Raw genomic sequence first — 57478 nt, forward strand, 5'->3', positions numbered from 1 at the left:
TTTAGAGATTAGACGCTGATTGGATTTGTCATAGCCAAATTTTTTTTCCCAGTTGTAGGTTGTCTCTTGACTCTTTTGGTGAAATCTTTTGATGAGCATAAGTGTTTGATTTTTAGGAGTTCCCATTTATCTAGTCTCTCTTCTGGTGCTTGTGCATTGTTACTTATGGTTCGTATTCTGTTTATGCCTTGTATTAGGCTCCTAGCGTTGTCCCTATTTTTTCCTCCATGAACTTTATCATTTTCAATTTTATATTTAAGTCTTTAATCCATTTTGAGTTAGTTTTTGTGCATGGTGTGAGGTATGGGTCTTATTTCAGTTTTTTGGAGATAGATACCCAGTTATGCCAGCACCATTTGTTAAACAGACTGTCTTTTCCCCAATTATTGGACTTTGGGCCTTTGTCAAATATCAGCTGCTCATAGGTGGATGAATTTATGTGTGGATTCTCAATTCTGTTCCATTAGTCTATGTATCTGTTGTTCCAGTACCAGGCTGTTTTGACTACCGTCGTGGTATAATAGGTTTTAAAATCAGGTAGTGTGAGGATGCTTTGCTTATTTGAGGCCTCTTCCCTTTCCACATGAAATTGGTGATTTGTTTCTCCATCTCATTAAAAAATGCTGGTGGAATTTGGATCGGGATTGCATTGTATCTGTAGATCACTTTGGGTAGAATTGATATTTTCACAATGTTGAGTCTACCTATCCATGAGCAAAGTGTGTTTTTCCACTTATGCAGGTCTCTTTTGGTTCCTCGTAGTAGTGTCTTGTAGTTTTCATTGTATAGATCTTTTACATCTCTGGTTAGATTTATTCCTAAGTATTTTATCTTCTTGGGTGCAGTTGTAAATGGTGTTGATCTGGTGATTTCCGCTTCGAGGTTCTCTTTGTTGGTGTAAAGGAATCCAACTGATTTTTGTATGTTTATCTTGTATCCTGCAACTTTGCTGAAATCTTCTATTAGTTCCCGTCGTTTTCTTGTGGATTCTTTGGGGTTTTCTGTGTATAAGATCAAGTCATCTGCAAATAGAGTTACTTTGACTCCTTCCCTACCAATTTGGATTGCGTTTATTTCTTTTTCTAGCCTGATTGCTGTGGCTAGGCATATCCCTGTTCCCTAGAGTGTGTAGGTGGGTGGGTTTTGTAGCTGGACGGTCAGCACCTAATGCTCTTGGCTGTAAGGAGTGTGGGGAGGGGCACCTCTTATTCATGGGCTCCTATCACAGGTGGCTAGGTGGCATGGGTGGAGCCACCAGTCCTCAGGCCCCTGAAGTGGGTAGGTGAAGACCCTGCTTAATGGGCAGAGTAGTGTCAAATGTCAAGAACCTGCTACTTCACAGCTGAAACAGTTGAAGTTAGACTTCTGGTATATACCCTGTTGTACTGCGGTAATGAGGGCCTACACTGTTGAGATGGGCCCACACAAGTCTATGCAGGGGAAATGGCACTCAAAGTCTGTGGATCCCTTATCCCTGTGCCTAGGCAAAGGAGCTGTGCCTACCCTGGGTTCCTGGCTTAGGGGAGCCAGCAGTTTATTTTTTCCCCTGTTTGTTAATTTGTTCACTTTCCAAGGCAGGGAGAATGGCTCTGGGCATGTGACAGATCGTACTTTTGGCCCAGGGGACTCAGCAATTGCTGAAGCTGGTCTGGGACCCAGTGCAGAGCAGGGAGTGGGGAGGTAAATGGGAGAGAGGTTTTTCCCCAAGGGGGGTGTTTTTGATCTGTGCGGTAGGCCGTATGCAATTATTTATCCTTCACCTGATCGAGGGCTGCTTCTCACTGGTTTTGGGTGGCCGTGTAGACCCTCTGGCACTGGGTTTCTCCCAGTGTGGAAAACGCGCCTCCTGAGGACCACTGCTTGCCCACCTCACCGCTCACCCACGAGCTGCCCGGGCCTGAAGGGCACAGGCTCTCACCGGGCTAGGTCTGGCAACTCCTTGCTGCTTCTGAACTGTCTCTCCCTCCCCCTGCCACTCAGTCCAGTTCCTCAACTCTGCCTTTCATGTTCAGGGCTCCCAGATTGCCATATATAATTGAATCACTTGTTTTTTCAGGTCTTTGTTATAAGACGGTCCACCGGAGGTGTCTGACTACTCCACCATCTTGGCCCCTAGAGGGCCAACTCATTCTTATATCTAATCTACTATTAGCTCCTGTCCTCACTATGTAGCTCTCAAATTCATCCAGTTCTATTTCTACTGCAACATGATTGATCTTTTCAAAAGTAAATATGCTTATGTAACAAACATCTACCCCAACACTGGCCACTTAAACCTTTTCAATGGCATTGCACTATGTTAAGATAAATTCTGAAATCTAAGTTGTAACCTACAAGGCTGTGCATGTTCTATTCCCTGCCTACCCCTTGAGTATTATCTCATAACACTCTCTTCACCACTATATCCCTATGCTTCACATTCTTTGTAGGTTGACCTTTATTTAATTTCTCTCTCTCACCAGGAGTGCATTTGCACATGCTTTTTCTTTTTCAGAGTTTCAGATTTCCTCTCAGACATTACATTCTCTGTAAGTTTTCCACATCCTCCATCTAAGTTTAGGTCAGGTGTCTCTGTCATAACTTTCATGGGACTGAATTACTTTGCTCTGAAGCAGTTATCTCATTTTTCTCATACCTTTATTTGTGTATTAGCACCCTCTTGACTCTAAACTCCATGAAAATACGAAGAATGTATTTTATTCTCACCACTTTTCTCCACAAGTTAACAGGGTATCTAGCACATAGTGGACAATCGATCATTATTTCTTGATGAAAGGAATGTGGAACATAAAGAAGGAATAAATCAGTTCTGACTGTGGGTTTAAAGAAAGCTTAGGGAAGAGCTCTCATTTGTGCTAGATCTAAAGGAGTATTTCAACAAGTGAGAAGGTGGAAAAGGGCCTGCTGAACAGAAATAACAGATATATCTGAGACACTGAGGTATAACAATATGAAGTTTTTCCAGAAATATCAAGCAGTTTGGCATGGCTTCATTACAGGAGGGGCAGAGGAAGTGGTAGAAAATGAGACTGGAAATGAAGTTTAGGGTCCAGTTGCAAAGGACATTGGACTTTATTCTGCAGACCTGAGGAACTAAAAAAAAATTAAAGATAAACATCTTTTCCCAACTCCAAGTTCAGTGACTCTCTTAGACTGGGTTCTCTAGCGAAGCAAAAGCAGGAAAGTGTATAAATATATATATAGAGAGAGATTCATACCATGGAAATGGCTCACGTGGTTGTGGAGGCTGGAACGTCCCAAGTCTGTGGGTCAGGATAGAGGCTTCTCCTGATTCACGTAGCCACAGGGGCTGGCAAACGCAAGATCAGTAGGCTGGAGAGCAGGGCTCTTGCTCACAGGCTATGAAGATCGACGAATCCCAAGATTGGCAGTCAAGACCAAAAGTGAGCTGCTAGCTCACATCCCAAGAACTAGAGGTGAGAAGAACAGGAGTCAACTGCAGGATCCAGAACGAGCAAGAGCCCCTGAGCGTTGCCAGAATGTCCGCTTATATTTGATGCAGGTCACATGCCCAAGGAAACTCCCTTTCAACTAACTGGTTACTCACAGCAGATTCCATCATGGGGGTGATCGCATATCAAATCTCAACAGGGAAATTATCACAACATTATACGATTGCCAAAATACTGAGAACCATAGCCCAGCCAAGCTGACACACAACCATCATAGTGACATTATGTTGGTAGCTTGAAACTAACTATACTGGGAATGTTTACATCATAGATATCAGCAAATGTTACATACTAGGGCTCTTTGTGAAGAGCCAGTTAAACTTTAGAGGAAATACTGCTTAAAGATAAAGTCCATACTGGACCTACTGAGTCTGGAGAAGTCCCTGAGACTATGGCCTTAAGTTATTCTTCAAACCATGAATACAAACTATCCTTTGAAGTCACCTTTAAACTAAGTGACAGTTTAGCCCCAAAAATAAAGATTGTCACCCTTGAATATTGTGCTACTTAAAAAATATATATATCTATATAAGACCAAAGGGTCAAAAGAATTTTAAAGCATAGATGAGAAGGTTGCAGGGGCAGGGAGACTAAATAAACGGAAGTGAAACAACAACTAGAATAGAAATAAGGAGAATGTTGACACAATGTGAAGAATGTAACCAATGTTACTGATCATTATGTCTAAAACTAGAAATGGGAACTGGTTTTGCTGTGTATATTTTCACCAAAAAAAAGCAGCCTAATGTCCAGGTATGCTGTATTACTTAGACTACTTTAAGGCACCACACTCTTTCCCCTGTAACCATAGAATACTATATACTCTGTACAGACTATATGCAAGGCTAACTCCTGCTCATTCGTCATGATTCATCTAAAAAAAAAAAAAAGAGCTCCTGTACAATACTTCCCTGATACCACCTCTCTCCCAACCTCTCACCCTCTGTAATTCCACATATAATGATCTTTCATTATACTCTTTGCATATCTTTATCCTAGCACTTATTATTTTTAACTAAATTCCTATTTACTTTTCAATCTGCCTCTCTAGAGTGTAAACTCCTTGAAGGCAGAGACTATGACTTATAGGTCTTTGCATCTGCAGTTCTGGGCCTAAAGTCTCGCCCATAATAAATGCTTAATACCAGTAGTTTGAATGAATGAATGGCATTGCATCTCCTCCTCTTTCTGCATCTATGATCTTAGTGAACGGCACTGTCAAGCACAAAGACGCCCAACTTTCAAGACCTGGCATCATCCTGGATATTCCCTTCTGCTTAACTCACCCTCACCACTAGTCACTAAGACTTGTACATTCTACTTCCTTATCAACTCTCAAATTGGAATCCTGTTCATTCTTGCTGTTAGTACCTCAGACCCTCAACAATTTCCTTTTGGACCCTTGCAATAATCTCCTAACTAATCTCCAGTCTGGTTCCCTTCAATTCACCCTCCATCCTTCTGGTATAGTAACACTTTCAGAATGTAACTCTAATCATTTTATTGTGCTCAGTAGGTACTCATGACCCACAGCATAAAGTCGATATGGCAGGGAAGGCCCTCTAAGGTCTGACCCCTCCTTACCTTTGAACACTATCTCTCCATCTCACCCCTACACACAATGCCTAGTTGACACTTACCTGTAGTTTTTAAGAGGAACCCTGGTGGCGTAGTGGTTGAGATCTTCGCTGTTAACCAAAACGTTGGCAGTTTGAACCCACCAGCAGCTCCACAGAAGAAAGATATGGCAGTCTGCTTCTGTAAAAAATGCTTTGGAAACCCTACAGGGCAGTTCTACTCTGTCCTATAGGGTCTCAATGAGTTGGAATCAACCTGACGGCAATGGGTTTGATTTTTTTGGTTTAATAGTTTTTTAAATAGCTTTATTGAGGTATAATTGAGACATGATAAATTGCACAAATTTAAAATGTACAATTTGATAAGTTTTGACATATGTATACACCTATAAAATCATCATTCAAAATCAATATAATAAAATATTTATCAGTTACATAAGTTTTCTCATGCCCGTCTATAATATTTCTCTCCCATTGTGATGGTTAAAGTTGTGTGTTAACTTAGCTAGGCAGTTATGTAATGATGTAGTTTGGCAGTTATGTAATGATGTAGTTTGGCATTTATGTATTGATGTAGTCATTCTCCATGATGTCATTTGATGTGATGAGCCAATCAGCTGTAAAAGGAGTTTCCTCAGGGGTGTGGCCTGCATTCAATATACATATGGACCATCTGGCAAATCTCACTTGTTTGCTCTGGATCCTGCATCTGGATCACCATCATCAGACCCCCAATTCTTAGGACTTGAACCAGGGGCATGCTGTTATCTATGGCTGACCTTGGGATTCATCAGCCTCCACAGCCTGTGTGCCAGCAACTTGCCATCTAACCTGCTGATCTTACATTCATCAGCCCCTGCAACTACATGAGTCAGGAGAAGCCTCCAGCAGTCTGACCCCTGACCCATGGACTTGGGACTTGCCAGCCTCTACAACCATGTGAGCCATTTCCTTGTGATAAATCTCTATATATACATATATATATATACACACACATAAAGAGATTTATATCAAGGAAATGGCCCACGTGGTTGTAGAGGCTGGAAAGTCTGAAATTCATGGGTGAGGCATCAGGCTAGAGGCTTCTCCTGACTCACATAGCAGCAAGGGGGCCGACGAACCCAAGATCAGCATGTCAGACAACAAACCTCTGGCTCACAGGCTGCAAAGGTCAAAAAATCTCGATTCTGACAGGTAAGCTGGTAGGCCTCTGGCTCACAGAATAATAAGGCTAATGAATCCCAAGATCTGCAGGTAAGCTGCTAGCTCAAGTTCCAAGAACCAGAGGTCAGATGAACAGGAGCCATCTGCAGGATCCAGAGCAAGCAAAGGCTCATAAGCCTTGCAATAAAATCCACTTATATTGGATGCAGGCCACACTCCAAGGCAACTTCCTTTCAACTCGTTGGCTACTCACAGTAGATCACAACAAATATTATGTTAGATCTCATCATGGAGGTGATTACATCATTATATGACTGCCAAACTACATCATAACTGCCAAACCACTGAGAATCATGGCCCAGCCAAGTTGACATACAACCTTACAGTCACACCAGCCTGAGACATTTGGTACTGAGAGTGGTTCTATAGAAATAAAATCGTAAGGATAAGTTTTCTAAACTGGCCCTCAAGTCTGACTAGACTTAAAGGCACTGATGGCTCTGCATCCAATAGTAAAGAGGGCACTGCTAATCCATGATATGAGGTGGTAATATTAATACACAAAATATCACCATCAATAGATCAAGTATTGGTGAGAGGTGAGGCTCTGGGTGATCACATGTTTAATACTTTTCTACAATTTTGTCAGAATAAGAAGTATAGGGAAGCTGGTTGATTGGTCCTACTTTTGCTACACAAAGTGGTAAAAGAAAGATATGGGCTCAGGGCTTCAGAGTCACAGCTCAAGTGCTCCATAAAAGACCTCAAAGTTGCCACTTGTGTCCTAAACACAAGCCTTATTTCTTGTAGTAACAGTGCTGATATTGTCTAAAACCAATCCTATAGTTCTATTGTAAGAGTGGCTGAATTACAATGTAAACTGAATTCCCAACCTCAAATTGTGTCTGAAGTTAAAGTGAGGGCATTGATAATGGGATCCTGAAACTTAGGATGGGGACATATGGGCAGAAAACCAGGAAGCTGGGGAAATTGAGCTCCTAAATTCTATTGAATCATTCCTGCCAACAGAAGCAGCCCTCTTACTCCCATCTGAAGAGATTACTCCATCTTTGTCTGCTAAGCCACCCTCCCCAGTAAAACCGTTAACCCCTCCACCCCCGTCTGATGAGATTAACCCTGCTTTGTCTGAAGAGCATTTTTCTGAGTCATTGCCTGGGGCATCGCCTGAAGCAGATGACTTGCAAGATGTTGCTGAATGTTCTCAAAACACATCCCTACCACTGATTTTTGCTTCTAGACTTGTAACTAGACTTAAGACCCCCCAAGCTCCAAAAGGTGAAGCACAAAGTGTGACACAGGAGGAAGTATGCTACACTGCAAAAGAACTGCTTGAATTTTCTAATACGTACAAATAGAAACCTGGGGAATATGTGTGGCAATGGCTATTAAGGGTGTGGGATAATGGTGCAAGGAACATAAAGTTGGATCATTCTGAGTTTATTGATATGGGCCCACTAAGCACAGGTTTTTCATTCAATGTTTCAGCTCAAGAGGTTAGGAAAGGATCTAATAGTATATTTTGTTGGTTCACTAAAGCATGGATTATGCAGTGGCCTACACCAAACCAAGTTGAAGTACCAGACCTGCCTTAGTATACTGTAGAAGAAGGTATCCAAAGGCTTAGGGAAATTGGCATGTGAGAGTGGATTTATCAGGTTCGACACACAGGATAGAGTGCCCAAAGGACACATCTTTTACAACAATGGTGAGTAACAGATTTGTGATGGAAACCCCAGTGTCTTAGGCTGGGTTCTCTAGAGAAGCAAAATCAGTAAAGTGTATGAATATATAAATAGAGAGAGAGTTATATCAAGAAAATGGCTCATGAGGTTATAGAGACTGGAATGTCCCAAATCTGTGGGTCAGGCTGGAGGCTTCTCCTGATTCACGTAGCCACAGGGGCTGGCAAACCCAAGACTGGCAGGTCAGAGAGCAGGGCTGTTGCTCACAGGCTGCAAAGATCAATGAATCCCAAGATCAGCAGCCAAGACCACAAGTCCCAAGAACCAGAGGTCAGACAGACAAGAGCCAGCTGCAGGATCCAGAGCAAACAAAAGCCCACGAGCCTTGCCAGAATGTCCACTTATATTCCATGCAGGCCACATGCCCAAGGAAACTCCCTGTCAACTGATTGTAGCTACTCACAGCAGATTCCATCATGGAGGTGATCACATTATATCAAATCTCAACATGGAAATGATCATCATCATATGACTGCCAAACCACTGAGAATCATGGCCCAACCAAGTGACACACAGTCTGAACCATCAAACCCAGCATCCTTGAAAACTGCTGTGATTGCTATTTTATGTTAGATTTGACAGTGGGAACTGTCCTAACTAAATTAAGATGCCTAACTACAAAGGGGCTGATTGGACCTCATGGAGGTAGGGGTCAAGTGGTGTCACTCAATCAACAAAGACAAAGTGGGTATGGTTACATAATGGACAGTGGAGTCAAAGCAGTAATCTGAATACCTGACTCGTATGGACTTAAGGCATTAACTACTTAGTCATGGTGTCACAAGGAGTGAAATAGATAGGAAATCTACTAAATATTTACTTGATATGTACAAGCAGAAGAACTCTGAGTCAAGTGAACAACAGTCTAACTCAAATCCCCAGAATGGAGAGTCACAGCCCTTCCATCAATTCCCAGACTTGAGCCAGTTTACAGAACCACAACCTCTTGAATGAAGGGGAGGCCAGGTCCCCTCAAGGAAGGACCTCACTGCACTGCCAAAAATTTATGCTGTTAATGTTTCTCCCAGCCTTCCCCAAAGTGATCTATGGCCCTTTACAAGATTGACTGTTCATTGTGGAAAAGATATAATCAGACTTTTCGGGGATTACTGGATACTGGCTCTGAACTGACACTAATTCCAAGAGACCCAAAACATCACTGTGGCCCACCAGTCAGAGTGGGTGTGTGAAAATGATGGGACCCATTGTGAGGTATGGAGGTCAGGTTATTAACAGAGTCTTAGCTCAGATTCATCTCACAATGGGTCCAGTGGGTCCCCAAGCCCATCCTGAAATAATTTCCCAAGTTCCAGAATGCAGAACTAGAGTAGATATACTCAGCAACTGGCAGAACCCTCACAGTGGATCCCTGACAAGTGGAGTGAGGGCCATTATGGTAGAAAAAGCCAAGTGGAGGCCATTAGAACTGCCCCTATCTAGGAAAATAGAAAACCAAAAGTAATACTGCATTCCTGGAGGGATTGCAGAGATTACTGCACCCTCAAGCACTTGAAGTATGCAGGGATGGTGAGTCTCACCACATCCCCATTCATCTCACCTATTTGGCCTGTGCAAAAAAACAGAAGCACCTTGTAAAATGACAGTGGATCATCATAAACTTACCCAGGTAGTGACTCCAATTGCAGCTGCTGTTCCAGATGTGGTTTCATGGCTTGAGCAAATCTCCTGGGTTCTGGTCACCTTGAAGACTAAGGTGAACCTGACGCATGCCTTGGTGTTTTCAGTCGCGTCATATGCATGTGAAAACAGGACAATGAATAAGGAAAAAGGAAGAAGAATTGACCCGTTTGAATTAAGGTGTTGGTGAAGAGTATTGAATATATCATGGACTGCCAAAAAAAGAAACAAATCTGTCTTGGAAGAAGTACAGTCAGAATGCTCCTTAGAAGCAAGGATGGTGAGACCATGTCTCACATACTTTGGACATGTTATCAGAAGGGATCAGTTCCTGGAGAAGGACACATGTTTGATAAAGTAGAGGGTCAGAAAAAACAGGAAGACCCTCAACAAGATGGATTGACACAGTGGCTGCAACAATGGGCTCAAGCGTAACGATTATGAGGATGGTGCAGGACCAGGCAGTATGTTGTTCTGTTGTACGTAGGGTTGCTATGAGTTGGAACTGACTCAACGGCATCTAACAACAACAACAACTGGGTCCTGGTGTGCAACTATTGATCTGGCGAATGCCTTTTTCACAATTTCAGTTTCAAAGTAACACCAAAAGCAGTTCGCTTTCAGCTGGCAGGGCCAGGAATACACCTTCACTGTCCTACAACAGGGGTATATCAACTCTCCAGCCCTATGTCACAGTTTGGTAGGCAGGGACCTTGATCACCTTTCCCTTCCACAAGACATCAGATAGGTCCATTACATTGATGACATTATCCTGATTGAACCTACTAAGGAAGAAGTGTCAATGACTCTGGACATATTGGTGAAACTTTTATGTGCTAAAAGGTGGAAAATTACTCTGACAAACTCTCAGGTGCTTTCTACCTCAGTGAAATTTCCGGGAGCCCAGTGGTGTGGGCATGTCAAGATATTCCTTTTAAAGTGATGGGTAAGTTGTTACATCTGGCCCTTCCTAAAACTAAAAAGGAGACACAATGACTGGTGAGTCTCTTTAGATTTTGGAGGAAACATATCCCTCATTTGGACGTGTTATTGTTGTTAGGTGCCTTCCAGTAGGTTCCAACTCATAGTGACCCTATGCACAACAGAATGAAAAACTGCACAGTCCTGCACCATCCTCACAATTGTTTCTATGTTTAAGTCCATTGTTGCAGCCACTGTGTCAACCCATCTCGTTGAAGGTCTTCTTCTTTTTTGTTCACCCTCTACCAAGCACGATGTCCTTCTCCAGGGACTGGTCTGTCCTGATAACATGTCCAAAGTACATGAGACAAAGTCTCGACATCCTTGCTTCTAAGGATGATTCTGGCTGTACTTCTTCCAAGACAGATTTGTTCCTTCTTCTGGCAGTCCGTGATATAGTTAATATTCTTCAGCAACACCATAATTCAAAGGCATCAATTCTTCTCTGGTCTTCCTTATTCACTGTCCAGCTTTCACACACATATGAGGCAATTGAAAATACTTATGGCGTGGGGCACACAGACCTTAGTCCTCAAAGTGACTTGTTTGTTTTTAAAACTTTAAAGAGGTCCTTTGCAGCATATTTGCCCAATTCAATATGTCGTTTGATTTCTTGACTGTTGTTTCCTTTGGCGTTGATTGTGGATCCAAGTGAAATGAAATCCTTAACAACTTCAATCTTTTCTCCATTTATCATGATGTAGCATATTGGTCCAGTTGTGAGGATTTTTTTTTCTTTGTGTTGTTGTGTGATGCATACTGAAAGCTGTAGTCTTTGATCTTCATCAGTAAATGCCTGAAGTCCTCTTCACTTTCAGCAAGCAAGGTTTTGTCATCTGCATATCATAGGTTGTTAATGAGTCTTCCTCCCATCCTGATGCCGCAGTCTTCATACAGTCCAGCTTCTCAGATTATTTGCTCAGCATTGAGATTGAATAAGTATAGTGAAAGGACACAATCCGGACACACACCATTCTTGTTTTTAAACCGCACAGTATCCCCTTGTTCTGTTCAATGACTACCTCTTGGTCTATGTACAGGTTCCTCATGAGCACAATTAAGTGTTCTGGAATTCCCGTTCTGCACAATGTTATCCATAATTTGTTATGATCCACACAGTCGAATGCCTTTGCATAGTCAATAAAACACAAGTAAACATCTGTATTAGTTATCTAGTGCTGATATAACAGAAATTTCACAAGTGGATGGCTTTAACAAAGAGAAATTTATTCTCTCACAGTCCTGGGAGCTACAAGTCCAAATTCAGGGTGCCAGTTCCCGGGCAAAGCTTTCTGTCTCTGTCAGTTCTGAGGGAAGTCTTCCACATCAACCTTCCCCTGGTCTAGGAGATTCTCAGTGCAGGGACCCTGGGTCCAAAGGACACACTGTCCTTCTGGTTCTTCATTCTTAGTAGCATGAAGTCATCCTCCTCTCTGCTTGCTTCTGTCTTTTATATCTCAAAAGAAATTGTCTCAAGATACAACTTAATCCTGTAGATTAAGTCCTGCCTCGTTAACATAACTGCCTCTAAGCCTGCCTCATTAACATCATAGAGGTTAGGATTTACAACACATAAGATAATCACATCAGATCACAAAATGGTGGACAACCACACAGTACTGGAAATCATGGCCTAGCCAAGTTGACACACATTTTTGGGGGACATGATTCAATCTATGACAACAGTTTTCTGGTATTCTCTGTTTCAGCCAAGATCCATCTAAAATCAGCAATGATATCCCTCGTTTCACATCCTTTTCTAAATCCAGCTTGAATTTCTGGCAGTTCCCTGTTGATGTACTGTTGCAACATTTTTTCAATTATCTTCAGCAAAAGTTTACTTGCATGTGATATTAATGATACTGTTTGATAATTTTCCCTTTCTTTTAGATCATTTTTCTTTGGAATGGGCACAAATATGGATCTCTTCCCGTAAGTTAGCCAGACAGCTGTCTTCCAAATTTCTTGGCATAGATGAGTGAGCACTTCCAGCATTGCATTTATTCGTTGAAACTTCTCAGTTTGTATTGTGTCAGTTCCTGGAGTCTTGTTTTTCACCAATGCCTTCAGTGCAGCTTGGACTTCTTCCTTCAATACCATTGCTTCTTGATTATTTGCTAAATTGGTTGAACATCAACCAATTCTTTTTGGTACAGTGACTCTGTGTATTCCTTCCATTTTCTTTTGATGCTTCCTGCATTGTTCAGTATTTTCCCCATAGAATCCTTAATTTTGCAACTCAAGCCTTGAATTTTTTCTTCTGTTCTTTCAGCCTGAGAAATTCCAAGTGTGTTCTTCCTTTTTGGTTTTCTAATTCCAAGTCGGTTCACTGGGTGTGCTACGCCACCCTAATTATCAAATGACTTGAAAAGCTGCTAGTTTTGAGTGGGGTCCAGGACAAGAGGAAGCTCTGCAACAACTTCAGGCTGTCATGTAAGCTGCTCTGCCACTTGGACCATATGACCCGACTGATCCAATGGTGGTTTAAGTGTTAGTGGCAGATATAGATGCTATTTGGAGTCTTTGGTGGGCCCCTATTGGTGAATCACACTACAGATTCTTAAGATTTTGAAGGAAAACCCTACCATCCTCTGCAGATAACTACTCTTTCGAGAAACAGCTTTTGGCTTATTATTGGGCCTTAGTAAAGACTGAACACTTAACCATGGGCCACAAGGTCACCATGAAGCCTGAGCTGCCCATCATGAACTAGGTGTTGTCTGATCCCCAAAGCCATAAAATCGGACACACACAGCAGCACTCCATCACTAAGTGGAAGTGTTGTATACGAGATCGGGCCCAAGCAGGACCTGAAGGCACAAGTTGCATGAGGAAGTGGCCTAAATGAATAATTCTTTTATATGAGTCAGCACAAAGCTAGTTCTTATAAGGCAGAGGTTAAAGATGTCCCAAATTTCCAACTTTTTCAAATTGCTGTACCACTCCATCATCTCTAACATCAACTATTCCTCCTCCCCTCAGTACTCTCCCTCCATTCTTTGGGTTCCATAATTTGCTGCAATGTCTCACAGACCTCAAAAACTGTATCAAGGAAATGGATCATTTGGTTGTGGAGGCTGGCAAGTCCCAAATCCATGGGTCAGGTGTAGGCTTCTTCTGATTCGCGTGGTCACAGAGGCTGATGAATCCAAACTGGCAGACCAGATTACACGCTGCTGGCTCAAAAGGCTATAGAAGGTGGCGAATCATGTCAGAAGATAGGCTGCTGGCCTAAAGTGCTGTGGAATCCCAGAATTGGCAGGTCAGATGGCTCAAGTCCCAAGAAACGGAGGTCAGGCAATGATGAGCCGGACGCAGGATCCAGATACAGAGAAAGGGCTCCAGCAGAGCACCCACATACATACATTGGATGCAGGCCACACCCCAGGGAAGAGCATGAGTTGAGTAAGGGTGGGACTTCAGTCATGCCCTCCTGCAGGACTGTGTCTCACGATTCACCTCACACTAATCCTGCCTTATTAACATGTACAGGTTAGAATTTACAACACATAAAATGGAGGATAACCATGATAATTACACCAGATCACACAATGAAGAACACACAATACTGGGACTCATGGCCTAGCCAAGCCAACACACAACACCAGAGACCACACCTCGTTAGGGTTCCATACACCTTATGTGGTCCACCCAATAATTGTGTGGGAGTCACAAAGACTATGGCTAGAAGGACCATATCAAGTAATTCACTGCACTGCATGGCTCAAATGCCCATGGTCTCCACTCCTGTCACTTTACCTTCCCTCTCTCGGTCTGTACCTATGGCCTCATGGGGAGTTCCTTATGATCAACTGACTGAAGTAGAGAAAACTTGTGCAGGTTTACAGGTGGTTCTGCTCAATATGCCGGCACCATTCAAAAGTAGACAGCAACAGCACTGCAACCCGTTTCTGGGACCTCCTTGAAGGAGAGCGGTGAAAGGAAATTCTCCGAACAGGCAGAACTTCAAGCAATGCACCTGGTTGTTTGCTTTGCTTGGAAGGAGAGGTGGCAAGATGTGAGATTGTATACTGATTCATGGGCTGTGACCAATGGTTTGGCTGGATGGTCAGAGACTTGGAAGGAACATGACTGGAAAATTGGTGACAAGGAAGTGTGGGGAAGAGGTATGCGGATAAACCTCTCTGAATGGGCCAAAGAAGTGAAGATATTTTTGTCTCATGTGAGTGCTCACCAAAGGGTGACCTCAACAGAGGAGGATTTTAACAATCAAGTGGATAAGATGACACATTCTGTGGAAACCAGTCATCTGTTTTCCCCAGCCATTCCCAACATTGCCCAATGGGCTCATGAACAAAGTGGCCATATTTACAGGGATGGAGGTTATGCATGGGGTCAGTAACATGGATTTCCACTCATCATGGCTGACTTGGCTACAGCCACTGCTGAGTGCCCAATCTGCCAGCAGCAGAGACAGTCCCCAATATGGCACAGTTCTTCAAGATGATCAGCCAGCAACCTGGTGGCTAGTTGATTACATTGGACTGCTTCCATCATGGAAAGGACAGCATTTCATTGTTTCTGGGTGTCTTACTTATCTAGTGCTGTTATAATAAAAATACCATAAATGAATGGCTTTAGCAAAGAGAAATTTATTCTCTCACAGTCTAGGAGGCTAGAAGTCCAAATTCAGGGCGCCAGCTCCAGGGGAAGGCTTTCTCTCTCTGTCAGCTCTGGAGGAAGGTCCTTGTCATCAATCTTCCCCCAGCCCAGGAGCTTCTCCACGCAGAGACCGGGTCCAAAGGACACGCTCTGCTCTTGGCCCTACTTTCTTGGTGGTATGAGGTCTCCCTGTCACTCTGCTTGCTTCTCTCTTATATCTCAAAAGAGACTGACTTAAGACACAACCTAATCTTGTAGATTGAGTCCTGCCTCATTAACATAACTGCCTCCAATCCTGCCTAATTAACATCATAGAGGTAGATTTACAACACATAGCAAAATCACATCAAATGACAAAATGGTGGACAATCACACAATACTAGGAATCATGGTTTGGCCAAGTTGACACATATTTTGGGGGGACACAATTCAATCTATGACACTGGGATAGACACTTTAGATACAGAGTTGCCTTCCCTGTATGCAATGCTTCTCCCAAAACTACCATCTGTGGACTTACAGAACACCTTATCCACTGTCTTGGTATCCCATACAGCATTGCCTTGGATCAAGGGACTCACTTCACAGCAAATGAAGTGTAGCAATGGGACCATGCTCATGGAATTCACTGGTCTTACCATGTTCTCCATCATCCTTAAGCAGCTGGCTTGATAGAAAGATGAAATGGCCTCCTAAAGACACAATTACCGTGCCAGCTAGGTGGCATACTTTGCAGGGCAGGGGCAATGTTCTCCAGGAGGCCGTATATGCTCTAAACCAGCATCCAATATATGGTGCTATTTCACCCATAGCCAGGATTCACGGTTCCAGGAATCAAGGGGTAGAAATGGGAGTGACAACACATATTATTACCCTTAGTGATCCACTTGCAAAATTTTTGCTCCCTGTCCCTGTGATCCTATGCTCTGCAGGTCTAGAGGCCTTAGTTCCAAAGGGAGGAATGCTCCCCCCTGGAGATATAAAACTGATTCCATTGAACTGGAAGTTAAGAAAGCCACCCAGACACTTTGCGCTCCTCATGCCTCTGGATCAACAGGCAAAGAAGGGAGTTACCATATAGGCTGGTGTGATTAATACTGACTACCAAGGGGAAGTTGAGCTGGTGTTCCATAATAGAGGTAAAGAAGACTGAATTTTGTCCCCCAAAAATGTGTGTCAACTTGGCTAGGCCATGATTCCCAGTATTGTGTGGTCACCCACCATTTTGTGGTCTGATGTGATTATCCTATGGGTTGTAAATCCTAACCTCTATGAGGTTAATGAGGCAGGATTAGAGGCAGTTACGTTAATGAGGTAGGACTTAATCTACAGGATTAGGCTGTATCTTGGGGCAATCTCTTTTGAGATGTAAAATAGAGAAGCAAGCAGAGAGGAGAGGGACCTCCTACCACCAAGACTGAAGAACCAGGAGGGGAGCACGTCCTTTGGACCTCACGTTCCTGCACTGAGAAGCTCCTAGACCACTGGATGATTGAAGAAAGCTTTCTCCTGGAATTGGCACCCTGAATTTGAACTTCTAGCCTCTTAGACTGTGAGAGAATAAATTTCTCTTTATTAAAGCCATCCACTTGTTGTATTTCTGTTATATCAGCACTAGATAACTAAAACAGTCTGGAATACAGGAGATCCCTTAGGCTGTCTCTTAGTACTACCATGCCCTGTGGTTAAAGCCAATGGAGAACTACAGCAACCCAATTCTGACATGAATACTAACGGCCTAGACCCTTTGTCTGGTCACCCCACCAGACAAAGAACCAAGACCCACTGTGCTGCTTGCTGAGGTCAAAGGAAATGTGGAATGGATGGTGGAAGAAGGTGGTTCTAAATACCAGTGCGACCACATGACCAGTTGCAGAAACAAGGACTGTAATTATTATGAATATTTCTTCCTTGTATGTGTGCATTAAATATTTTTGTTTTCTTCATTTATAAAATACAAGATATAAATGGGGCTAGTGCATTTTCAGTTGTACACATGTTAGTTGTTTCATGTTAGGCACAAGTATGACTTTGTTACTGTCTTTCTTTAGAGATTGTGTACGGTTTAAGGAGATGTATACAGGTGCCAAGCTGACCAGGGGTGGACTGGATGGTTAAGGTTGTGTCAGCTTGGCTAGATCATGATTCTCAGTGGCAGTTATGTAAAGATGTAGTCTTCCTCCATGATGTGATCTGATGTGATCAGCCAATCAGTTATAAGGGTAGTTTCCTCCAGGGTGTGGCCTGCATCCTATATATATATGGAAGTTTTAGCAAAGCTCATACCTGATCCACAGACTTGAGACTTGCCAGCCTCTACAACCACATGAACTATTTCATTGAGAAAAATCTCTCTCTCTCTGTATACACTTCACTGGTTTTGCTTCTCCAGAGAACCCAGCTTAAGACACTTATCCTCACCTCACACCACCATGCACCCAGGAAACCACTAATGTGCTTTCCGTTACTATAGATTAGTGTGATAGGTAGCCTTCTGAGAAGGCCCTTTCTGGGCTTGAGGTGTTTGCTTCTTTTGGCGGCTGTTGGCTCTAAAGCGATAGGGATTTTTATTTTAAATATAAAAACAAAAAATAAATATAAAAACAAAAAGTGTAAAGCAGAGCCTGTCCTGGGTTTGAACCAGGGTCCTCTCACAACCAAAGTGAGAAACATACCACTAGACCAACAAGCCAGGTCTAGGTGTAAAATTCCCTCTATTTATTTCAAAGATATTCATTTATCCTGTTGGTTTCATCTGAACACTTGAGAATCAGTTTTCGTTTTCCCTCAAAGCCCAGAGTTTCTTTCCTATCCAGGAGCATTAACTTGAGGGCTCTAAAGACCCTGAGCCGAAGGGTCTTTCTTGAATATTCATTTCAAGACGGGCTGAATTGCGAGGGTCTGAGTCTGAGTCTTTAAACTAGTGTTAGGACTGGAACCCAGCAAAAGCAAAGAAAAATGTGACTTAAAGTGGCAAACTCTCTCAATGGCAGCAGAGGGACTCAAAGCCACACCTTTGGACAGGCTGAAGCTTAAACTCAGTCTTAAACTTCTCAACCACAACAATGCACATCCTCATCTGCCCTGTAGCCACCCTTATGACCACTTGCTCCTTATTTTCAAATTTATTTGATGAACTTTGCTACAGGCTTAGACACCAGGCACTATTCCAGGGAGCGCAGGAGGAGGCGTCGAGGAAGAGTTGCTTGCTTCCAACACCTTCTCCCATAGAAGTCTGCACCCACCCGCTACTGCTTCGCCCAAAAGGTGGTGGGTGGGATGGGAAAGGAGGGGGCTGTCTTTACTCTGCAATCCCCTTCCGCTTGAGGGACGAAGCTTTCGGGCTCTAGATTTAAGTTCCCCCAGGGTGGGAGCACCGACCGCCTTGGTCACGTTGTCTACCCTGCGCTAAGCACTGTGCCTAGCACACGGGAGAAACTTGGTAAATACCTGTTGGATGAATGGCTGAATCTCCTGGACCAGGCGTCAGACTCCTGGGCGGGCCGAAACCAGACGAAAGAGAGCGAGAAGGGAGGCGCTCGCTCCTCAACAATGCTTTATGTCGCCATTTTCTATTTCGTCGGGGCTTCAGGTTGAGCATTTAGAAGAGCTCGGACCCTCAGAAAGGAAGAGGTGCCCCCAGTACTCCGGGTCGTTAGGAAGCGGAGCGTCAAAAAGCCAAAGGAAGGACTAGTCGGCTTCCAGCCATCTTTTACTTCAGAAAACTAGAAAAATTCCAGTTACAAACTCAATGTGATTGAGCCTGACTCCACCTAAAAGTCTAAAAGGCTGGGCTCCTTCACACCATTACTGTTACAGCCACCCAAATCTAAGGGCCCTAGGGGCACGTCTTGTGCTTGGAGAAAGCCGCCTCTGTTTTAAGAATAACCTGAACCCTAGTTTTCGAGAGCCAGAGCAGTTACTTTTATAAGAATCCAAGCGGGCCGGGGACGGCGTCTTGCGTGCTTCCTTCTGTAAGCGTCTGCACTCGACCCCACTGCACCTCAGGGATTCATTAGTGGCCCTGGTGTTGTCCAACCTTAGTGATATGTCAAGCCTAAGCCTGAGGAGCATGGACTGTGGACTCTACCCTTCCAGTGATTTGTATCTAGTTTGGGCCTGGTCAAGAGAATGTTTCCAATATATAAAGAAGCACTTTCTCTAACATAAATTCCTTTGATTTTCAATTCTTTATTAAATTTTATTTAGAAATGAATGCCAGGGCTCTGAAGTTTTTTTCCCAATCCTAGGAAATTCCATATTAAAACATTAGCTGAAGGCTGGCTCCATAGCTCAGGGGTTAGAGCACTGGTCTTGTAAACCAGGGGTCGCGAGTTCAAATCTCGCTGGAGCCTTCGCGGGGGGGTTTTCCCCTCGCAGGTTACTAAAAAAACAGTGGTCCGCTCCGTTTTGACCACTGAAGAAACTAACTTGTTGAAAAAAGAAAGCACCCAATGATCCGTGAAAATCAGAACCCGGAAATTAGGAAGGAAAGAACACAGGCTACTATGACCCTGGAAAAAAAGGTAATAGTTTACACCTAAATGGAGGAGGAAACTAGGTCGCTCAGGTCTCGGGAAGATTTCCAGAGGGGGCGGAATCCATAACCCTTTGTGTTTGCAGAAGAGAGCAAATCAGTCTTCAGCATTTCCTACCGCCGCTTGCCTGGTGCCGCAGTTTCTCTTGCGCTCCTGGAGCAAGAACTGAATCGCAGATTACACTGCAGCAGCCCAGTCCAGAGATACGTATAGCGTCCTAATCCGGGTCGTTCCTGCTCTGCTTTCATCTTCACTTTCTAGGACTCAGACTCCCTCATCCTACTGCCTCGAGGATGCTCCCGGGATTTGGTTCACTATAGATTCCGCTTTCTGGAAATCTTTTGAGCTCCATTCTGGAAACGGGCCTCCACTATAAAGACACCAAACAGCTCACTAGCTGCTTCTATATACACAAAGGTCTGCACTACAAAATCGCTTGCTGTACACTTCGATAGCTCAGCTGGTAGAGCGGAGGAGTGTGGTAAGTGTATCTGTGGTGATCTCTAGGTCGCTGGTTCGATTCCGATTCGAAAAAAGTTACAGTGTAGTTTTGCTTCAGCCCGCTACTCAATTTTTCGAAAGGTTTTAGCCTCCGAACCCAAAGACTGAAAAGTTTAACTGTATGTTCAGACAATTGCTCGCTATGAGCCTTAATTTTGCGTGTCTGCTTTGTGAACCTGCAGTGCATGTGGTTTGGTTTACTCACATGATTTGAGTTAAAGGTATTTGTTTTGGATTTGAATCCATCTCCTAATCTTTAAGATTAGCTAGCATTGGTTAAATATGTGGTGTCATCCCTCCCCTCAGCACGACCTGCATCCTTAACCTACTTCATTCCTGTGAATAACATGTACTAGGAAATTCAGGGCTTAAGGAGAAATAACGTAGAAAAGCCTGCCCTTCAAAAGGATGTAAACAAATAAACAGAGAATAAGCAGAGAGGGTGCTATAGACAAAAGAGGCAAAGGAGTAAAACATACAAACAAAAGCACTCCACAGTGGTGATCCTGAGAGTCCAGGAAAAGCTAGCGTCATTGGTAAATGCAGAGGATGGTGGAAAAGAGCCTGGTTGGAGCTGAATAACAAGCTTGTTTTCAGACTTACTCTTCTTTGTAGGGAGAAGATACCAGGTTTCTGAGAGTCATCAGTACACAAGAATTTGGTCACATTATAGACAATAGGAGGGAGATGAATGGAAATATAAACATTTAATGAATCTCTGGATAATGCACAGGATTAAATTTTAGGAGGAAGGAAAAACAAACAAACATGGACCGAGACAGAACAACTGTTCTATGGAGAAAGGAAGGACAGTGATATGGAAATTATACAAAGAAGGAATTTTATAAAAAGACCAGCAATGTCCAGTTTGTCCACAAGCATAGAGGTTTTTTTTCCCACAAAGCACTGGGATCAAAGCAAGCCTGATTTCTGAGAAACAAACAAACAAAAACTGGCCTGTTTTATGAAGCCCTTGTGGCCCAAGTTATTTCTTGGTGAGAAGCGGTGAAAAGGACGGGAACTAGTCTGGAAAATCTTCACAGGGAAATGGGAGGGACAATTAGGAGGACACGGAAGAAGATTTTTAATGAGGAGGGGGAAAGCCATAAAAAGCTGGGCAGAATCAAAAAGCGGCATGAAAAACTTGAAGATTTTGATTCTTGCACAGGGTCCTTGCTCTCTGCTGTTTCCTTCATCCCTCCTCATGACACTGTAGGGAAATCCTCTACTTCCTTGAGGGAGCTGCCCTGCCAAATCCATGAGTACTACTGCAGCTAACGATGGCTGAAAAGTGCACTGGGACGATCATTCTAACAGGACACCAATAAACAGGCCCTAAATCAGCAGTGTCACATATGGAGGATTTCAAGCAAGAAAACAAAGGTGATTGGTTTGCTTTGTAAATAGACAACTGTGCAGTAGAATAGGTGACCAGTATGACTTAACACAGAAAACTAGCGTGGTGTGGGGGGTTACTGGGGCTGCGTATCAGTGTGGGGTGGTGGGAAAGACCTTTATATTTTAAAAAATCCCATTTCAATCAGGTTCCTTAGCACATCGGTTTTCTGGCTAGACTAAAACACAGCTTTGGCAGTGATGGGATTCGAACCCACGCCTCCGAAGAGACTGGAGCCTAAATCCAGCGCCTTAGACCGCTCGGCCACACTACCACACGCAACACCACCTTATGTTTTCTTCATCTCTGAGCTATTGGTCTCGGTGTGCAGAATTTTCCTAACTGGTACAGGCAGAGTTTCCTGTGGTGTTTTCGTTCCATCCCTTGTGGTCTGAGCAAATCCGAGAGAGAAGGGATCCTGACGTTCTCACACTCCCTGAGAAGTGGGCTAGAAGGATAGTCAAGGATTAATAGCTCGAATGCCATTGGAAGACTTCTACATTTTCTTCAAACTAGGCAACAAAATGCTGGGGGTGGGGTGGGGTGGGGTGGGGTGGGGGGAACAAAAACCCACTCACGACTTACTGCAAGTGGTTGTAGGAGATAGAGGAACAAAGAATTCCTTGCTGTTGGCTCGCAAGTCTTTAGGTATGCATCTCGGTTAGAGTGCTATGAGGTCCCCTACTGTTCACAGATCTGGCAGGCCTTGTCACCGTGTTTAAAAGAACTTATTTGGTTGCCTCCTTGTGCTGATTCATAATGGTTAAAACCCAAAGACCAAGCCCATTGCTGCCGAGTGGACTCCTACTCACAGTGACTCCACAGGGCAGAGTAGAGCTACCCCATGGGGGTTTCCAAGGTGCCGCTAAGGTGGATTTGAACAGCGGATCTTTTGGTTAGCAGCCGAGCTCTCTACCATTGCGCCATCAGAACTCCTCGGAATGGTTAGGTGGGCATAATTCCTGGCCGCCTTGGAGGGTAGCCAGGATAGAAGGCCGCTCTACACATTTGGGTAGACAGACGCGCAGGCCAGGTCAGGTCTACTACTATAGGACCTGAACAGTGTCCCTTTCAGGGTCCAAAGTGACTCCCAAAGGGAGATTAAATTTCAAAAGCATTCCCTGCTCCAAAAGGGGTGGGTCCCGGGATCCCCCTAGATCTTGGTGCCACTAGCTCCTCTAACTCTGGATCGTTTCTTTCGAAAGGAGTAGAGGGAAAGCCAGGAAAAAGGTTTCAGAAGTGATCTGGGTTCTCCCGCATCCAAAGTGGGAACCACGTACCTATCGACGAACTCTGTTCGGCGCAAAGCCCTGGGTTATATATTATCTATATTCTTCTTTGCTGTTTCTGATTGGCCATTTCTTGGTCTCTGGATCCAGAAACTTTCCTGAGAGTTCAATTAAAGTTTCCTAACTTTAAGCACCGTATAGGGTCTCCATGAGTTGGAATCGACTCCACGGCAACAGGTTTGGAGCCCTGGTGGTGCAGTGGTTAAGAACTTGGCTGCCAATCAAAAGGTCAGCGTTGGAATCCACCAGCCGTTCCTTGGAAACTCTGTCCTTATAGGGTCGCTATGAGTCAGAATCCACTCGACGGCAATGAGTTTGATTTGGTTTTGGCCTCCCCTCGCCTACACTCCAAAACCCGCTACTCTCTCACATCTGCCCTTGCCCGGGGCCTCCCTGGGATCTTTCCCTAAGCCCTGGTGGCCTGAAGGTCTGGGTGGGTAGAAGGCGTGAGGGCCGCAGGGCCGTGTAGAGAGAGACGAATGTTCCTCACGGGACCTTCACTGAGAGAAGGTCCTGCTAGTTCACTGTCACCACTGCCGGGAATGGGGGACGGAGAACAGAAAAGAAGTTCTAGAAAAGCAGTTTGGAATTAGGGCTCAGGGAATATCAAATGAAGGTAGAGCCTAGGGAAGCAGGGACCAGGGAAGGATGGGGGCGGTGTAGCAAGGGGCCGAGACCCTTCTGAGGTCGAGGCAGGGTCTTCTCTGGCTCTCCATCAGCACCCCATCCCCAACAGTCCGTTGCCGACTGCGCCCCCGCCCCCGGGGACACCGTGTTATGCGCCTTTTCGTGGCTCCTCTTCGCCCTTTGAAGTCCTCCCTCTAATTCCCAGCTCACTGGCAATTGGAGCTCCCTGGGCAGAGCTGGTCTTTATTCGTAGGCCCACCACAGCTGCTTTTTCTCTTCAGAAGCTACAGGAGTCAGAAGCAAGGCCCACGGTCGTAAATGGTCAGCTAGGAGGCCAGGACGCACCATATTGCAGGTTTCGAGTCTAGCCTTATGATGTAAGGTGTCGCCTCTTACGTCCTGCACCACTTGAGGCGTAGGGATTCAAATCCTCTGTCGCCAGCTCCTTTGGCTGCTGTATACGACTTCTAAGAAGTTCCACTTTGTGTTTTCACCCGTTTTGAGAATCCTCAGGAAAAAAAAAAAAATGTGTATGCACGCCAAGTCTTTGCCACATGCCAGGATCAGCAGTGGAAAGACTAAGAGAACCCTAGAAATCATGTGCAACCACTTCAGTGTGTAAAATGAGGAAGCATCCGTTTGAAAGAAAGAAAAGAACCTAGGACTCTTTATTACTGGATAGGGAGTGAGGGTAGATAGGAGGGAGAGAACAAATATTTACTACCTGGCCAGTTATTATGGCACACTGGTTGAGTGCTTGGCTGCTGAACGAAAGGTCAGTAGTTCAAATCCACTAGCCGCTACTTAGAAACCCTATGGGGCAGTTCTGCCCTGTCCTGTAGGGTCCCTATGAGTCGGAATTGACTCGATGGCAATGGGCTTTGGGTTTTATTGAACTATTGTGCCTAGAACTGAGCCAGATAAGAGACTCTGGGTCTACGGGGGGCGGGGGACCGGGAAGCCTCATATTGAGGCTTTTAATAAGATCTCCAAATAAGATTGCACAGTCACATTTATGTTTGCGTGTTTTAAAAATACTAATTTGATAAACACATATATTTAAATAAACTATGTATCTATAATTATGTTTTAACTTTTTTAAATATCAAGAGTTTCATACAATGGAAGAAACGTGAGCCTTTCCTGATCTTTTTAGTGCTAACCCGTAACCCTTTGCAGTTGAGTCAATTGCGACTCATAGCGACCCTGTAAAAGGAACCAAACAGCAGGAAGGAATCTGGTCGTTATAGCAGAGCACCCTTTGATTCTGGGATGCTGCATATTGAAATTCCTCAGACTGACAGACTTCAAAGCACTTCCTCAATGACCGACAAGATACCATACTCTCTCGAGTCCCTGGCTGAAGTTTCTTTGCCTGTGTTGCACTCACTGGATCCTTCAGTGGAGGGAAGAACCTGGTCTACACCTCCCTCAAGAAGTGGACTACATGTTGGAGTTCACAGTTCAATCAAGAAGTGCTCTGAGACCCACCAGCCAGATGTCTCAGCTCTCCTAGTGGAATGCCAACTTTGCCACATACTTTGTTGTCCAGTATCTGAACAAACGGATAAGTACCTCTTTGGAAAGATGCCCAATATAAATAAATGCAATGTATTCGTCTGGCACATGGCTATTCCTTCAGTCTTCAGCACAGAATGTTAGTATTCTAGCTCTAGGATTCTGCAATATTGCTGAAGAGATAAACCTTGAATTTTCTGCTATCCATAGATTGTTAATAGTCCAGGTGATAGAAATTTTTACACAAGCCAAAGATTTACTTTAAGGCTGTGATACTCAAAGTGTGGTCCAGGGACCTGCAACATCAGCATCTCCTGGGGGCTTACTACATGCAGAATCTCAGGCTTATGGACTCAGAATCTATATTTTAACAGATTCCCCAAGGGTTAGAGTACACATTAAATTTTGAGAAGTACTTGTCTAAGATGTCCACTGCTCCATGTATCTGCTTAGAACAATTGAAAGTTTCTGACCAGAATCTTCTGGGTCAGTCTCCAGCAAAAGACTTGCACTACATTTGCAGTCTATAGCGTTGTTCCTAGTTTCCATAGAAAGCCATCAGGTGTTGGCCTGAGGATTACCTCTGCCTATGCTATGAAAATTTTGCTAAATTACACATAAAAAAAAAAGTTGAGATGGCAAATGTTTTGCTATATATGTATTTTTTTTACCACAGTAAGAACTCTTGCTAAAATTAAATATCAGTATATAATATATCCATTTTGATAAATATATCAGATATTCCTTTCAGCACTTATTGAGCCCCTACGTAAATATTTAGCTCCTATATGGTCTCCTATGCTTATCACACTGATCATCATAGTAACATAGCTGCGTACTTAATTATTAACATAGACAATATTCGTAGTGTAGTATTAAGTAAAAAAAAACAAGTTATAAGATAGGGTGTATGCTGTATACTATCTTTATAAATATATGTATATATTTATTTAATAATAGAAAAGTCTGGAAATTTGTACAGCAAGATGTTAATAGTGCTTTATTCTCTGAATGGCAGTGTTTTGGTATTAATATTTTTCTTTTACCTATGGATATTACAGTGACAGTACATTAATTTTATAAGAAAAATGTAACTTTTTTATTTTGTCAAAACACTGCAAAGAGAGAGAGAAAGAAAGAGATGTGCAGGAAAGCTACAGCAAGTAAGTAACAAAAAGTTTTTGCCTTTTCATGAAAATAGATAAAAGAATCTTGTCTGACTGCATTCTTCCCTTTCGGTTGCTAGAAAGTGTCCTTAAGCCCTACCTAGAGCCTAGACAACTACTCTGGAAAATTACCAAGCTCCTCAGGCTATTAAAAACCTATATAATAGTGTTCTTGATAAAAATATTTAAGCTGAATCTAATCATAAGGAAACAACCAAATGGTTAAACTGAATAAAATAATGAGGGAACATTCAGACAAATCCAGAATGTGAGACTTACTATAAGACAATCAATATTTAAAAAAAAAAAAAAAGACTAAAGGGACATAACAACTAAGTGCAGTGAGAAATATTGTTTGAATCCTGATTTAAAAATCTTGGGAAGGCCAATTGGGAAAATTTGAATATGGACTGTATGCGTATTAGATTACATGGAATTACAGTAAAGTTTCTTAGGTCTGATATGGTACTGAGGTTATGCTCTTATTCTTAGTTATCTTAGGAGATGCATATTGAAGCGTTTAGGTCTGAAGCATCATGGTTTGTACAGACAGATAGCAAATATACCACATGTTAACAATTGGTGATTCTACGTAAAGGGTGTACAGATGTTATTGTACTGTTTTTTCAGCATTTCTCTAGGATTAAAAATTTTCAAAATAAAAAATGGAGGAGAAATGAAAACATAGAGAAAAACAAACAAAAAAGTAATTTAAAAAATTCATAAGATTCTACAACTAGGGGTTGAGTTGCTCAGGGGAAGAAGAGCTCAGGATAGGCAAGAAAGAGCACGGTGGAATAAATCCATGTTTGATGTTGCTCTAGGTGCAATAAACTAGTGGAATAAGTTCCTGGGAACTTCTGGAGTCAGACAGGTCAGCCAGAGTTAACTGTGGGCATTCACAGGCTGGAAGAATGTGAGAGTTTTATCAAGATCCTGGGACAACCTTTGGGCTTAGAGAGGCTGGGATGGAGGTGGATAGGATATATTGGTCAAAGTTTTTTGCCCTGATAGAGGAGTGAGGATTCTGCCACCAAAGTTAACCTCTGTCTAGGAGAGACAAGAAACATCAGGTCCATGGTTGTTGCCCTGGCTTCTCTCCTTGAAATGCTCCCTGTGAACATTTTAAATTCCTGTTAGCAGTCTGTATTTAGAAATCAGTTCATGTAGGGAACTAGAAATGAGCTTGCCAAATTGTGACAGAGTAAGGGTGAGGGAACAGATTTTAAGAAAAGTTAAGAGGAGCCAAGAATACTATCAGAGAATGACAAGTAAAGAAAGGAGGAGAAACAGCAAGTGACGGAGGGGAGTGAGAAGGCTGTTCAGACAGTTCTGACCAGCAATTTTGTGTAAGACCAGTCTTAGGCAACGCTCATTTCCATAACAAGAACATAGAGATTCTACAGGGTTAATTAAATGATGCCGGTTTTTTCTAACGACTACACTCCATACTGAGTGTCTACACACACCAACATATACATCTTATGTATGATTCAAAGTTTGTTTTGATTTGATTTTTCTGCTCCAGAAAGAAAGACTGGCAACCTGCCATTTTCTTAAGTGATATGAGACCTGTCTTTAGGCCTAAAGAGATTACACAGTGCTGATCGTGTTTGTAGGCTTCTTCTGATGAGGTGCCTTGTGTAGGCAGATGTGGTACAAAGATCTCGTTCTTGATTCTTGCAGGCAGAGCAGTCAGTTAAAACAAAAATCTTTTAATTCTCTTGAGAGTATGAGGCCGGTTACCTGGTGTAGAAAGACTAAGGGCTGAATACGAAGAGGATATCCAGACGCAAACGCGGAGGTTCAGTTAGCGTAGTGGTAAAGGGCTACGGCTGCTAACTATAAAACAGCGGCTCGAATCCACCAGGTGCTCCTTGGAACTGTGTGTTCTTCTACGCCGTTCTTACAGGGTCTTTTTGAGTTGGAATCTACTCGACCGCGCAACGCGTTTGGTTTTGGTTTTTATTAGGAGGAACAGCCCTTGTTAAGCGACAGACGCCTTGTCTATTATCTTCTTGGTCTATTATCTTCTTCCTCTGGGCAGAGGTACGTGCGTATCTTACCTTTGGACAACTTTATGAAGTCTCCCTGACTCATCCCTGAACTGAGAATATCTGACAGAAATGCCTTACTTTGTCTATCTAAACAGAGAACTTCTCTTCCTTAAAAATTTGTAAGATCAGAGGCACCATATGTAAAAAGAGATTTTCAATGAATGGAAATTAAAAGTCTCTATGGATCGTAAGCTAACAGATTTCTTACAAACTTTGTATCAAATTAAAACATTAAAAAATAGTGGGTACAAGAGCAGGCTTGTAGTCAGAGGGTCTAAATCTTACTAAATAGAATTGGTTCACTTCTTGGGGTTGCATGAATCAGTGCTTTTTCCCAATGTTCTCATCTACAGCTCCATTTGCAATGAGAAATAGGTACAAGAACTTTCTTAGTTAAATAAAAGTTTAGTTCCTGTTTTTAGGCCTATATAAACAGTCTCTAAAAATTAAAAACAATCCTTTAAATTTTCTTTTATTTTGATACCAAAATATGCGCAAATCTGTGTATGATTTAAGAGATTAAACTCTTCCTTCCCGACACCCCTTTTCCCTGCCAGTTCCAACTCCTGGACCTTTGAGAAAGAGGCATTAACTCCAAAAAAAGCAAACTTTAGGGTTTGGGGCTCCGGGTTCTAAGAGGACAAAATGGAGATAAACCTTTCTTCTCACTTTCTTCCCTGGATTTTACCACCATATTAAGTGAAAGGAGTGCACTATAATCAACCTACACATCAGACACTCTCCATATGCGCCACTTATTTCTCAGGTGGGTCTCCCCGTGTAGCCAAATATCTGGAATTCTTGCATCTGCATTCTTTCTGTGCACCACAGACGCTCAGGAGGTAATCCCTTAGCAGGGTACCAAGATGGGGGACGAAAGGATAGCCAGGTTAGTGGCTCCGCTCAAAGCGGAGTCTTTTCGAGGGGTTGACAGGATACAACAATGTTCTGGTTTTGTAGAAAAATATCTCGGATTTTCGATCAGGCTGAAATCCTGTTTAAGAATTGAAAATATTAAGTTTACAATACACTCATAAAGATACAGGTAGTGAACAATAAGTACGCCTGGGGCTCCATAGCTCAGGGGTTAGAGCACTGGTCTTGTAAACCAGGGGTCGCGAGTTCAAATCTCGCTGGGGCCTGAGGTTTTTTCTTTCTTTTTTCTTTCCGTTGATTTCCTCCGAGAAGCTCAAGAGATAGTCTGGCGGAGACAGCCGAGGATGCCAAGGCGGCTGTGCACAGCAAATCTCCTTTGTCCTCGGCGCCGTCTCAGCACTTGTTCAGACTATGCAGATTCACTTCAGCCGCCGGACGCTGCCATGCTGGTCTGGATACACCCAAAACAGCTGATAAATGACTCTTGTGGTGAAGCTTACGCTTGCGGTATACAAATGGTTATTGCCGCCAATAGAAGGCGCTCAAGTGTATGTTCCTTCAGGAAGCAGTTAACAACAAGATTGAGCCTTGAGACAGAATCAGAAAACCAAAAAACTCTACCAACATGTGGCTCGTTGGTCTAGGGGTATGATTCTCGCTTAGGGTGCGAGAGGTCCCGGGTTCAAATCCCGGACGAGCCCTCTTTTATCTCCGGTAGTAAAATTTCTTCCGAGAGAACGTCAGACATCCCTGGGATGTCAGGCAAGTGTACTGTTTAAAAAACCTTATTTAAAACAACTTCGTGGCTGCAGTTTGTTCTTATTAGTCTGCTTTGACAAGTTGCAACCGAAGGGCTCTTTGGGAATGTAAAATGACAAAACAGATAGTCGCTCTATTATCTGTTCAATTCTGACAATGTCTTTTATTTTTTTGGGGGGTGGGGTGCGTGCTGGTGGCAGGTGGTGGGGGTCGGGGCGACAACCAGATAAGTCTTTTGGCTTCTAAGTGCATTTGTTGTGAAATCGCTGATTTTACCCTAATCATTTCAGTGGAGATTTTCATGAGCATTTATTTTTGTCACTGCAATTGAGGTTTTTTTTTTTTTGAAATAATTTAAAACTTACAGAAAAGTTGCAACAGTTTTCATATACCTTTCACCAAGCTCTCTCTAATGTTAAAATCTTACATAACTATGGTAAAATTATGAAAACCGATAAATTAACACAATATTATTAACTACAAATTTTACTCAGATTTCACCTTTTCCACTAGTGTTCATTTTCTGTTCCAAGATCCAGTTCAGGATCCCACACTGTGTTTAATCATCATGTCTCCTCAGTGTCCTTCAACAGTGATCGTTCCTCAGTCTTTCCTTGACTTTCATATATTTGAAGAGTACTGGTCAGTCACTTTGTAAAAGAGTCCTTCAATTTGGATTTATCTGATGTTTTCTCATGATTAGATGGGTGTTACGCATTTTTGGCAAGAATATTACAGAAGCGATGTTGTGCCCTTCTGAGTGCATATTTTATGTGCAAACAACTGGTCTTCTCAACTGTGCAAACTTCCCTTTAAAGAAGGCCATGACTTAAAGTCTTCGTGTCACTTAGCGTGCCTACTGCATATCTACGTATTAAAGTAACTATATATTTAAGTAATGAAAACACTTAACATTTATTGACTGCTAGACTCTGTTACTAAGCACCTTACATGTACTAATTTTCATAATATTCCCAGGAGGTGTGTACTATTATTATCTTCATTTTACAAATAAGAAAATTGATGTACATGGAAGGTAAGCAACCTGCCTAATTGAGGTCACCATGGCATACCAACAGCAGGGCCCATTGTACCCCCACTAACCTCCCCACATAACTGCACTGCCTTCTTTATACGCCATTTGTTTTCTGACTGCTTACAATGTTTCAAGACCATTTTGTGATTGTATGGCTTGCTTTTCCAGTTTGGCCTGTGACCTTCTAGTGGGCAGGGATTATGTTTTATTCATCTTTTGTGTATTCCTCAACAACTAGAACAGTACGAATTACAGGACAGGTACTCAAAATATGCTGTTTTGGCTGAGCGAAGAAAGGCAAAGCTAAGGTTATAAATGTATGATATTAAAGTCTTAACATTTTGCCTCTAGGAAACCAAGAATTTAATAGCAGCCACACTCAATGCTTACGTGGCACAATGCTTAAGTACACCAGTGCAATTATCAAGCGATTGAAAAGACTTGTGGCAGCGGTGGGATTCGAACCCACGCCCCCGAAGAGACTGGAGCCTTAATCCAGCGCCTTAGACCGCTCGGCCACGCTACCGGCAGTGCAAGGGAACGGAAATATGCCTTCTACCCTCGGCTTTCTTCCCACACCCCGATTCACACACTGTAGTTGTAGTTTTATCGGAGTCTTCATGTCTCTTGTTTTCGTTTCTGCCAGTTTTGTTTTGCTTTCTTTCTCATTTTAAGCCACAGTGCTTGAGACTGGTGGAAAGAGCTGTAATACACGTCTTGGAGGGTGTCCCCAGAGAGAGGACAACCTTTGTTTTGTCTGACGTTTCACAGAACGTCAGCCCTGGGCAGGCTGGTCACTCTGGAGGGTCTGGCCGTCTCCAGCCTCGCGGAGAGACCTTTCGCTACCGGAAGAATGCTGAGTCTGGCGTCGCTCCGGCGCGAGGGCACTTTGATGTTCCCAGAAGAAATGCGGAAGTTTACGCGGAGGTGATTTTCACACAGTCTCAAAAGCAGGACCAGACACACGCCCCAGAACCAGTTCGCTGCCCCTAGCCTGACGGAACCCAGGAACTAGTCCGTATTGTGCTCCGAGGCCGAAAGGAAGTTGCCCGCCCAGCGCCGCCCTCGGGAGCGGACCGACACCCGGCCAAGCGGCCGGAACCCGTAAGGACCCAGGAGACGCCTTCCCGGGAAGGCCCATTCCCTCTCCTCCCGCGGCCACGAGATCACTGGGAATCACTCCTCCGCCCGTGACTGTCTTGGGTGCCATTGCCTCTCCCCATTCCCGCAGCATCTTAGGCCCACTCGGAAGTGAAAACGCGTAGTGAAAATATTTTCGTTGATGCCTGAACATTTTTTTTTTCCTTAAAAACATCGATGGGGCAGGAAACTGCAGTGACGTATTTATCCACTAGGCGTCACCCCATCTCCATGATTGTCAAGGAAAAAAGAAAACTGCAACCTGTGGACGTGGCTAAAACTTTGTTTTCTGAAGTATTAAAAATCCGAAAAGGATTTGGGGTTGGCTCGTTGGTCTAGGGGTATGATTCTCGCTTAGGGTGCGAGAGGTCCCGGGTTCAAATCCCGGACGAGCCCGTGTTTTTTTCCTCATCTACCCCACTTCCAATAAAATACCAGAGTTATTGATGTTGTTAAACACTAGCACACAAAGTAAGCACCGTCCGTGGCTAATAATAACTATATGAACGTCATTCTATACTCCACTATTTTAGATTTGTACATCTCCAAACAAGTGTACTTCATCCTTAGCCAAATGCTCCTTGTCATGTTATTAAATCACCTGCATAAAATACCAGATGTTATTAAATATTTTTTATATAGTACTGCATATCTTTTACAAAACCTTTATTTCTAAAATCAACTATTGTTTCTTTTTTTTGCAGTTTTTTTTATTATCCAGTATTACGGATTGAATTTTGTACCCCCAAAATGTGTGTTGTAAATCCTAACCTCTATGCCTGTGGTTATAATCCCATTTGGAAATAGTCTGTTATGTTACTGAGGAAGGATTAGTGTAGGGTATATTTTTAGTCAACCTCTTTGGAGATATAAAAAAGATGAAGTAAGCAAACTAAGAAGCAGAGATGGGGGGAAATAGATGCCAAGCCACAAGAAGAAGGCCTAGGAGCAGAAGCTCAAGGAGACAAGGTCCTTCCTCCAGAGCCAAAAAAGAAGGCCTTCCTCTAAAGCCATACCCTGAATTCAAACTTGTAGCCTCCTAGACTGTGAGAAAATAAACTTCTGTTTGTTAAAGCCACCCACTTGTGGTATTTCTGTTATAGCAGCACTAGATAACTAAGATATACAGGAATTGTTCATTCAGGACTTAGGTCAGAGGTGTATTTTAAGTTAGTAGTTTCATATGACCCTCAATTTTTCTCCATTGTAAGCATTGGGGACCTTCTTTGGGTGCTGGGATCTCTCTGCTATCTCATGGATATTCTGGCAACAAAAGGTCAGCAAAAGTGGTGAGATGTCTGTCACATAAAGCCTGGGCTCCCTCCCTCATTCAAGCCTATGATTACAAGACTATTGTGTGTGTATGTGAGTGTGGGGAATCTCAGGTGGTGTAGCATCTTTGGAATGAACTCCTCAGTATGGTTTCTCAATTAGACTCATCTGTGAAGTATTTTTTTTTTTTTTTTTTTAAACCATTCCACTTCTGGGTCCAATCTCAGATCAATTTAGACTGGAATCTCTGAGGATGAGGCCAGAGAATTGTTAATTTTTACATGCTTCTCAAGTGTAATTAGAATTTTGATCCACTGTCCATACTAAATTTCACTACAGGTCAGAGCTGGAGACTGTGCCCTGTATCATAGGAACTCTGTTGTTGTTAGGTGCTGTCGAGCGGGTTCTGACTCATAGTTACCTTATGTACAACAGAACAAAACACTACCCCATCCTGCGCCATCCTTACAATCCTTATGCTTGAGCCCATCATTGCAGCCACTGTGTTGATTCATCACCTTGAGGGTCTTCCTCTTTTTCACGGACCCTCTACTTTCTCAAGCATAATACCCTTCTCCAGGGACTGCTCCCTTTGATAACATGTCCAAAGTCCATCCTCTCATCCAAGGAGCATTCTGGCTGTACTTCCAAGACAGATTTGTTCATTCTTCTCATAGTCATTGGTATATTCAATATTCTTCGCCAACACCATAATTCAAATGCCTCAGTTCTTGTTGGTTTTCCTCATTCATCATCCAGCTTTCACATGCATATGTTGTTGTTGGTAGGTGCGGTGGAGTCAGTTCTGACTCATAGTGACCCTACGCACAACAGAATGAAACACTGCCCGTCCTGCACCATCCTTTGAGCTCATTGTTGCAGCCATTGTGTCAGTCATCTTGATGAGGGTCTTCCTCTTTTTTGCTGGCCCCCTACTTTACAAAACATGATGTCCTTCTGCAGGGACTGGTCCACATGCACATGAGGCAATTGAAAATACCATGGCTTGCTGTCAGGTGCGCCTTAATCCTCAAGGTGACATCTTTGCTTTTTAACATGTTAAAGAGGTCTTTTGCAGCAGATTTTCCCAACGCAATATGTCCTTTGATTTCTTGACTGCTGCTTCCCTGGGCGTTCGTTGATTGTGGATCCAGGTAAAATAGAAATCCTGGATAAATTTAAAAATTTCTCCGGTTATCATGATGTTGCTTATTGATCCAGTTGCGAGGATTTTCTTTATGTTGAGGTGTAATCCATACTGAAGGCTATAGTCTTTGATTTTCATCAGTAAATGCTTCAAGTCCTCTTTGCTTTCCGCCAACAAGGTTGTGTCATCTGCATAATACAGGTTTTTAATGGGTCTTCCTCCGGTCCTGATGCCCTGTTCTTCTTCATATAGTCCAGTTTCTTGGATTATTTGCTCAGCATACAGGTAGAATAATTATGGTGAAAGGATACAAGCCTGACACACAACTTTCCTGATTTAAACCACGCAATATCCCCTTGTTCTGTCTGAACAACTACCTTTTTGGTCTATGTACAGGTTCCTCATTGAGCACAAATAAGTGTTCTAGAATTCCCATTCTTCCCAATGTTATCCATAATTTGTTATGATCCACACAATATAATGCCTTTGCACAGTCAATAAAACATAGGTAAACATCTTTCTGGTATCCTTAGCTTTCAGCCAAGATCCATCTGACATCAGCAATGATATCCTTCATTCCACATTCTCCTATGAATCTGGCTTGAATTTCTGGCAGTTCCCTATAGATGTACTGCTGCAAACATTTTTGAATGATTTTCAGCAAAATTTTACTTGTGTGTGATATTAATGATATGGTTCAATAATTTCTGCTTTCTGTTGGATCACCTTTGTTTGGAATCGGCACAAATATGGATCTCTTTCAGTCAGTTGGTCAGGTAGCTGTCTTACAAATTTCTTGGCATAGACAACTGAGCACCTCCAGCGCTGCATCCGTTTGTGGAAATATTTCACTTGGTATTCCGTCTATTCCTAAAGGCTTGTTTTTCTCAAATGCCTTCAGTGCAGCTTGGACTTCTTCCTTTAATACCATCGATTCTTGATCATATGCTACCTCTTGAAATGGCTTAACATCATCAACTAATTCTTTTTGGTACTGTGACTCTATTTCTTCCATCTTCTTTTGATGCGTCATGGGTAGTTCAACATTTTGCCTGTAGAATCCTTCAATATTTCAACTTAAGGCTTGAATTTTTTCTTCAGTTCTTTCAGCTTGAGAAATGCCAAGCGTGTTCTTCCATTTTAGTTTTCTAACTCCAGGTCTTTGCACATTTCATTATAGTACTTTACTTTGTCTTCTCGAGCCACCCTTTGAAATCTTCTGTTTATCTCTTTCATTTCATCATTTCTCGCGTTCGTTTTAGCTGCTCTACTTTCAAGAGCAAGTTTCAGAGTCTCTTCTGACATGCATTTTAGTCTTTTCTTTCTTTCCTGTCTTTTTAATGACTTTTGCTTTCTTTATGTAGATGTCATCCCACAAGTTGTCTGGTCTTTGGTTATTAGTGTTCAATGAGTCAAATCTATTTTTGAGATGGTCTCTAAATTCAGGTAGGTTATACTCCAGGTTGTATTTTGACTCTCGTGGATTTGTTTTAACTTTCTTCAGCTTCATCTTGAACTTGCATATGAGCAATTGATGATCTGTTCTGAAGCTGGCCCCAACACTTGTCTGTCAGTTTGTTGTACTGTGGTGGCTTTGCGTGTTGCTGTGATGATGGAAGCTATACCACTGAAATTTCAAATACCAGCAGGGTCATCCATGGTGTACAGGTTTCAGTGGAGCTTCTAGACTAAGACAGACTAGAAAGAAGGACCTGGCCATCTACTTCTGAAAAAATTGGCCAGTGGTGACCTTATGAATAGCAGCAGAACATTGATATAGTGCCAGAAGATAAGCCTCTCAGATTGGAAGGCACTCAAAATACAGCTGGGGAAAACCTGCCTCCTCAAACTAGAGTTGATCTTAATGATGTGGATGGAGCAAAGCTTTCAGGACCCTTCATCTGATGATGTGGCATAATTCAAAATGAGAAGAAACAGTTGCAAACATCCATTAATAATTGGAACACGGAATATATGAAATATGAATGTAGGAACATTGAAAGTCATTAAAAATGAAATGAAACAGATAAAATTGATATTCTAGGCATTAGTGAGCTGAAATGGTCTGGTATTGGCCATTTTGAATTGGACAATAGTATGGTCTACTATTCCAGGAATGACAAATTAAAAAGGAATGGCGTCGTACTCATCATCAAAAAGAACACTTCAAGATCTATCCTGAAGTACAATACTGTCAGTGATAGGATAATATCCATATGCCTACAAGCAAGAACAGATAATACGACTATTATTCAAATTTATGCACCAACCACTAATGCCAAAGATGAAGACATTAAAGTTTTTTACCAACTCCTGCAGTCTGAAATTGATCAAACATGCAATCAAGATGCATTGATGATCGTTGGTGACTGGAATGCAAAAGTTGGAAACAAAGAAGAAAGATCGATAGTTGGAAAACATGGCCTTGGTGATAGAAATGACACTGGAGATCACGCGATAGAATTTTGCAAGACCAAAGACTTCTTCATCGCAAATATGTTTTTTCAACAACTTAAACAGTGACTGTACACTTGTACTTCTCCAAATGGAATACACAGAAATGAAAAGACTACATCTGTGGAAAGAGACAATGGAGAAGCTCAATATCATAGTAACTCTGAACCTGCTGCATTGGAGTCGATTCCGACTCATAATGACCCTATAGGGCAGAGTAGAACTGCCCCATAGGGCTTCCAAGGAGTGGCTGGTGGATTGGAACTGCTCACCTTTTGGTTAGCAGCCAAGCTCTTAATCACTGCACCACCGGGGCTCCGTGGTAACTCTTTCAGCTGGTACTTTATTCTCCCTAGCTAAATTTAGGAGTCCTGGTGGCCCAGTAAACCCGTTGCCATTGAATCGATTCCGACTCGCAACGACCCTATAGGACAGAGTAGAACCGCCCCATAGGTTTCCAAGGAGTAGCTGGTGAATTGGAACTGTCCACGTTTTGGTTAGCTGCTAAGCTATTAACCAATGGTTATGCGTTCGTTTTCTAACCAGAAGGTCGGCAGTTCGAATCCAGCAGCCGCTCCATGGAAACCCTATGAGGCAGTTCTACTCTGCTCTGTAGGGTTGCTAGGAGTTGGAATTGACTCCATGACAAAGAGTTCTGGGTCCCGCTATGCTCTTCCTTACTTACAGCCATGTTCCCACAAGCCATTAAGAGCAAATATCAGAGACAGGAAACTCAAAAAGAGAGAAGAGACAACCCAGTGTTCAACCTGCTCTATTTGAGGAGGAGAGATGGATTACCCAATAAGCAAAGTACTCACCGGCTTATTTTTAATCTGTAGTGTACAATTTCACCTGTTTTTTGCCACATTAAAGATATGGTGAAACCTATGGGACTGTTGTGAGTTGGAATTGACTCAATGGCCACTGGTTTGGTTTGGGATGTGTGTGTGTGTGTGTGAGTGAGAGAGAGAGAGAGAGAGAGACTCTTATTCTCTACACAAAGGCTAAGCCCTGAGATCACTCCCTTCATCCTCACTATCTCTCTCACACCTGCATTTAACCCATTAGCGAATGCTGTTAGCTCTATCTTCATAATATTCTACTTCCCCCACCACTAGAAAGGAGCTCCACGAGAGCAGGATCTTGTTTACTCTTGAAACCTCAAAGGCTGACACAGTTCTTAGCACCTAATGGATACTCAATAAATAGTTGGTTAATGAATTGTGTAAATAATTGGTTTAAAATCAAAATACTATACAAGCTTTTAAGGGATGCCTGATCCTGTGACACTGAGGGAGATAAGGAGCATGGGGGTTTGGAAGGCTTGATATTACAGGACTCTTGCCGTGTGGGGAATGTGTCATCCTTTGGGAAAGGCTGAAGGGGGGCCAAGCCTGGAGAATATTCTGTGGTGGCTCTCCTTCTGGGCTACAATGTGGCTCTGTAAATGCTTTAAAGAAGCTTTGAAAGGTTCTTCTACTGGAACATAAAGGAAGGCACAAAACAGGCTCTCAGGAGCTGTAAATTTGGTTATCAGTGCCATTAACTCCTGTTGCAAACTTGATCCAGGCAGGGCTGATTGAATAGGGACCTGCTCAGGCATTCATGGCTTCAGCGAAACTCTAAAAGAGATGGTGTTTTGGGGTCACATAGCTGGGTCATTCTGTATGAGTAGAATGATAGAGAGTAGAGATATAGAGTCCACCATAGGGGGACCAGGAAGGAAGAGGAAAATTAAGGTTGAGGAAGCGCCTGTGGTATATGCCAACAGGTACACAACAGGATTTCATCAACCTCACTCGACTAGGTCTTTGAGATGAGGGAGCACTATGAATATGAGTCCTGTCTAATAAAACAAGGCTGGCATGTGGGGAAGACGTTGAGAGGATTATATGGAATACTGGGGTGAGAATCTGATGCGAAACCCAAAACATGTATGAATGAAGTGTTTCTGCTCCAGGGGGCTAGGAAGTCAAACTAGGATCTGCCCCCTTGTGGACAAATCAGGTACTGCCATGAACCTTCTTTGAAGGATCTTTCTTGAAGGAGAGAGTTTATAGTTAAAGAGCTAATTTCTGTGAACTCCACTATTTTCTTTTCATCCTTCTGTGTGCATGAAGTGGAGGTGAGGGTTATAGGGAAGAGAAACATGTTATTGTCCAGGTGAATGGTGTTCATGGCACTAAGCTGAGCTACTTCTTAAGATAGATGGTTTCCCATGGAAATGGAGGGAAAGTCGAGAGCAGAGCTAGCAGCCACCTTCTGAGCTGGTCTTTAACAACCAAATCGAGCAGTTCAGAGAAGCAATCATAGATTTAAGGCCTTGAGTAGTAAGCAGAAGTGAATCGATGCTTTTCTTTCCTTTCATTGATCATTCTGATCTTATATCCGTAAGGTGATACAGGGTCTCACCAAAATAACTCTCAAAAAATATTGAATTTTGCAAAGAGCTTTATGGTACTATATTTAAAGAACAAAATATATTTATTTTAGGTCATTCCTTCATACGTTTTTTCATTTAATCAGTATTTATTGAGCCCATATTTATTCAATTATTCCAGTCACTGTGCTTGCAACAGAGATAACAGCAGGGAACTAGGTCTCTCCCCTCATGAAACAATCAGACAGTTTTTAAAAATGGAGAAATGTTATTAATTTATTATGCTAGTGACAAGGACCACAAAAGAAAAGTACAGGGTTTTATGCAAGAAAAAAAAAAAGGTTGTGTCTTAGTTATCTAGTGCTGCTATAACAGAAACACCACAAGTAGATGGCTTTCACAAAGAGAAATTTATTCTCTCAGAGTCTAGAAGGCTAGAAGTCCTAATTCAGGGTGCCAACTACAGGGGAAGGCTTTCTGTCTGCGTGTCGGCTCTGGTGGAAGGTTCTTGTCATTGATCTTCCCCTGGTCTAGAGGCTTCTCAGCACAGGGACCCCAGGCCCAAAGGACACGCTCTACTCTCAGTGCTTCTTTCTTGGTGGTATGAGGCCCCCCTCCTCTCTTCTTGATTCTCTTTTATATTTCAAAAGAGATTGGCTCAAGATACAACATAATCCTGTAGATAGAGTCCTGCCTCATTAACATAACTGCCTCTAATCTTGTCTCATTTACATCACAGAGGTTAGGATTTATAACACATAGGATAATTGCATCAGATCACAAAAATGGTGGACAACCACACAATACAGTCTTGGCCTACCCAAGTTGACATACATTTTAGAGGGAAACAACTCAATCTATAACAAGCTGGTAACTTACTCTAGGGTCTCTGAGAAGTCTTGTCTAAGGAAAAGAAGAACACAGGATTTAACCAGGCAGAATGGGGAGGGGTGAGTGGAATAAGGAACTTTCCATGAGAGAAATAGACATGTTGAAAACCTTGAGTTGGAAAGAAGCCTGATGAATTCAGGGAACTGTTAAGAGTGGGATATGGCAGGAATATAGAGAGGAAGAGAGAGTGTCTTGAGGTGAGGCTATCTATTGCAAGGCCTGGTAGGCAGAGGTAAGGATTGTGGTCACTATCTGAAAACTAGTGGAGAACCATTGACACATTTTAGGTGGGAATGGAGATGAACGATGCAGGCACATAACTAGATTTGTGTTTTTAAAAGATTACTATGCTGCAGTGTAGGGTTGACAGTAAGCCACTAGGAGCCAACTTTCAGCTTTCTTACAAACAAGAACGTAGTCCTGCACCAGGAAATACTATAACTTGATGAGGTTTTTCACCTTGTCTATCCCACCAACTCTGCCAACTCCCACCTACTTTCAGAAGAGGCCAGTGAGGTCCATGGAATTAGGCTCAAGGTCACAGAGCTAGTGGAGAGCCAGCTTTCACAACTCCCAGGCCGCTGCTCATTCTGTTCTAGTTGGGGTCTTCCAAGCAGGGAGTTTTCAAGGCATCTGTATTCTTTAGGGGCTCAGTGATTATTTGGGGTCAAAGACAATCATTCATCTTCTTTGATTCATCTTGTCTGATTTGCAGGGAAACTGGAACTGGCTCAGAGAGAGAGCCTAGCCTGGGAGTGGTATGAAAGATATGAGTGTCCTTTGATGTGACTGCTGTAGGGAAGGCTGGGTTAATGGTCCTTCCTCAGTGCAGATTCAAAGAAAACTATTGAAGGCCCAGCCTGGGGACACAGATGAGAAACCAGATATGCTTTGATCATAGGATCAAGGCATTCTCAGAAATAGAAAACTGAAGGGTAAGGGGCTTACCAGGCAGCTGTTAGGACACGCTTAGAGCAGCTTCCCCTCAACCTGGCCTTCCCTGGGCTGATGCACAAGGCCTGAATTTCCACAGGGTGGCCCATCACCTGGTGGCAGCCATTTCAGGGATACAAGTAAAGTTACAAAACCATTTATTAATGGTCGACTTTCCCCTAAGGGAGAACAGGACCTCCCATGTTCATAGCCTGGGGCTGTAACTACAGGGCTGAGATTGATGGCCTCTGATTCAGAACATGTCCTGCTCAAGATCAAGAACAGTTTACTCTTGGCCATGGGCAGGACCCAGTTTGTTCACCTTACTTGGATAAGGAGACACGTGAGGTAGTAAGAGGGGAGTTGAAAAAGTGCCTAGGGACTTGTAAGGGTATTGCATCCTGCAGTTAACAGTTTGTTCTGGAAACAGCTTTGCAATTCCCAGAGGTGGCCAATATACCCCCTAGAAAAGGGATGCCTCATGCCTTTTTATTAAAAATCAGAGTGAGTGATATTGATTTAAGTAGGGGTCACTTTGACTCAGAATGCCAATTCCCTGGGCCATTTCAGAGGGCTACTCTACCACATTCCCAAACCACAACTCTACCTCCTACTTCTGGGCCTGGTACCCAGGATCCAGCTCCCTATTTTCCCATTGCTCACCCTGAATGGGGGCTGGGAAGCAGAGAGCACTTCCCTATTCCTCCAGTGTGTGGGGCTGGAGCCCGGGGTGGGGGTGGGGGTGGGGGCTGCTAAGGAGGGAGAAGAAAGTAGAACTGGTAGCCAGGGAATTTTCATCTTAAGCGAACAGGTATTGAGATTATTTTGATTTAGCTCATAACCTTAGTTTGTAACAGCACAGTGACATTATCAATAGACAAATTCTACCCTTATTCTTTTCTATACCTCCATTTTAGAGATGAAGAAACTGAGACCCTGAAAAGTGACATGATTTTCCACACAACTCATTAGTGGGGGAAGAGGAGCAAGATCCAAAGTCCTTTACCTAGTCATCTACTTTACTTTAGAGGATCATCGAAAAAGAGGAAGACCCTCATTGAGGTGGAATGACACAGTGGCTACAACAATGGGCTCAAGCATAACAATGATTGTGAGGATGGTGCAGGACCCGGGAAGTGTTTTGTTCTGTTGTACATAGGGTCGCTATGAGTTGGAACCAACTCAATGGCACTGAACAACAACTACTCTAAAAAACATTGCTTTGATCTCCTGTGACGTACCAGGCACTGTGCTAGAACAAATAAGTACATGGTTCTAGCCCCACAGACGCACGTAAGATGTTGGGGGAGAAGGCCAAATAAACCTTTGTAGGACCCTATGGTAAGTGCTAATACTGAACTAAGACTGAAGAATGGAGGAGGGCTTCTCGTGGAGACTCAAGGAGGAGATGGGCAGTGGCTATTAAAGAAGGGTAACCGGGGGAGATGAAAAAGTGTCATGCCCTTTGTATTGCCCTTAGCAATCCTCCTTAACATATGGGACTACAGTGTGTACCTGAGAGTTTGTGTGAACTAGCATGGACTTCCCCACGGGCAAGGCCCACTTCCATGGTTAGAAAGAAACTCAAGGTATCATCCGACTCTCCTTAGTGAAAATAAATGTTATTGTTAGGAGTCAGAAAATGAATTCAACTCAGCAACCCTACATACAACAGAATGAAACACTTCCTGGTTCTGTGTCATCCTCACAGTCATTGCTATGCTTGAGCCCATCATTGAAGCCACTGTGTCAATCCATCTGTTTAAGGGTCTGTCTCTCTTTCACTGACCCTCTTCTTTACCACGCATGATGTCCTTCTCCAGGGACTGATCCCTCCTGATAACATGTCCAAAATACATGAGACGAAGTCTCTTCATCCTCACTTCTAAGGAGCATTCTGGCTTTACTTCTTCCAAGACAGATTTGTTCATTCTTCTGGTAGTCCATGGTATATTCAATATTCTTTGCTAATACCATAATTCAAAGGCATCAATTCTTCTTCGGTTTTCCTTATTCATTGTCTAGTTTGAGAATGCATATGATGCGATTGAAAATACCATGGTTTGTGTCAGGTGTGCCTTAGTCTTCAAGGTGACATCTTTGCTTGTCAACAAGAGAGGTCTTTTGCAGCAGATTTGCCCAATGCAATGCAGCTTTTGATTTCTTGACTGCAGCTTCCGTGGGTGTTGATTGTAGATCTAAATAAAATGAAATCCTTGACAACCAATATTTTCTCCGTTTATCATGATGTTGTTTATTGGTCCAGTTTTGAGAAATTTTGTTTTATTTATGTTGAGGTGTAATCCATACTGAAGGCTGTAGTCTTTGATCTTCATCAGTAAGTGCTTCAAGTCCTCTTCACTTTCAGCAAGCAAGGTTGTGTCATCTGCATATCGTGGGTTGTTAATGAGTCTCCTCCAATCCTGATGCTGAGTTCTTCTTCATATAGTCCAGCTTCTCAGATTATTTCCTCAGTATACAGACTGAATAAAAATGGTGAAAGGATACAACCCTGACACATACCTTTCTTGATTTTAAATCACCCAGTATCCTGTTGTTCTGTTTGAACAACTGGCTCTTTGGTCTATGTACAGGTTCCTTATGAGCACAAGTAAGTGTTCTGGAATTCCCATTCTTTGCAATGTTATCTGTAATTTGTTATGATCCACACAGTCGAATGCCTTTACATAGTAAAAATCTTTCTAGTATTCTCTGCTTTCAGTCAAGATCCATCTGACATCAGCAATGATATCCCTCGTTCCACATCCTCTTCTGAATCTGGCTTGAGTTTCTGGCAGTTCCCTGTGGATGCACTGCTACAATTGCTTTTGAATTTTCTTCAGCAAAATTTTACTTGTGTGTGATATTAATAATATTGTTCGACAATCTCTGCAGTTTGTTGGGTCACCTTTCTTTGGAACGGGCACAAATATGTATCTTTTCCAGTAGATTGGCCAGGTGTCTGACTTCCAAATTTCTTGGCATAGATGAGTGAGCACCTCCAGTGCTGCATCTGTTAGTTGAAACATCTCAGTGGGTAATCTATTAATTCCTGGAGCCTAGTTTTTCACCAGATGAATAAGGGGGCAAAAATCAGATCTTATCTCAGGAGAACTTCCAATCTTTTAGTCTTAAGAGAGGTGCTAAGAGGTGCCGTCTGCATGATAGACAAGTAGGAAGAGAGGGTTAGAAAATAGTGGAGGGAGGAGAGCACTTTTTGTCAGCAAATTTCCCATCTTCTGTAATCCAAGGTATTACTAGCTACTTCACTGTTGGTAATCCCCTGTCTCGGCCTTGCTTCCTAACTCACTGACACATTCTGACTTCACCATTTCTCCCTTTCTGACTTCAGAACCTTTCTATCTGGTGAACTCTGGAACCAAGATCTTCCTAGTTCATCTCCAGGATCATTCTAGTTCATCTCCAGGATCCCCTATGAACTGGTTTCCAAAATTGATGAAGGAACACAGGTAATTAAGGAATAAGACTAAGGAATCCAGCTCAATCCTTCCTCCTACAATAGTGTTCTTTGTAGGCAGGCCTCCTGGTGTCCTGGGAGGAAGCACATTAGTAAGCTGTTTTAGTCATGTAGTGTGAAGCAAATACATACACCTTTTCTTGTGGAAACTCTGACCTGGGCAGTAATCCAGACTGGAGTATTACTATAATAATATAAGTCAGTTTTGTTGTGGGATGGGTGCAACTCTTTAGAAATTATTATGTTGTTTACCAATTTGGGGTTCATCTGTTGCGGTGGTCCTTTAATATCAGTGTGCATTATAATCACCAGAGATAGGCTACTAATCACAAATGCAGACTCCAGGGCCTCACCTTCAGCAACTTTGATTCAATAGGTCTAGGTTTCTGTATTTTAATTAGTAGCCAAATGATTCTGATGGATTTCACTTAGGACCTCTCTCACACACACACTTTTTTTTTTTTTTTTAATTTGTGGGAGCCAGGCAGTGGCAGACTAAGAGGTGGTTGAGGGCTGGTGATGGAGTCACTAGCCCTACCCCAACATACTCTGTAACCTCCTTCCATTCCCATTCTTTGATGTGGCCAATTGAGATTTTCTCAATTGTATGTAAAGTACTCAGAAAATGTACCTTCAAGAAGTGTGCCTTGGCACTCTCCACTGGAATGACTTCCATCTCCTAGGCCTTCCTCCATTACTACCATCTCCTAGGCCCTCCAATGCCCACGGAAACAGCAGTCAAGAAATCAGAATGATGTATTGCATTTTCTGCAAAAGACCTGTTCAAAGTGTTAAAAGCATAGATGTCACTTTGAGGAGTAAGGTTTGCCTGACCCAAGTCATGGTATTTTCAATCACTTCATATGCATGCACAAGCTGAACAATGAATAAGAAAGACTGAAGAAGAATTGATGCTTTTGAATTATGGTGTTGGCATAGAATAGTGAATATACCACTGACTGCCAGAAGAATGAACCAATCTGTCTTAGAAGAAGTACAGGCAGAATGCTCCTTGGAAGTGAAGATGGTGAGACATCGTCTCACGTACTTTGGACATGCTACCATGAAGAATCACTCCTTGGAGAAGGACATCATGCTTGGTAAAGTAGAGGGTCGTGGAGAAAGAGGAAGACCATCAATGAGATGGATTGACACAGTGGCTACACCAATGGGCTCAAACATAGCAATGATTGTGAGGATGGCGCAGGACTGGTAGTGTTTCTTTCTGTTGCGTATGGGGTCGCTATGAGTTGGAACCAATTCAATGGCACCTAACAACAAGGCCCTGTCCATAGAGACTCTGTGATTACCATTATAGAAGGGAGCCCAGGACTTGAGCAAGAGACGATACAAAACAGGGGGATGATACCAGGGATAAACAAACCCCATATCAGAATGATCAAGGAAAGGGACAATTTGACACTCCTTTGAAGGGCCTGCTGACCGCTGTTAGGAATAGTAGATAATGTGAATCAGTGTTAAGATTCTTTTTCTCATGTGTAATTCAAAGTTTTCAGAAAGTCTGCTAGGCCCTGTGTCCTCATGTTTAATGGTGCTTTAGAGAATAAAGGGTAAGGCCTGTATCCAGGCCTTGGGAGAAGGATGAAGTAACCCAGAGTTAGCTGAAGCACTATGGAGAAGCAGTTATGAGAAGCTAGAGATGAAGAGGAGCTCTGGTGGTGCAGTGATTAAGCGTTTGGCTGCTAACCAAAAGGTTAGCAGTTTGAATCCACCAGCTGCTCCTTGGAAACCCTGTGGGGCAGTTCTACTCTGTCCTATAGAGTCGCTATGAGTTGGAATCGACTCAATGGCAATGAGTTAGTTAGTAGTTTAGTTAGAGATATAGAGAGAAGTCTGTAGCACCATTTGTTGTTGTTGTTTAATTGTTGTAAATATATATATACATAAAAAAAAAATGTTGCCATTAAGTCACTTCCAACTCATAGTGACCCTATAGGACAGAGTACAATTGCCCCATAGGGTTTCCAAGGAGCAACTGGTGGCTTCTTGAACTGCCAACCTTTTGGTTAGCAGCTGTAGCTCTTAACTATTGTGCCACCAGGGCTCCATATATATATATCACAACTCTTGTCAACTCAATGTTTTTTCACATGTACAATTTAGGTTCACCAATTACATCAATCATATTGTGCAATCATCACTGTCTTAGACTTGGTTCTCTAGAGGAGCAAAACCAGTAAAATGTATAAATATCTGTTAGCGAGATTTATATAAACGAAATGGCTCACATGGTTATAGAGGCTGGAACCTCCCAAATCCATGGGTCAGGCTGGAGACTTCTTCTGATTCACGTAACCACAGGGGTTGTTGAACCCAAGAACGGCAGATCAGAGAGAGAGCAGGGGTCTTGCTCACACGCTTTGAAGACTGAGGAATCCCAAGATTGGCAGGCAAGATTACAGGTAAGTTATTAGCTCAAGTCCCAAGAACTGGAGGTCAGACAAACAGGAGCCAGCTGCAGGATCCAGAGCAAGCAAAAGCCCATGAATCTTGCCAGAATGTCCACCTATATTTGATGCAGGCCACACATCCAAGGAAACTCCCTGTCAACTGATTCGCTACTCACAGCAGATCTCATCATGGAGGTGATCACATTATATCAAATCTTATCATGGAAGTGATCACATCATCATATGACTGCTAACTGTATCATAACTGCCAAACCACTGAAAATCATGGCCCAGGCAAGTTGACACATAACCCTAACAATCACAGTCCACCCCTTGTCAACTTGGCACTTGTACACATCTCCTTAAACCATATATAATCTCTGAATAAAGACAATTATAAAGTCATTTTTGTGCTAACATGATGTAATGAGCACACACACAACTGAATATGCACTAGCCCTGTTTATATCTTATATTTCATAAGTGAAGAAAACAAAAATATTTGATGCACACATACAAGGAAGAAATACTCATAACAATCACAGTCCTCATTTCTGCAACTCATCACATGGTCGTAACTAGTATTTAGAACTACCTTCTTACACCACCCATTCCATATTCTCTTTGCCCTCAGCAAGCACCTCAGCTGGTTGTGGTTTCTTGCCTGGTGGGGTGACCCAAAACTTTATTCCTGAAGGGTCTGTGCCATTAATAGTCATGTTGGAATTGAGTTGCTGTAGTTTCCCATTGACTTTAATCACAGGACATGGTAGTACTAAGAGACACCCTAAGGGTGTCATAATCTTCTTTACCTCCATTATGCAATGTCAATCCAATTTCCTCTTAGTAATCAGGATCAATCACACCAGCCAATATGGTAACTCCCTTCTTTGCTTGTTGATCCAGAGGCATAAAGAAACCAAAGTAGCCAGGTAGCATTCATAACTTCCAGTTCGATGGAATCAGTGATGTGTCTCCAGATAGGAGCATTCCTTCCTTTGGAGCTGAGACCTCTAGACACACAAAGCATATGGTCAGATGGACAGGAAACAAAAATTTTGTGTTCCCTGTCTCTTCAGCTTCTGCTTCCTGGTTCCTTGGCCTCTCGGCCCCTCAGGTCTCTCTGCCTGCTTCTGCCTTGCTGGGGCAAGTGTTCCAAAGCTCTGTAGCTCCACCAATAAAGCACTCAGCTCTCTTGCTCTGTGGGTCGGCAAGCCTAGCTCCACTGATAAGTGCCCCGAGACACCCCACACCCCCAGGAAGCCTCCTGTGCAAACACACTCAACTCTCTTGCACCGTGGGTCAGCTCCAGTGCTGTCTTGCACAGGTCTCCTGGTTTTGCTGCTGCCATTTCTCTGCTGCTTCTTTTTGCTGTCTGTGCCATCTCCAGTGTAACAGCTCTCCTCACTTCCTTTTGAGTCCTCACCAGAGTCGTCTGACGTCCACAATTCCACCGACAGTCTCTTCAAGGCAATCTAGACTTTTACTATCAGGCCCTTTAAAACTCTTCCAGCCTCTAACCATTCATGGATTCAAAATCGCTTCCATATTTCAGGTATCTGTTAGAGCAGCACTCTACTCTTCCGGTACCGAATTCTGTCTTAGTTATTTATTGCTGTTGTTACTTGCCACTGAGTCAGTTTTGACTCATAGCGACCCTATGTACAACAGAACGAAACACTGCCTGGTCCTGCACCATCCTCACAATCATTGTTATGCTTGAGCCCAATATTGCAGCCACTGTGTCAATCCATCTTGTTGAAGGTCTTCCTCTTTTTCGATGGCCCTCTACTTTACCAAGCATGATGTCCTTCTCCAGGGACTGATCCCTCCTGATAACATGTCCAAATTATGTGAGACATAGTCTCACCATCCTTGCTTCTAAGGAGCATTCTGGTTGTACTTCTTCCAAGACAGATTTGTTCATTCTTTTGGCAGTCCATGGTATATTCAACATTCTTCACCAACACCACAATTCAAAGGCGTCAGTTCTTCTTCAGTCTTCTTATTCATCATCCAGTTTTTGCATGCATATGAGACTATTGAAAATACCATGGCTTGGGTCGAACACACCTTAGTCTTCAAGGTGACATCTTTGCTTTTTAATACTTTAAAGAAGTCTTTTGCAGCAGATTTGTCTAATGCAGTACCTCGATCTGATTTTTTGACTGCTGCTTCCATGGATGCTAATTGTGGATCCAAGTAAAATGAAATCATTGACAACTTCAATATTTTCTCCACTTATCATGATGTTGCTTATTGGTCCATTTGAGAAGATTTTTGTTTTCTTTAAATTGAGGTGTAATCCATACTGAAGGCTGTGGTCTTTGATTTTCAGTAAGTGCTTCAAGTCCCCTTCACATTCAGCAAGCAAGGTTGTGTCATCTACATATTGCAGGTTATTAATGAGTTTTCCTCCAATCCTGATGTCCTGCTCTTCTTTATCTAGTCCAATTTTTTCTCTAATTATTTGTCAGCATACAGATTGAATATGTATGTTGAAAGGATACAAGCCTGACACACACCTTTCCTGATTTTAAACCATGCAATATCTCCTTGTTCTGTTTGAAAGACTGCCTCTTGATCTATGTACAGGTTCCTCCTGAACACAATTAAGTGTTCTGGAATTCCCATTCTTTGCAATATTATTCGTAATTTGTTTTTATGATCCACACAGTTGAATGCCTTTGAATAATCAACAAAACACAGGTAAACATCTTTCTGGTATTCTCTGCTTTCAGCCAGAGTCCATCTGACATCAGCAATGATATCTCTGGTTCCATGTCCTCATCTGAATCCTACTTGAGTTTCTGGCAGTTCCCTGTCGATATACTGCTACTGCTGCTTTTAAATGATTTTTAGCAAAATTTTACTTATGTGTGATATTAATGATATTGTTCAATAATTTTCGCATTCTGTTGGATCACCTCTCTTGGGAATAGGCATAAATATTGATATCTTCCAGTCAGTTGGCCGGATAGCTCTCTGCCAAATTTCTTGGCATAGGCGAGTGAGCACTTCCAATGCCGCATCCATTTGTTGAAACATCTCTATTGGTATTCTGTCAATTCCCGTAGCTTTGTTTTTTGCCAATGCCTTCAGTGCAGCTTGGACGTCTTTCAGTACCGTTGATTCCTGATCATATGCTGCCTCCTGAAAAGGTTGAATGTTGACCAAATCTTTTTGGTATAGTGACTCTGTGTATTCCTTCCATCTTCTTTTAATGCTTCCTGTGTCGTTTAATATTTTCCCTGTAGAATCCTTCAATATTGCAGCTTAGGCTTGAATTTTTTCTTTAGTTCTTTCAGCTTGAGAAATGCCCAGAGTGCTCTTCCCTTTTGGTTTTCTACCTGCAGGTCTTTGCATATGTCATTATAATACTTTACTTTGTCTTCTCGAGCCACCCTTTGAAATCCTCTATTCAGCTCTTTTACTTTATCATTTCTTCCTTTCACTTTAGCTACTTGAAGTTCAAGAGCAAGTTTCAGAGTCTCTTCTGACATCCATTTTGGTATTTTCTTTCTTTCCTGTCTTCTTAATGACCTCTTGCTTTCTTCATGTATGATACCCTCGATGTCATTTCACAACTTGTCTGGTCTTCGGACATTAGTGTTCACTGCCTCAAATCTATTCTTGAGATTCTCTAAATTCATGAGGGATACGCTCAAGGTTGTACTTTGGCTCTCATGGACTTGTTCTAATTTTCTTCAGTTTCAACTTGAACTTGCATATGAGCGATAATGGTCTGTTCTGCAGTCGGCCCCTGGCCTTGTTCTGATTGATGATATTGAGCTTTTCCATCGTCTCTTTCCACAGATGTAGTCAATTTGATTCTTGTGTATTCCTTCTGACAAGGTACAAATGTACAGTCGCCATTTATGTAGGTGAAAAAAAGTATTTGCAATGAAGAAGTCTTTGGCTTGGAAAATTCTATCATGCGATCTCTGGCATCATTTATATCACCACGGCCATATTTTCCAAGTACCAATCCTTCTTCTTTGTCTCCAACTTTCTCATTCCAATCACCAGTAATTATCAATGCATCCTGATTGCATGTTTGATCAATTTCAGACTGCAGAAGTTGTTAAAAACCTTCAATTTCTTCATCTTTGGCCTTAGTAGTTAGTGTGTAAATTTGAATAATAGTCGTATTAACTGGTCTTCCTTTTTGGTGTATGGATATTATCCTATCACTGACAGCATTGTACTTCAGGATAGATCTTGAAATGTTCTTTTTGATGATGAATGCAATGCCATTCCTCTTCAATCTGTCATTCCTGGCATAGTAGACCGTATGATTGTCTGATTCAAAACAGTCAATATCACTCCATTTCAGCTCACTAATGCTTAGAACATCTATGTTTATGCATTCCATTTCATTTTTGTCGATTTCCAATTTTCCTAGATTCATACTTCATAAATCCACATTCTGATTATTAATGGATGTTTGCAACTGTTTCTTCTCTTTTGAGTTGTGCCACATCAGCAAATGAAGTTCCAAAAGCTTGAATCCATCCATGTCTTAGTTATCTAGTGCTGTTATAACAGAAATACCACAAGTGGATGACTTTAACAAAGAGAAATTTATTCTCTCACAGTCCAGGGGGCTACAACTCCAAATTCAGGTTGGCTTTCTCTCTCTGTTGGCTCTGGAGGAAGGTCCTTGTCATCAATCTTCCCCTGGTCTAGGAGCTTCTCAACAAGGGAATCCTGGGTCTAAAGGACCTGCTCTGCTCCCAGAACTTCTTTCTTGGTGGTATGAGGTCCCCCTCCTCTCTGCTGGATTCTTTTATATTTCAAAAGAGACTTACTCAAGATACAACCTAATCTTGTAGATTGAGTCCAGTCTCTTTAACATAACTGCTTCTAATCCTGCCTCATTAACATCATAAAGGAGGATTTACAACACATAGGAAAGTCACATGAGACGACAAAATGTTCAATAATCACACAATACTGGAAATCATGGCCTAGCCAAGTTGACACACATTTTTGGGGGACACAATTCAACCCATAAGAATCACCAATATGTGTTGCCAGATTTTCCATCACCATAAACAGAAACTCAATGCTTCCTAAACAATGACTCCCTCTCTTCCTCTCCCTTCCACTCCGGTAACCACTACATAATAAACTTTGGTCTCTATACATTTGTAGCATCAGTTTTGGTCAAGATATAAAAGCACTCCTTAGTGAGCCTCTAAAACATTTTGGGGAAGGAACTAGAGTTCTAGTAGTAATGAAAGGTGGAGCCTGGATTATTGTTTATAGATATTAAAGAAAACGACAATCCCCTAAATCTAAAAAACTAGAGATATTCATGTTACATTCCCTTTGCTCATTTTTTCCTTTTTTCCCACTCAGATGCCTGGATCCTAGTTCACCAGCTATGGCTTCTAGTCCCTTGCAGCATTTCCCAAACTGATATTCTATAGAGCCTTGTTCCTTAGGATGTTAATACTGGTGCCCCTCAAAAGAAGTTCCATGCTCAAATCAATTTGTAAAATCCCAAGTTAAATGAAATCATGCAAGCTTCTTTATTCTAGGTCTTCACGGAGAATTGTGCTTTGTGAATCTTGGTTATTTCCATGGGAAAGAATATAATTAATACTGTTTCTCAAACTTTTGCTCATGAAAAATTTTTCTTGAAGCATACTCATTAACATTTTCTAGAACAATGTTCCACAGAGGACAAGTAGGAAAAATGCTGCTAGTTGTTCCCCAGCATTTACTTTTCCCCTCTTACTTAGTAATGTTGTTATTGTTATTAGTTGCTGTCGAGTCTATGGTGACTCATGGTGACTCATGGTGACTCCACATGTGCAGAGTAGAACAGCTCCATAGAGTTTTCATGGCTGTGAACTTTTGGAAGCAGATACTAGGCCTGTCTTCCAAGGTACCTCCGGGTGGGTTTGAACCACCAACATTTGGCTAGTAGTTGAATGCTTAACCATTTGTATCACCCAGGGACTCTTTCCCTAGTAATAAGACCCCATTATTTTTGCTGGGCACATGCCCACCCCCTGAAAAAAGTCTATATTTTCCAGTCTTTTTTGCAGTTGGATGTGATCATGTGAACACATTGCCAATGAAATGTAAGTGGAAATGTTCTGTGAAACTTTGGAATGTGTCCTCAGAAGGCAGGGACGCATATGCACCTACCTTAGATGACTTAAGCTGTGTTCTTCCAAGTTGATTTAGATATATATGTGTCCTTGGAAAATGTGTTGTATTGTTTTGGAGTGTGCATGTTTTAAATTTACATAAATTGTAAATAATTTTCACTCTATTTCTTACTTTTTTTCATATAACATTATGTTTTTGAGTTCTATCCATGTTGCTATTTGTAAATCTAGTGCATTACTTGAAGCTGCTTCATAATATTTTATTTTATGCATCTAGCTCATCTTTACCTAATCATTCTCCTCATGAGGCACATTTAAGTTGCCTCCAGCTCTTTTCTGTCACCAATAAAGCTGTGATGAACATCCATGTACACACTCCTTTATAAGCCTCTGGGAGAGTTTTGTTGGAGTTATTGCCCAGGAGTGGGATTATAGGTTTCAGGGTATTCCCATTCTTCATTTCAGCAAATACTTCCAGTACAGTCATACAAATTCTCATGCCCACTAACCCTTTTGCCAGGACTTGATATTATATGATTTTCTAATTTTCCATAATCTGATGGTTATGAATTTATAACTCTCTGTTGTTTTAATTTCCATTTCTTTGTTTACTAATGAAGCTGAGCATTGTTCATGGCCCATTTTGGCTTCCTCTTCTGAAACTGGCATTGCATAGCTTTTGACAATTTTTTCCTCTGTGTCTTCTTGTCTTTCATTGCTGATGTGAGGGAGTTTCTTATATCTAAAAGTTAATCCTTAGTTGGTTTTAGGCATTACAAATATTTTCTCTCAGGCTGTCATTACCAGTTACATATTGGACCCAGTCTTCTCTTTTTATTTCTGGAGGGTAATACTCTGCAGAAATACACGAAAAAAGCAAAATGTCATTAAAAAGACAGGAAAGAAAAAAAAGACAAAAAAGGATGTCAGAAGAGACTCTGAAAATTGCTCTTGAACATAGAGCAGCCAAAGCGAATGGAAGAAATGATGACGTAAAAGAGCCAAACAGAAGATTTCAAAGGGTGGCTTGAGAATAAAAAGTATTATAATGACATGTGCAAAGACCTGGTGTTAGAAAACCAAAAGAACATGCTCAGTGTTTCTCAAGCTGAAAGAACTGAAAAAATTCTAGCCTCGAGTTGAAATATTGAAGGATTCTAAGGGGAAAATATTGAACTATGCAGGAAGTATCAAAAGAAGATGGAAGGAATACATAGAGTCACTGTACTGAAAAGAATTGGTTGACGTTCAACCATTTCAGGAGGTAGCATATGATCAAGAAACGATGATATTAAAGGAAGAAGTCCAAGTTGGACTGAAAGCATTGGTGAAAAACAAGCCTCCAGGAACTGACAGATACCAATCAAGATGTTTCAACAAAAGGATGCAAGGCTGGAAGGCCCACTCGTCTATGCCAAGAAATCTGGAGGACAGCTACCTGGCCAACTGACTGGAAGAGATCCATATTTGTGCCCATCCAAAAGAAAGGTGACCCAACAGAATGCAGAGATTATCGAACAGTATCATTAATATCGCATGCAAGTAAAATTTTGATGAAGATATTCAAAAGTGGTTGCAGCAGTACACTCACGGGAACTGCCAGAAATTCCAGCCAGATTCAGAAGAGGATATGGAATGAGGGATATCATTGCTGATGTGAGGTGGATCTTGGTTGAAAGCAGAGAATGCCAGCAAGATGTTTACCTGTATTTTATTGACTATGCAAAGGCACATGACTGTGTGGATCATAACAAACTATGGATAACATTGTGAAGAATGGGAATTCCAGAACACTTAACTGTGCTCTTGTGGAACCTGCACATAGACCAAGAGGCAGTCGTTTGAACAGAACAAGGGGATACTGTGTGGTTTAAAATCAGGAAAGGTGTGTGTCAGAGTTCTAAGCTTTCACCATACTTATTCAATCTGCCGTGCAAATAATCTGAGAAGCTGGACTATATAAAGAAGAACTCAACATCAGGATTAGAGGAAGACTTATTAACAACCCACAGCTTGCAGATGACATAAATTTGCTTGCTGAAAGTGAAGAGGACTTGAAGCACTTACTAACGAAGATCAAAGATTACGGCCTTCAGTATGGGTTACATATCAACATAAAGAAAACAAAAATCCTCACAACTGGACAAATAATCAACATCATGATAACCGGATAAAAGATTGAAGTTGTCAAGGATTTCATTTTACTTGGCTCCACAACCAATGCCAATGGAAGCAGCAGCCAAGAAATCAAACGATATATTGCATCAGGCAAATCTGTTGCAAAAGACCTCTTTAAAGTGTTAAAAAGCAAAGATGTAAGTTTGAGAGCTAAGGTGTGCCTCACCCAAACCATGGCATTTTCAATCTCCTTATACACATGTAAAAACTGGACAATACATTAGGAAGACTGAAGAAGAACTGATGTCTTTAAATTATGATGTTGGTAAAGAATATTGAATATCCCATGTACTGCCAGAAGAATGAACGCATTTGTCTTGGAAGGAGTTACTGCCAGAATGCTTCTTAGAAGTGAGGATAGCGAGACTTCGTCTCGTGTACTTTGGACGTGTTATCTGGAGAAGGACACGATGCTTGGTAAAATAGAGGGTCAGCCAAAAAGAGAAAGACCCTCAATAAGATGGATTGACAGTGGCTGCAATAATGGGCTCAAACATAGCAATGATTGTTAGGATAGTGCAGGACTGGGCAGTGTTTCTTTCTGTTGTGCATGGGGTTGCTATGAGATGGAAACGATTCAATGGCAACTAACAGAAATACTCTGAAATGTAGGGGCAGGTCTAGTTGCCTCAATTGAGGATAAATATTCTAACAGGAGTTGGCTCTCTGACTATAAACTTAGTATAATACCTTGTGTAGTTCAGCTACTTGGAAGTCCTGGCAGAAATAATGAATTACTACTATACATAGATGTACTGCTCATTATACAATGGAAAAATTCTTGCAAGACAGTGTTCAAATCAGATTTGTTAATTGGAAAATTCATCAGAAAAATTAATTGAGGAAGCAGCATGCAACCCCTCCACAGCAAAGATCCAAAAAACTAACCCAGAGAAAACAGGAATCCTGAAACCCTGAACATCAAATGAAGAGATGAAGAATTCAGCCAAGCACCAAATGGAATAAGAAACTGACAAAACAGAGAGCGAGGAGACATACATGGAGAGGTACCCTATCAGTTAATGCAGCACAGACCTGCCAGCTTGGACTCCTATCAGAGACCAGCAAATAGGGGGTACGAGAAAGCAGCTTCACGGAGCTTCCAGCAGGAGACAGAACAACCGGTAACTGGTGATATACGCTTTCCCACCCCCCACACTTCTTCACCCTCACTCTGCCTCCTCTGCTTCCCGCAGCCACAGTCTCTTGGCTGGGAAGCACCAGCTGCTTGGATTCCACCTGCCCGCACTGGCTGACTCCCTGAGTGGCATTTGTTGCCTGTTGGGGTTACTTTTTTCTGCTTCTTTTGATTTCTTCCTTACCTCTCACTACCTCCGCCTCCTTTTGTTCAAATACCTGGCTCTGTGCGCCGACTTTGCTTCTTCCTGAGGGGCTGTGGAGCTCCACTCAAGGGTGGAACTGCTTCCAGGTCCACGCTGCCATGCTGGTGGGATCCAGGGCCTTTTGTTTGTTTGTTTGTTTTCAATAGTTTGTTTGTTTTCTTTTTCTTTCTCGAGTTGGGAGCCCATTGCGGCTGGGCGGTGCTGTGCGGCTTGGGACCTACCCCCTCAGCTTGCGCAGAGGCACAGATGGATCCCTGAGAACATTTCTTTTTTCATGTTTTTTTTTTCCTGTTTTTTTTGGGGGGTTTTGTTGTTCTTTTGTTTTTTTCTTTAATTTGTTTTATTTTCTTTTCCCTCTTGTTCCCTTTTTGTCTTTCTTCATTACTCAGTTTCTCATCTCTCTATACCTTCTTTCTCTTCCAGTCCCCTGGATAGCTGGCACTGAATACCTCTAAGCCTCCTAGCCAGGCTGTACTTCCCTAGACCTCGTAGCCACACCGGTGGGATCCCTGGGAGCTTTGCTGTTCTTTTTTCTTTCTAATTTTTATTTATTCATTCTTTTCTTTTTCTTCTTCTCGCCCTTTTTGTTTTTCTCCATTTCATAGTCTCTCATCTCTCCACTCCAATGGCAAACTCCCCTAGCACTCTTTTTTGTTTGTTTGTATGTTTTTGGCTCCTGTTCCTCTCTCCTCCCTCCCATACCCATCTTAGCTCCACACATCATAATCTCCCCCCTCTATCCTG

The 57478-nt window shown here is 42.4% G+C and overlaps 6 non-coding genes across 6 annotated transcripts; 4 read left to right on the forward strand and 2 right to left on the reverse strand.

Annotated features, from left to right (window-relative positions):
* Window positions 1–19501: 19501 nt before the first annotated feature.
* TRNAT-UGU (transfer RNA threonine (anticodon UGU)) lies at window positions 19502–19574 on the forward strand. The gene has a single exon. It is a non-coding gene; the product is annotated as a tRNA-Thr (tRNA).
* Window positions 19575–21846: 2272 nt separating this feature from the next.
* Window positions 21847–21928, reverse strand: TRNAL-UAG (transfer RNA leucine (anticodon UAG)). The gene has a single exon. It is a non-coding gene; the product is annotated as a tRNA-Leu (tRNA).
* Window positions 21929–29380: 7452 nt separating this feature from the next.
* Window positions 29381–29453, forward strand: TRNAT-UGU (transfer RNA threonine (anticodon UGU)). The gene has a single exon. It is a non-coding gene; the product is annotated as a tRNA-Thr (tRNA).
* A 363-nt stretch (window positions 29454–29816) lies between these two features.
* On the forward strand, window positions 29817–29888 carry TRNAP-AGG (transfer RNA proline (anticodon AGG)). Its single transcript has one exon. It is a non-coding gene; the product is annotated as a tRNA-Pro (tRNA).
* Window positions 29889–31426: 1538 nt separating this feature from the next.
* Window positions 31427–31508, reverse strand: TRNAL-AAG (transfer RNA leucine (anticodon AAG)). Its single transcript has one exon. It is a non-coding gene; the product is annotated as a tRNA-Leu (tRNA).
* Window positions 31509–32446: 938 nt separating this feature from the next.
* TRNAP-AGG (transfer RNA proline (anticodon AGG)) lies at window positions 32447–32518 on the forward strand. The gene has a single exon. It is a non-coding gene; the product is annotated as a tRNA-Pro (tRNA).
* Window positions 32519–57478: the final 24960 nt, after the last annotated feature.

This window comes from Trichechus manatus, unplaced genomic scaffold (assembly GCF_000243295.1).
Source record: "Trichechus manatus latirostris isolate Lorelei unplaced genomic scaffold, TriManLat1.0 scaffold00273, whole genome shotgun sequence".
Lineage (NCBI taxonomy): Eukaryota > Metazoa > Chordata > Mammalia > Sirenia > Trichechidae > Trichechus > Trichechus manatus.